At 49.5% G+C, this 71,313-nt stretch overlaps 1 protein-coding gene across 1 annotated transcript; it reads right to left on the bottom strand.

The window, feature by feature from the left end:
- Window positions 1-1,382: 1,382 nt before the first annotated feature.
- KBTBD12 (kelch repeat and BTB domain containing 12) lies at window positions 1,383-47,438 on the bottom strand. Its single transcript, XM_055136966.1, has 6 exons — window positions 46,369-47,438; window positions 43,018-43,288; window positions 40,447-40,597; window positions 22,277-22,474; window positions 3,161-3,340; window positions 1,383-1,727 (listed from the first exon to the last, which is right to left on the bottom strand). The coding sequence occupies exons 1-5, from the start codon at window positions 47,436-47,438 to the stop codon at window positions 3,162-3,164; spliced, it is 1,869 nt and encodes a 622-aa protein (XP_054992941.1). The 3' UTR covers window positions 1,383-1,727; window position 3,161.
- Window positions 47,439-71,313: the final 23,875 nt, after the last annotated feature.

Raw genomic sequence — 71,313 nt, forward strand, 5'->3', positions numbered from 1 at the left:
ATAGGAGGGCAAACACATCTCATTTTTCATCCAAAATACAGGAGCTAGGCAGCGAGCACCAGAACTTAGTGGCTGGAGCAAACCTTTGCTCGGCTGGTAACCATGCTGCGGGGGCTGTAAGGGACCAGGGCTCTCAAGACCCCCAGGAGTCCCGCCATCCCACTCGACACGGGGCTGCCTTGGACACGAGGCTCAGGGAAAGGCCCTTACAGCACCTTGGACATCTCCGGTGGGTGTGAAGGAGGTTTCTTGTTTTAGCACCTAACGGGGACCTTGCTCGGCTTTTGCACACTCAGGAAGCAAGGCCGGACTTTCCTTCCCCTTCTGGCATGAGGGAAGTGCGGCCCACCAAGCTCACCTTGCTCCAGACCACAGGGAGAGCGGAGCTGGGGTGAGAGGCCCCGGGTCAAAGCCAGCACGTGGCCTTTCGATCCAGGGACCTGCCGCCCCCGGGTGGAGGGCAGGCGGAGTAGGGAAGGGTGACGTGGAAAGGAAGCTGGAGAGGCCAAGAGGACCGCACCACATCGATGGGGCTCAAAGTAGGAGGCCACCAGTCTTAGAGGGAAATTTTTTTTTTTTTTTTACAAATACACACACACACACACACATATAGTCAGAGTGATAGCACAGCGGGTTTGCCTTGCACGCGGCCGACCCGGGCTTGATTCCTCTTGGAGAGCCCTACAAGCTACCGAGAGTATCCCACCTACACGGCAGAGCCTGGCAAGCTACCTGTGGTATATTCGATATGGCAAAAACAGTAACAAGTCTCACAATGGAGATGTTACTGGTACCTGCTCGAGCAAATCGATGAACAACGGGATGACAGTGACAGTGACAGTGATATATATATATATATATATACATATATATATGTGTGTGTGTGTGTGTGTATATATATATATATAGCATTATGTTAATGATATGTTAGTGATATGTTAACAATATGTGAGTGATCTCTTCTAGAAGGCCTTAATGGGGGAAATACAACCTGGGTGAAATACAACCATCTTCACACTCTTTCCTCTAAGGAAATTTTTTTGTAGCATTTCCAGCATGTTTTCATAACAAACAATACAAAATATATTATTTCGGTTCTGCTTTGGGGCAGGGGTTGGGGTTTGGGATGGAAACACCCAAAATATGATGGTAGGAAGGTGTCATGGTGGTGGGATTGGTGTTCAAATACTAAGTGTAATCTAATACTGTGAACTGCTTTGGAAAATAAAAACATTGAAAAAAAAAAGAAGCTGGAGTTGTGGGGTGGGGGGCAGGGACCCCTCCACCCCCGACCCCCTCCCCGGGACTATCCCTTCATCACAACAAAGCCAGGATCCGGATCTTCCCGGAGAGAATTCCACCTTATCTCTGGCCTGCCCTGACCCCAAGGGTGAGGAGTGCTACTCCGCAGCGGCCATCGAGAGCTCTGCCCAGGGCCGACCCTTCACCATGGCGGAAGCAGGTGCCCACAGCCTCGGTTCCCATCACCTGCCTTCCCGAAGGGCTAGCAGCTAGAACCTGGGGGCCTGGGCTCCCCTGGCCGCCTCCCCACACAAGGCTGCCCCCATCTAGAACATTCTCCCTGTGGGAACGTGCTCAGGAAGTTTCTGGCTGCTCCTCCTCCAAAAGGGACTTGTAACGTGGAACTTCCAAGGAGTGACCGTGGCACTGCAAGCTCAGGGCAATCTGTGGTTCCCACCGGGCTTCCGGAGGTGGAGTCAAGGTTTCTGGAGAGAGAGGACAGAGCAAGGGGCGCTGGCCTTGAGCACAGTCAACCTGGCTTTGATCGCGGGCACCCTACATGGCCCCCTGAGCCCCATCAGGAGTGATTCCCGAGCACAGAACCAGGAGTCACCCCTGAGCATCTCTGAGTGTGGTCCAATCTCCTCCCCGCAGCAAGCAAACAAACTGAAACCCCCCAAAGTCCCCAAACAGATGTAGAAGTTCAAGTGTCAGTGATAGATGCCCGTGTGTGGTGCCAGGGGGCCCCTAAACTTAGTTTGGGAGTGGCTGGTTCCTGGTGAGTCGCAGTGTGGTGGGACAGGAGGCTCCACCCCTCTCCCCCCAGACGGTAGGAGGTTACACAGGCTGGGCCCGTGGGGGCAGCCCCCGGAAGGTGCTCCCTCCACTCTGGAACCTGGTCTGTTCAGACAGGACTGCAGAAGGTTGGGGGTCTGCGAGCAGGCCTGGGGCTGGACCTCCAGCCCAGGAGCCCGGCCAGTGCCCGAGGGGACCAGGGAGGAACTCTGTATCTCTGCTGGGGACGCGGATGCTGTCTGGGGGAGAGATCTCCTGCTCTCCGGGGTGGGACTTGAGGCCTGTTGGGTGTCTGGGGGCCCCTGTAGGCCCCTGGCAGGCCACGCAGTGGGCGGAGGGTGAGAGCAGAGCTGAGGGCCGACGCCACAGCAGAGCATGAAGAGGCATCTTTTTGTTGTTGTTGTTTTCTTTTTTTTAAATTTTTTTTCTTTTTTTCTTTTTGGGTCACACCTGGTGATGCATAGGGGTTACTTCTGGCGGTGTAACTCAGGAATTACTTCTGGCGGTGCTCAGGGGACCACATGGGAGGCTAGGAATCGAACCCAGGTCGGCTGCATGCAAGGAAAACGCCCCACCCGCTGTGCTATTGCTCCAGCCCCGTGAAGAGGCATCTTGCTTGCACATTGCCCGTCCTCGAACCCCTGGCTGGGGGGCTGGAGTGAGGGTACAGTGGGCAGGGCGTCTGCCGCGCACAGGACTGACTCAGTTCAGTCTCGGGGCTCGCCAGGAGGGATCCCTGAGCACTGCTGGGTCTGACCCCCAAATACCGGAGCCTCCGCCCGAGACCAGGCTCCGTCTTCCAGGAGCCCAGCTGCAACCTGCCTTTCCCGCCTCGCGTGGGGCTGGACCACCTCGGGAGTTTGCCTCCTCAGCCCAACCCGAGTCTCCGCAGCGTGCAGTGGTCCCTGCACCCCTGTGACGTTCCAGGACCCTCTGCAGCATCCACCGGGGAGAGTCCTGTCCACCCCACGCCCTTCCCCGAAGCCCCAGCCGCCCAGCTCTCGCCCCAGGCTCAGGAAGCACGTGTGTGGGGGGTCACTGGCACGTGGGGTCTCTCTCCCCTGCGGACCCCACCCTTGCGGACGCGGCGGGTGGTCCCCCCGCCCCCCTCCTCCGCACTGACCTCATTGTTCATCTTCCTCCACCAGGTCTGAGGGCGGGGGGATGAGGTCCCGGGGGTTCATCCTGGCCACCAGGCACACGTCGTAGCTGTCGTGCATGAGGACGTTAACAGCCACCACGTTCCACTGGTTCTCCCAGGGGTCCAGCTCCAGGATTTCCTTGGTGATGACCTCATGGCGATCTGAATGGCAGGGACGTGGGAAAGGGGAAAGGTCACGGGGACTCGCTCGTCCCAGAGGCGCACGGCTTGGAAGGTCTTGTGGGGGCAGAGTGTGGGGTCCAACACCACCCCCCCCCCACCGCCACCTTCGAGCTGCCCGCGTACTGCTTGTGTAACCCTGTGGGTCCCTGTGAAGTGCCGAGGTTTCCCGGGTACCCCCTGCATCTAGGGTCAAACAGCACCAGCTCGGACCCTTGCATGGACCCAGCATTGAATACATTAACTGGACCCCGAGCGAGGGGAGGGAGAATAGGGTGAGCAGCATTAACAGGACTGTGCATGAGAAAAGTAAGTCACAGAAGGTGCTCCTAGGGCCAGAGAGAGCACAGCTGGGAGGGCACTTGCCCTGCACATGCCTGACCCAGTTTCGACCCCCGGCATCCCATACCGTCCCCCGAGCACCGCCAGGAATAATAATTCCCGAGTGCAGAGCCAGGAGTCACCTCTGAGCATTGCCGGGTGTGACCCAAAAGCTAAAAGAGAGAAAAATAAATAAATAAATAAATAATAAAAGGCACCTTCCGCGGGTACCTTCAGTGTGTCAGATAGTAAAGGCATCAGTGAAGGAGTTCACTGTATCACTGTCATCCCGTTGTTCATCGATTTGCTCGAGCGGGCACCAGTAACGTCTCCATTGGTCCCAGCCCTGAGATTTTAGCAGCCTCTCCTTACTCGTCTTTCCCAGTGATTGGAGTGAAGGAAGGGGTTAGGCTGAGTTTTGATGCATGCTTGCAACTTCCGCCAGACCTACCCACTGGGCCCAGAGGAACTGAAATTTTGTTGCAATGCCACATTCCTATGGGAAATGCTAATTTTTCTCCCCCCTTCAGGGAAGGTCTCTGGGGACCACCAGGTCCAACCAGGGTGTATGAAGGAGACCTGGTGACGCTCTGGGATCCGAACCCGGAGCCCCGAGCGCATCAGGTACTTGTGATTTCGTTTTGCAGCAGAGAACCGACACAGGAAGGCCAGCCACCACGTGTTCCGACCCACCTTCTGCCGTTTCCAAAGGCAGGTGTGAGTTCCGAGGCCTGGCGGGGTGGGGCTGACCGCTCCTAGCCCTCACGCAGTGGCCGGGAGGGTCACTTTTCTGATCTGTTCTCAGTTTACCATTTGGGGGAAGGCATCCATGGGTAGCCGGGGATGACCCCAGGGGTTTGCAAGGCTGAGGGGGTCCTTGTTCGGGCTTGATCTTCTCTGCCCGCCCCCTGATGCTGACCCTGGGTCTCTTTCCTCGGGCCGAAGAGCCCCCAGACTCAGTGTGTGTGTCCCCGTTCAGGGCTCCCCTGTGAGCTGGAGGCCCGTCCCCTCCTCTCACACCTGACCGCTGAGGTGGGGGAAAGAAGAAAGGAAAGAAAATTCCCCTTAGGCTCTCTCCAAGCGGGGTCATCTTGCTTCTTTCCCAAAATCTTCTCTCCTTGAGCTCTTTCTGGTTTCTCTGGGCTGACCCTTATTTGTTTTGTTTTGTTTCTTTGCACCACACCTGGGATTGGACTCAGGGGTCATTACTCCTGGCTCTGCCCTCAGGAATTACTTCTGGCTATGCTCAGAGGCTACCCCTCTCGGAGAGCCCGGCAAGCTACCGAGAGTATCCCGCCCGCACGGCAGAGCCTGGCAAGCTCCCCGTGGCATATTCGATATGCCAAAAACAGCAACAATAACAGGTCTCATTCCCCTGATCCTGAAAGAAGCCTCCAATCGTTGGGAAAGATGAGTAAGGAGAGGCTGCTAAAATCTCAGGGCTGGGATGAATGGAGACGTTACTGGCACCCGCTCGAGTAAATTGATGAACAATGGGATGACAGTGACAGTGACAGTGATGCTCAGGGGACCCTATGGGATTAAACCCAGGTCAGTCCCTGCAAGACAAGCTCCCATCTGCTGTACTCTTTCTCCAGTCCCTTTGGGCTGACTTTTGAGTCCAGACCAGAGAGATGAGGGGAAAACAGGCAACATATCACCGATGTGGCTATTCAAGGCTGTTCTCCTCTCCATATCCTGCCCACTTACTTTTCAGGAGTCCCAGAGAGTTGTCCCAGGCATTTTTTCTGCCCTCAGTCTTATTTCATTGAGTCGAGAAGATAGGCTGAATGCAGCCAACTCCCTCTTGGGTGTAACCCAGGATTCTAGTCTTTTTTTTTTTTTTTTTTTTTTGAGAGGGCTACACCCAGTGCTGCTCAGGGCTTACTCCTGGCTCTGTACTCAGAGTTCACTTCTGGTGGGCTTGGAAATGGTTCGTGGTGCTGGGGATCAAACCCTGGTTAGCTGTGTGCAAGGCAAGTAGCTGATCTATTATACTGTCTCTCCAGGCCCTCGAGTCTGTTCTTAAAAGCAGGGAGAAGGGGCTGAGAGAGCAGAGCGGGTACGGTGCTGGCCTTGCATGCGGCTGACCCTGGTTCGATCTCCGGCATCCCATATGGTCTCCTGAGTGCAGAGCCAGGAGTAACCCAAAACACTACCGGGTATGGCAAAAAATAAAATACTAAGCAGGAAGATGGTCATAGTATTTCATCTGAAGAGAAGTTAGAGAACTGCTTAGTTTAAAAAAAAAAATCAGGGCTGGAGAAATAGCACAGCGGGTAGGGCGTTTGCCTTGCACGCCGTCGACCCGGGTTCGATTCCCAGCATCCCATATGGTCCCCTGAGCACCGCCAGGAGTGATTCCTGAGTGCAAAGCCAGGAGTAGCCCCTGAGCATCGCCAGGTGTGACCCAAAAAGCAAAAAAAAAAAAAATCAAGAACACAGACATACAAATGACAGGAAGTGCTTTACCCTTCAGGGAACGGTTCCTGGGAGACATGGTGAAGTGGCACACTCAGCGGTTGTGAGGGTCTCCTCAGTGTCCATGTCACAGGGGAAAATGAGCAGCTACATAGGGGTGGAACTAGAGAAGATCCAACCAGGTTCATTAGAGCGACGGGCAGATGCCATGGCTGGATAAGAACAGAGCAGTGATGTGACAGTCCAGCTTGGACACACGCCCTGAATTTGCCCATAGGAAAATTGCAAAAAAAAAAAAACCCAAAAACTGAAAAAGATGGAAAAGGGCAGAGTGATAGGACAGCGCGTAAGGCGCGTGCCTGGACTGCAGCTGACCTGGCGTCTAGCCTTAGCACCCCACGGTGTCCCTGGAGCCCCTGCAGCACCTGGGCAGCACTGCACCTTCAGGTCCCTGCCAAGAGTCCCAGGGAAGGGTCCCCAGGCTTCCTGAGCGCTGTGCTTTGGAGACCCCACACCCCGTAAAGAAAAAAAAATCTAAAAATATCTATTTATTTGTTTATTTATTTATTGTTTTTTGGGTCACACCTGGCGATGCTCAGGGGTTCCTCCTGGCTCTGCACTCAGGAATTACCCCTGGCGGTGCTCGGGGGACCCTATGGGATGCTGGGAATCGAACCCTAGTCAGCCTCGTGCAAGGCAAATGCCCTATCTGCTGTATTATCCCTCCGATCCCAAGGACTATTATTTTAAAATGTCAGTTCTGTAAAATGCAAAAGAAGATAAAAGAGTAAACATTAATATTCCAGAATTAAGAAAACCGAAGACACATGTCAACAAAATTGTTGGAAAGGCCCAGGAAGGAGATGCTTTAAGGGTTTAAGTTATCAGTTAGCTCAGTTGATTGAAGTTAGAATCATAAGAGCAGAACAGATAAAAGGCAAGCAGGAAAATTCTAAGTATTGTTCATCTATTCTGTGGTCATCCCACCCTCTAAGAGAATTTAGATTATTTAAATATTTTTGTTTTTGTTTTGGGACCATACCCACTGATGCTCAGGGTTTACTCCTGGCTCCACACTCCGGGATCACTCCTGGCAGTGCTCAGGGGACTCAGTGAGATGCCAGGGATTGAACCTGGGTTGGACACAAGCAAAGCAAGTGCCCTACCCTCTGTACTATCTCTCCAGCCCCTGGGACTATTTCTTACTCTGCACATTCTTATTCTACACATTTAAGTAAATAGGCACGAAGGATGTGTCATGTGAGCCACGTGTGATCAGAGCCAGATTCCGCATCCATTTAACTGTAAGAAAGGGCTCACACAGTACCCAGGTTGCTGCAACTTGTGGGAAGCTTCCAAACATGCCCCAGGCCACCTGGCCCTCATCTCTCCAGTCCTTGAGTTCTAGTCTCCTACTAGGAAACCGTATTTCCTGCTCGAGAATTAATGCCAAGCTTCCATGTGTGCAACGACATCCAAAAACACACAGCTCGGTTTGTTAACCCGGCAGGAAAACCAAGTTCCTGGAACCGGAGGCATTCCAGAGGCGAAGAGTCCAAAGCCAACAGAGAAATTCCAAGAGCGTGAAACGCACGGCGAGACAAGACCGATTCCCTAGAATCACCGCAAGCTGACAACATTCCTCGGGGTCTCTGCGGCTCAGAGGGACAAAGCCTTCTCTGTGTAAGCGTGGGCCTGGAGAATGGCAGTGGCTGGGCGGTGTCACCGGGCGCTGTCGGCTGTGCCCTCTGCGACCCCCGTCCTAGGGGTGCTCATCACAGCTCCCCTCCCCTCACCCTGCGCCCCTAAGCTTCCAGACTGTCTTAGCTCGGAGGGGCAAGCCAGAGCACAGCAGATGATCTGCAGGCAAACGACCCAGGTCCCACCCTCTGCACTGTCGCACTGTCATCCCGTTGCTCATCGATTTGTTCGAGCGGGCACCAGTAACGTCTCCATTGTGAGACTTGTTGTTACTGTTTTTGGCATATCGAATATGCCATGGGTAGCTTGCCAGGCTCTGCCGTGTGGGCGGGATACTCTCGGTAGCTTGCCGGGCTCTCTGAGAGGGGTGGAGGAATCGAACCCAGGTCGGCCACGTGCTAGGCAAACGCCCTACCCGCTGTGCTATCGCTCCAGCCCACTCCACCCTCTATGGGAGGAAAAGGCTTGCGGTGTTTCCCACTGTCCAGGATTTTCCATGGCATGGAGCCCACCACAGCGACACCACTGACTCCTTCTTCCCTTCTGCAGAGGTGCAAAATTTATTTGATTTACTACTGCCCCTTTTTCTGGGGGAAAAAATTACCCAGTGACCTCCTGGAAATCGATCATCTTTAAGGCAACCTACGAAAAAGCCCACGCCAGGTACGGTCACACCTGAGTCTCCTGCCGCCCACGCCATCATTCCAGCGCCCCCCCACCCCTGTGGAGGGTGGTCTCGCCTGCTTTGGGAAATAGTTGCTTTTCTGTCGCATTCTCTTAGGGGGCTCGTGGAAAGATTAGCACCTGAGTTCTTGTTCCAGCGTCTGCTTCAGGCGACGCTCCACTTTAGATCCCCTGTCACTCTTGGGAGCCGTCAGCTCCACTGGAAACGAAGCCCAAAGGGGCGGAGGGGAAGGGAGGGATCGGAGGCTGGACTCCTCGAATCAGCACCTCAGAGGTCAGGGACACAGGGACACATGCCCTCAAGCGACGGACACAGCCCGGAGTTCTGGGGTCTGACAGTGTCAGGCTGTAGGACCAGAGCTGAGAGGTGAAGCTGATGGCTACAGAATCGTGTGGCCCCAGATCAGACAGCCCCAGGGAGAAGCACAGGTGGAAAAGAAAAAATAAGAGTAAGGTAGATTTTCTTTTTGGGGGGAAGAGAGAGGGGGGTGTGGCATGCGGGCAGTGCTCAGGGCTATACCTGGCTCTGTGAGCAGGGACCATTCCTGGAAGAAAAGTGCCTTCCAGGGGGCCGGAGCGATAGCACAGCGGGTAGGGCGTTTGCCTTGCATGCAGCCGACCCGGGTTCGATCCCCGGCATCCCATATGGTCCCCCAAGCACTGCCAGTAGCAATTCCTGAGTGCAAAGCCAGGAGTAACCCCTGAGCATCGCTGGGTGTGACCCAAAAAGCAAAAAGAAAAAGAAAAAAAAAGAAAAAAGAAAAAGTGCCTTCCATAGCGGCAGACTGGGGGGTGGGGGGTGGCAGGAGGGGAACTGGGGACATTGGTGGTGGAAGTGTACACTGGTGGAGGGACGGGTGTTGGGGCATCTGTTGATGACTGAAACCCAATCACCAACAACTTTGTAACTGTGTATCTCATGATGATTCAATTAGAAAAAAAATCTGAGCATCTTTTAAGAGTTTATATTTTATTTATTTATTCTATTTTTTTTTTTTTTTTGCTTTTTGGGTCACACCTGGCGATGCACAGGGGTTACTCCTGGCTCTGCACTCAGGAATTACCCCTGGCCGTGCTCAGGGGACCATATGGGATGCTGGGATTTGAACCCGGGTCGGTCGCGTGCAAGGCAAACGCCCTACCCGCTGTGCTATCTCTCCAGCCCCTATTCTATTTATTTTTTAAAATCAATGTCCCATGGCCTAAATTTGCTGATTATTTCCTCATTATATTTGATTGTCTGTCTTGTATTTTCTGTAAACCAGAAAGCAGAAGACTTTCCAAGACTGAAAAATTTTAGTGGTGCAAAAATCATTCATATTGTAGCACATAGGAAGAAAATATAATAAAACTATAATGATGATGGTCCTGATCATTATTATTCACGATCATTTTGTCACAACAGTGACCATCCAATTGCTCCATTGCAAAAGTATTTATTTTCTCTTATTTTTTGTTTTGGAGCCACGCCTGTTAATGCTCAGGGATTATCCCTGACTCTGCACTCAGGAATTACTTCTGGCGATGCTTGGGGGACAATATGGGGTGCCAGAGGTTGACTGTGGGTTGGCTGCATGCAAGGTAAATGCCCTCGCAGCTGCACTATCTCTCTGGCCCCCAATTTTCCTTTCTACAATAAGGATTAACTTCGTCTTGTGATTAATACAGTTATATTTTGGTGCCAGGTGAATCAACTTTCAGCCATTGCTTTTAGCATCTGTTGATAATTTTACCTGAATGAAATCTTTTACTGGGGTCCCAAAAGGGTGATTCTATCTGCAATTAACTGTAGTTTGCACATTACAAATCACAACCCCCTAGTACCCTGAGTGCAGTTTCTGAGGTACAGACGAGCAAAAGCCTTTGCGATGAAATATTCCTGCAACAGCTGTGGATTTTGTACACGGTGTGTTTCAATGACAACAAATGGTGGTTTTAAAAATGTTTATTTAGGGGCTGGAGTGATAGGACAGCGGGTAGGGCATTTGCCTTGCACGCGGCCGACCCGGGTTCGATTCCCAGCATCCCACAGGGTCCCCTGAGCACCACCAGGGGTGATTCCTGAGTGCATGAGCCAGGAGTGACCCCTGTGCATCGCCGGGTGTGATCCAAAAAGCAAATAAATAAATAAATAAATAAATAAATAAAAAAAAATGTTTATTTATTAAAATATGTAATTTTTGGTGTTTTTATTTTTATTTTTTTTGGTTTTTGGGTCACACCCGGCGATGCACAGGGGTTACTCCTGGCTCTTCACTCAGGAATTACCCCTGGTGGTGCTCGGGGACCCTATGGGATGCTGGGATTAGAACCCGGGTCGGCCGCGTGCAAGGCAAACGCCCTACCCACTGTGCTATCGCTCCAGCCCCCAAAAATATGTAATTTTTAATTTCGATTTTTATGGTCACACCAGGCGGTGGTCAGGGGTTACTCCTGGCTCTGCACTCAGGAATCACTCCTGGCAGTGCTTGGGGGACCATATAGGATGCCGGGGATAGAACCCAGTTTGACTGTGTGCAAGGCAAACAACCTCCCCGCTGTACTATATCTCCGGCCCCTATTTTTTTTTAAATACTGTAGGAGTATTGCTATTTATTCAGCCACTGATTAAGCTGATTGAATTGGGCATGGACTCCACATTTCTTTTTCTTTTTTAATTCAGAATGTTAATTTTATTTTATTATTTTATTATTATTTCTCCCCAGCCCTTTTTTTTGATTCACCATGAGAAATAGTCACGCAGCTTTCATGTTTGAGTTTCATACAATCATCAAATACCCATTCCTTCACCAGTGCACCTTTTCCACCACCGAATCCTCAGTATTCCCCCTCCCCACCCCCGTTCCAACCCTTCCCCTGACTGTGTGGCAGACAATTTCCCCCATACTCTCTCTCTCTACTTTGGTTACATTTGATATTTCGACACCAGTCTCACACCACTGAAGCCTGCCGAAAAGGCAATGCTAGACGATTTGTTTTGTATTGTTATGGATAGAACATAATGTCCAGGGAATTCTGTGTCATTGTCTTCCAGGAGCTTTAGTTTATAGTCTCTGAGTCTTGGCCCTTGATGAGATGACACGGCGAGGGGGTGGTTTGTGCGCCTAACTGCCAAGCTACTGGAAAACTGGGGAGCTGGGGGGAGGAGGCCCAGTCCCGATCTGAGTATGGTCTCTATTTTTTTTTTTTTTTTGCTTTTTTGGTCACACCTGGCAATGCACAGGGGTTACTCCTGCCTCTGCACTCAGGAATTACCCCTGGCTGTGCTCAGGGGACCATATGGGATGCTGGGATTTGAACCCGGGTCGGCCGCGTGCAAGGCAAACACCCTACCCGCTGTGCTATCTCTCCAGCCCCTGGTCTCTATTTTTTAAACATCCAAATGACACCAAATCAGGCTGGTGCTGACCCTTCTAGGCTCCCGCTCTGCCTCTTGACGGGATTCCCTTAGGCCTTTGCTCACCTGCTTTCTGGTGTAAATGCCACTCAGTGCCCACCTTGTTCTTTCCCGGCCTGAAAGCTGGGAGCAGCTTTCCCCTGAGGAGCCGTTCTAAGCAGCTGGCGGCGTGCTTTCCCCACTAACAGCGCAGCCTGCTCCTCTGGCTCCCACTTAGCTCGTCACGGCTGGGGCGGCTTCACTCACAGGCGAGTCTCTGGGGCGCCTCGCCTCGGAGGTGCTCAGTGAAGGTGTGTGGAATGAATGAACCAGAGACATCATCATTCGGGACAAGGGGTTTCTCCGCTGGGGCCTTGTAGTGGAATAATCCAGCACTTCCCCAGGCCCCAGACCCCAACATCCTGCTTTTCTCTGTCTGGAACTGAGAAACAGGTTTCACTGGCAGGTTGAAAGTACAGATTCGAGGACTAATCAATCAGGGTTTGCTCCTTAGAGTCAACACTTACCCTGTATGACTTCTCTGGGTGATTTTAGCTCCTGCAAAGTAGGGGCGTGACAGTTATTTCCCTCATAGGCTTCTGTGAGACTCGAATAAATGAAAACATGGAGACATGCAGAGGGCTCAGAACAGCCCCGAGCAGACGGTGCAGGCTCTGTGAGCTCTCAGCTTTACTCTACATTTATTAGTGAGTTAAATGGAAAATAGTTTTCAATGTGGGGCTCGAGCGATAGCACAGCGGGTAGAGCGTTTGCCTTGCACGCAGCCGACCCAGGGACCCAGGTTCAATTCCCAGCATCCCATATGGTCCCCTGAGCACCGCCAGGAGCAATTCCTGAGTGCAGAGCCAGGAGTAACCCCTGTGCATGGCTGGGTATGACCCAAAAAGAAAACAATTAAAAAAAATAGTTTTCAATGTGCCTTCGCTCCTCCCTTTCCTCCCTCTCTCCACTCCTCCCTCCCTTCCTTCCTTCCCTCCTTTCCTCCCTCCCTCCTTCCCTCCTTCCTTCCTTCCTTCCTTCCTTCCTTCCTTCCTTCCTTCCTTCCTTCCTTCCTTCCTTCCTTCCTTCCTTCCTTCCTTCCTTCCATCCTCCCCTCCCTCTCTTCCTCTCTTCCTTCCTTCCTTCCTTCCTTCCTTCCTTCCTTCCTTCCTTCCTTCCTTCCTTCCTTCCTTCCTTCCTTCCTTCCTTCCTTCCTTCCTCCCTCCCTCCCTCCCTCCCCTCCCTCTCTCCCTCTTTCTCTTTTTCAGAGAACCCGAGGGTGCAGGCTGAAGGGGCAGTGGGTAAACTGGAGACAGTGGTGGGGGGAAGGTGTAATGGTGGTGGGGTTGGGGTTGGAACATTGAAAGCTGCAACAAATCATCGTGAACGACTTTGTAAAGCACAGTGTTTATATAAAGTGTATGGGAAATTTTTCATATGTAGGCCTAAACTATTCCATGGAAACTCCAAAATATATTAATACGGAATTGCTTTAAAAGTTTTATTAGTGACAGGTTAAGACATGATTATTACCACAATGAGATCCAACTATAAAATAATATTCAACGTAATACATTTTAGATTCTAGAATTGAGAACGTAAGTGTGTAAATGGATATTTTACTATATTGTATTAAATGATGTTGATTTTCTCATTTACACAGGCCAAAGTCATATAGTAATCACCAACTGGCTCTTACTGATTTATCCTCTGGTCATTCTATTTGCCAGTTCTTAAAGTTTTGTTGGAATAAGCAACATAAGTAAGTTTGTTATGTGCCTGAGGGGCCATGTCAGGGTTGGGAGGGAAACTGGGACACTGGTGGGGGGTGGGGGAAGGCCAGGCTGGCGGTGTTGGAGCACCAAATGCTTGAAACAACTGTATTATGAACAACTTTGTGAATCATGGTGTTTTTTTTTTTCTTTTTGGGTCACAGTCGGCAATGCTTAGGGGTTACTCCTGGCTCTGCAGTCAGGAATCACCCCTGGCAGTGCTCAGGGGACCATATGGGAAGCTGGGAATCGAACCCCGGTCAGCCGCGTGCAAGGCAAACGCCCTCCCCGCTGTGCTGTCACTCCGGCCCCAATCATGGTGTTTTTAATAAAAATTAAAACAAGCAAATAAAAACAGAGCCCAAAGCTGGAGCCGGAGCCTGAGCAGGCACGGCATCGGCAGGAAGTCACCCCGCCTTGCCGCCTTGTGGGTGTGCACGGCCCCGAGGGCCCATCTAAGAGCCCGGGATGCTGGTGACCCAGGCAGGATTGCGCTGGCTCCTGAGGTCGGCGCTGGCACTCTGGGGCGCTGGGACTCCATCCTGCCACTTGGTGGCGCCTTCTCTCTCTCTCTCTCTCTCTCTCTCTCTCTCTCTCTCTCTCTCTCTCTCTCTCTCTCTCTCTCTCTCTCTCTCTCTCTCTCTCTCTCTCTCTCTCTCTCTCTCTCTCTCTCTCTCTCTCCCTGTCTCTCTCTGCATCCATCCGGAGACCGGTTCTGTCCTTGGAGCCGGCATCTCTTCCCTGCATCTCTTCTCTTTCCCCGGGGGACTCCTGCATCTCTTGCTTTGGGGTCACGCCCAGCGGAGCCCGGGGCTTACCTCTGGCTCTGCATGCAGGGATCACTGCAGGCGGGGCGCAGGGGGCTGGGGGCAGCACTGTTGGCTGCAGGGAAGGCAAGTGCCTGAAGCCTGTCCTCTCCCCAGCCCCCTCCCCACACGCTGGCCCCTGCGGGACTCAGCCTCATCCTCCCCCCTCACTGACGGAGCAGTAGGGGCGGCAGGCGCTGACCCTTTCCTGAAGAACAGCCTGACCGGAAATTAGTCCACACCCCATAAGCTCATCTTTGCGAACTGCAGCTTTCAGTGACTTCCAGTCTGTTGGCACAGCTGTGTGGCTGCAACTGAAATTTCAGGGTATTTTGCCTTTTGTTTGTTTGGGGGCCACCCCTGGCACTCAGGGATCACCCCTGAAGGTTCTTGGGGGTGCCGCAGACTGAACCCAGGTGAGCTACATGAGAGGTAAACACCTGAACCCTTGCACTATCTCTGATAATAATTAAAAAAAAATTTCACTGTCAAAAAATACTAGGAATTTTTGTCCTAGTTTTATTTTCGGATTGTGCATCGTGAGAGTAGAGGAATACAATTTTTTTTTCCTTTTGGGTCACACCCGGCGATGCACAGGGCTTACTCCTGGCTCTGCACTCAGGCATTACTTCCGGCGGTGCTCAGGGGACCATATGGGATGCTGGGAATCGAACCTGGGTTGGCTGCTTGCAAGGCAAACGCCCTACCCGCTGTGCTATCGCTCCAGCCCCGGAATACAATTTTTAAGACATCAATCTTCTCTCCTGAAACCCTGCTGAATTTATTAACTTTCTTTTTTGGGGGGTTGGGTCTTAATCAGAGGTGCAAAGGACTTACTCCTGGCTCTGTGCTTTGGGGTCACTCTGGCAGTGCTTGGGGGACCGTATGTGGCGAGGGGTCAGTTGTGTGAAAGGCCGATGCCTTCCCTGCTGTTCCATCTCTCTGGCTCTTGACTTGCACTGTGGCGCGGGTGGTATCGACTTTCCCCTGGCCCCCGCCGGCTGCCAGCTTGCTGTCCTTCCCATTTCCAGTCTCGCTAAGGCCTAATTTTGCTTAGCTCCACACTTCCTATGTACATGATTAGACACGGCCACCTGGAATTTCAGATGAGACACAGAACGAACGTGCTTTCCCTGTAAAAACCTCTTGTTTTTGGGGCTGGAGTGATAGCTCAGCGGGGAGGGCGTTTGCCTTGCACGCGCCCAACCCAGGTTCGAATCCCAGCATCATCCCATAGGGTCCCCTGAGCACTGCCAGGGGTGACTCCTGAGTGCAGAGCCAGGAGTGACCCCTGTGCATCACCGGGTGTGACCCAAAAAGCAAAAAAAAACAAAACAACAACAACAAAAAAAAAAACAAAAAAACCCCACAAAAACCCAAAAACCAAAACCTCTTGCTTTCGCCGAAGGTCACTATTCACTTAGTTTGAGCCATACCCGGAGGTGCTCTGGGGCCACTCCCGGGCGTCCTCAGGGGGCCAGACAGGGATTGAACCCAGTGCTCCTGTCCTCCAAGCACCTGACCCAGCAGCCCGGTCTGCCAATAGTGTTCTCATTGCTCTGCTCCAAATGTCTAGATGTCTGACTGTTTCCAGACACCGAGGCTGGGCCACAGTCGCCCTTCTGGGAGTCACGTCTGCAGAGCCTTTGACCAGTGCTGCTGGGGACCAGCTGCCCTCGGGCCCCCTTGCAGCCCGCTGCTTACGGGCCTCATGGCTTCAGCTTTCCTCTACGGTAACCAGGATCCCCTGTTCAGAGTTTTACATTTTTTCCCTATAGGCGCTGGTGGTACCCAGGATCACCTCCAGGGCCTGGCACATGCACGGCCTCTGCTTTCCCACGAGCCAATTCCCGGCTTCTCCCCTCTCTTCACCTACACGTGCACTTTGGGGAAGGCAGGCTCGACCAGAGAGGCAGAGAGGGGATGCTTTGTGGACACTCGAAAACATGACCGCACTTCGTTCATAGGCCAGCAGCTTGGATGAGAAGGTGGAAATCACTTTCCCAGAGGATTTTTTTTTTAACTTTAAGTTTTTTCGGCAGATATTTGACATGGGGTGAGGCCGAACCTGGTTGTGCTCAGAGCTTACTTCTGGCTCTGTGCTCAGGGATCGCTCCTCGGGGGACCCTATGTGGTGCCGGGGACTGAGCTGGGGTCAGCTATGTGCAAGGCAAGTGCCTTCCCTACGGGACTATTTCTCTGATCTCAGCTTAAGATTAAAAAAAATATATTGTTTTTTGGATCTGGCAGTGCTCAGGGATTACTCCTGGTTCTGCACTCAGTAATTATATCTGGCAGTGCTCAGGGAGGCATATGTAGTGCTGGGGATCAAGCCAGGATTGGCCACATGCAAAGCAAGTGCTCTACCCACTGTGCTATCTCTCTGGCCCCACATACGCAGTATAGCTCTAGACCATAAAACTCTCTCCTTGGCCAAGAGCTCCTTTAAATATCATTTGCCTGTTCCATTGACACAGTTTCTGTTTTTTTCCAGATTATTTTGTTTGTCTGATTCCTGTTATTTTTGGGTCTGGTTACATCCCCAAAGGAGAATTTTCCAGTCTCCTGCCCACATTTTAGAAGCCAAGGAAGGGAGATGAGTAGGACTCTCAACAGCCGGCATGTAATTTATCACTGTCCACTTCTCGTCGTGGTACTGGACCCTTCACCTTACCTCTGGCCTCCATGTCAGACTTTCCCTGGGGTCAAGGCAGGGTTTTATCAAACTATTGAGAGTCGGGCGGGGGGCATTCAAGGTCTTTCTGTCTTTCAGCTAACCCTCATGTGTACTTTTGCTTGTTTGGTTTTTGGGGCCACACCTGGTGATGCTCAGGGGTTACCCCTGGCTCTGCACTAAGGGATCACTCTTTCTTTTGTCTGTTTAGTTGTAGGATCACACACAGCAATGTGGGTTTTGCTTGAGGGCCTTTTTCTTTTGTTTGATTGTTCGGTTTTGATGCTCAGGGCTTACTCCTGGTTCTGCTCTCAGGAATCACTCCTGGCAGTACTCATGAGACCATATGGGGTACGGGGGATCGAACCCGGGTTGACCACGTGCAAAGTGTGAGCTCTCCCCACTGTGCCATCACTCCAGCTCTCAGGCATCAATCCTGGTGGCCTTGGGGGGGCGCATATGAGATTGGACCCAGGTCAGCTGAATGCAAGGCAAATGCCCAACCTGCTATACTATATCTCTGACCCCTTGGCTTCATACTTGGGTAGTATTGCTTTTGTTCCCTCTTACAGAGATACTGTGGTTATCAATTTCTTCCTGGATATCTGTTTTTCCTGCACAAAGTTTAGAATTTTCTCAAGTCTAGTTAATTTCTACCCATTTATCTGCTTTCCTCCTCTCCTGAACTCCCAATATTATTTTGTTTGTTTGTTTTTGGGCCATATCTAACAGTGCTGAGGGTTTACTCCCGCTCTGTACTTAGGGTTCACTCCTGGAGGGGCTCAGGGGACCATATAGGGTGCCAGGGATTGAACCTAGGCCAGCCACACGTTGGGCGAGCGGCCTACCCACTGTATTATCTATCTGGCCCCTCTGTCTTCCAAAAGTGTTGGTGCTGTTGATCTTCCTCTTCTCTCATTTTAGGGTTTTCACTGCTGTAATTTTAGTGGAATTTGGAGAGAAAAATAGAAGTAGTCAACTTACTATTTAAAGCCAAACCAAGTTGCTGTATTTATTACCTGTATAGCTATCTGTCTTTTTAACAAATCCTGATCATCTCAAGATCGTATCCTGAATGCTTGTAAGTGGTATGTTTCAATACATTTGATCAAACTTACTAACTAGATGATAAGAAATTAATTTCTTTTTCTTTTCTTTTTTGCTTTTTGGGTCACACTCGGCGATGCACAGGGGTTACTCCTGGGTTTTGCATTCAGGAATCACTCCTGGCAGTGCTCGGGGGAACATAAGGGATGCTGGGAATCGAACCCGGGTCGGCCGCGTGCAAGGCAAACGCCCTACTAGCTGTGCTATCGCTCCAGCCCAAGAGATTAATTTCTTGACTGTGGTTTCCTGAATAAATGAATGAGAGGAGTAGATTTGTGTCACAGACGGAGGCAAACATACGTGACTGGTTTTACGTCTGATGCTAAACCATCTTGGCAAATTGAGCACGCTATTCTTTAATTGTTCTCATTTTCATAAAAGCCCAGTGATGATTCATTCAGTTAATCCCAGACAATCTACCAAATAACTCAAATGGACACACATGTAAGATCCCTTTCCCTCAGCTGGAAGCATTTGTTGCCCAATACAGTACCAAGAAAAGAGGTTGGCTCCTAGCATAGGTTTAGGTAAGTGGGGAAAAAAACAGGAGGATGTCGATGGTCTAACTCAGTAGCCTACAAAGGAAGATGATGTGGAGGAGTCAGGCAGAACAGAGCAGCATCTAGACCCTTAGGTGCTAATTACTCTCTACCCCACTCCAGATACTGATGCTACTGCTTGGATTTGTTCTCTGTTCTGTTTTTTTGGTCAAGAAGAAGCTGAGAGCCAGAGGGTGGCCAGGGGGGCACGTAATCAACGCCAGAGGAGATCCTGGTGGAAAAGTGAGCACAGAGGCTGGGGCCTCGCTCCGATGCTTCTAGCTTTCCTTAGAGGTTTCTTGTTGCTTTAACAGGCTGTTATTTTCCTACACTATGATATAGAAGATATTAAGAAAAGGGTTTGAAAGGCCTCTTTGCAATGCCCTGTGAAGAACAAAGAAGGAATTAAAGTGTTTTTTTTTCTTTTGCTTTTTGGGTCACACCCAGCGATGCACAGGGGTCACTCCTGGCTCTGGACTCAGGAATTAACCCTGGCGGTGCTCAGGGAACCATACGGGATGCTGGGAATCAAACCTGGGTCGGTCGTGTGCAAGGCAAACGCCCTCCCTGCTGTGCTATCGCTCCGGCCCAAGGTTTTTTTTTTTTTTTTTTTTTTTTTTTTTTTTGCTTTTTGGGCCACACCCAGCGATGCACAGGGGTTATTCCTGGTTTATGCACTCAGGAATTACTCCTGGCGGTGCTCAGGGGACCATATGGGATGCTGGGAACCGAACCCGGTTCGGCCATGTGCAAGGCAAACGCCCTACCCGCTGTGCTATTGCTCCAGCCCCAGTTTTTTTTTTTTTTATCCTGGGAATTTTCAAGCATTTCCAAGATGCTTGTGTATAAATAAATCTCTGTGTATCCATTGCCAGCTTGTGAGCTGCTGGGGTTTGGACACGGGCTCCACATACTATTCCAGCCCCCCATCACCCAGCTTTAATGAGGGTCAACATTTGACCAGCGCTGTTGTGAAATCTGTTCTTGTCCCCCTCCCCAATGTCAACCTCATTTCCATTCTAAAATTTATTTGCTAGAGAGTAAATTAAAGCCAACTTTAGACCACGTTAATTCCATTCATCAACATTTCTGAACAACCACTCATCGTCAGGACTGTTGTAGATTTTTTCTTTCTCTTTTTCATAACCCAGGTTCGATTCCTCCGTCCCTCTCGGAGAGCCCGGCAAGCTACCGAGAGTATCCTGGCCTGCACAGCAGAGCCTGGCAAGCTACCCGTGGCACATTCAATATGCCAAAAACAGGAACAGCCAGTCTCACAATGGAGATGTTATGGTGCCTACTCGAGCAAATCGATGAACGACGGGATGACAGTGCTACAGTGCAGTGCTTTTACATAAAACGGCAATGGCATTATTATTATAACCCAAGATAATGAACAGTTCTATCATATCACTCAGTACTCCAAAGATTCCATTTTCTCAGTTTATCTGAGAAAAAAAAAAGATGTCTCTAATAGAAGATGTGAATCAATATCAAATAAGGCCCACTTAAGGCTTTTGATTTCTTAATCTCCAAAGTCTTTTAAAAAATTGTGTCAATGTTGATGTGTGTGTGTGTATGTGTGTGTGTGTGTGTGTGTGTGTGTGTGTGTGTGTGTGTGTGTGGTCATGCTCAGAGGTTACTCCTTGGTGTGTGCTCCAGAATTACTGCTAGAGATGCTCTGGTACCCGTACCGGATGCTGTGGATTGAACCTGGGTCAAGTGTGTGCAAGACCAGCATCCCCCCCTCCCCCGGCTGTATCATCTCCCCGACTCCACAATGCTCACTTTTAACTTACATATCGCTGTGTGCTTTAAGCACAGAGGAAGCCATGAAAGTCTTGGCTGCAGCGTTAGCTTTTCAGTTTGGCATGCTTCCAAAGTTTGAAGTGCTTTTGAGGCATGCTTTCCTGGGGTAGTACTTCTAGAGTATAATTAGAATTTTAGTCATTTTTTAATGTGCGTGGGCTATACCTGGTGCTGCCTGGGGGTGGGGGGGCGGGGTTTGGGATGCTGCTTGCATTGAACCCAGGGCCTAGGTGCTCAGCCCTTGGGCCAGAGCTTCAGTTACAGACTCATTTTGCTTGTTTGGCTTTTGGGTCTTGGGGTCACATCTGGCAATGTTTAGGGCTTACTCCTGGCAGGTGCAGGGGACATTATGTGGTTCTGAGGACCAACCGGGCTGGCTGCGTGCTAAGCAAGTGCCTCATCCACTATTCTTCTATTTCTTCAGTCTTTTAAAGGGTCATTTTTTTCTTTTTCCTTTTTTTTGGTTTTTGGGTCACACCTTGCAATACTCAGGAATTACTCCTGGCAGTGCTGAGGGGACCATATGGGATGCTAGGAATCGAACCCGGGTCGGCCGCGTGCAAGGCAAATGCCCTACCCTCTGTGCTATCGCTCCAGCCCCCTAAAGGGTCATTTTTAATGTAACTGTATTTGGCTTATTTACTACTGCAATGAATCACATTTTGGAGACGTTTGTTTATTAGGTTTGTGCAGACTTCAAACTCCGTTGCATTGAAAAATGATGAATCCATAATGCAGGGCAATTATGCCACAATTAGATATATGCACCCCACTGAGTTCAGCAATACACATATGCATGAGGGGTTATTTTAGAAACGCTCTGAAGCAATTCATTTCTAGTGGTAATACCGGGAAAGAATCAATCTTCTGAGGATAGGATCTCTTGAGCAATAGACAGATAAATCCTAATGTTTGATGGGTGAGAGAGATAGTACAGTGGGCAGAGTGTTTGCCTTGCACCTGGCCGACCTGGGTTTGACCCCAGCATCCCATGAGTATCCCCCGAGCACAGCCAGGAGTAACGCCTGAGCACCACCGGGTGTGGCCCCCAAACGAAAAACCAAAACCAAAACCAAAAACCAATACTCTAATACTTGAGGTTATTTTTCTTTTATCTGTTCTCTACTTTTGGGGGGACCTTGGGGGAGGGGTTGGAGCTCTGCAGTGATCAGAGAGTGGGGGGTGTGCAAGGGACGGAACATGGGAGTCCCACATGCAAAGTTCTTTCAGCCATTTTCCAGGTCCATATTTTTTTGTATTTTAAAATATCTTCTTTAGTTCCACAACCGTATTGAACTCTTTGTTGTTGTTATTTGTTTTGAGGCCACACCCGGCAGTGCTCAGGGATCACTCCTGGTTCTGCACTCAGGAATCAGTCCTGGCAGTGCTCGGGAAACTGTATGGGATGCCAGGGATTGAACCCGGGTCAGCCGCATGCAAGGCGAGCACCTTCCCGCTGTACCATCTCTCCGGCCCCTGAACTTCTATCTTATGCTACGTCCCAGAGCCATTATAGACTGGGTCCCATCGGACTCTGAGACTGGCCCGCAGAGGTAATGGTTCTACTGTGAATCCCACGGTCAGGGGTGGGGTGAGTTCCTCACGGTCACTCGACCTGAGAGGCCACAGGTGAACGCCGAGGAGATTCGCCAGTGGTGGGTCAAAACCAGCGCCAAAGGCGGTGCCCAGGACTAAGATGGGCTCTTACCTGCTCCGTGGAAGCCCCCGCAGACATACAGCTTCCCGTCCACGGCCCCCGTGTTGGTAGAATTGGTTCGGAGGGAGAGCAGGGGGCTGGGCAGAGGAGGACCCTCTCTCCAGAAGTCCCCGTCGGGGTTGTAGATTTCCACCGTGTCCAGGCACTTCCGAACCTGCCCCTTGTCCCGACCAATGCAGCCAATTCCACCTGCAAGAATAACGAGGCCCCAGAGTAAGAGGGTCACTAACAGACAGTCCACGACAAACAGCACCCACCCTCCGTGGCTTAGGTCATAGGACTGGGGCTTCTGACTTTCTCTTCCTTCCTTCCCTCCCTCCTTCCTTCCTTCCTTCCTTCCTTCCTTCCTTCCTTCCTTCCTTCCTTCCTTCCTTCCTTCCTTCCTTCCTTCCTTCCTTCCTTCCTTCCTTCCTTCCTTCCTTCCGTCCTTCCTTCCTACTTCCCTCCCTCCCTCCCTCCCTCCCTCCCTCCTTCCTTCCTTCCTTCCTTCCTTCCTTCCTTCCTTCCTTCCTTCCTTCCTTCCTTCCTTCCTTCCTTCCTTCCTTCCTTCCTTCCTTCTTCCTTCCTTCCTTCCTTCCATATTTGGGCCACACCCAGCAGGGCTCAGTGTTTACTCCTGGCTCCATGCTCAGGGATCACTCAGTGGACCATGTACGATGCCGGGGATCGAACCCTGGCTAGCCGCATGCAGGGCAACTGCCCTATCCACTGTACTATCCCTCTGGCCCCTTCTCTTTCTTTCCCTCTGCAGTGCTCGGAACTGAACCCGTGTCTCAGAGAGGCAAGGCATGGCCTTGACTGCGGGGCCACATCCCAGGCCATCGGTACTTTCCTTTCCTGTCTGCTGCTATTTCTAAGATAGTTTTGAAGCAACGGAGATGTCTACAATGGAAGCGGGGCCAAATTCAGAGTCATTTTTATCGACGATGCTAATCCACGAGGCTAATCACGGAGGCTGGAGTTATATAAACTCGCACTGGTTCTCACTGCAAATGTCCCCATCACACCAAGGGTTTCAGTGTTGGATATGAGGAAACCTGCTTCGAGAGAAGCTTGTCAGTGGCTCATCAGCAACAATGTCATTCACCCGGCAAGCAAGCGAGAGCCTCTTCCACCTCTCTCGATAGCGAGCCTCTACTTTCTTCACTGGGTCAATCTTTCCCAATGAGGGACTGTTCTGTTGCTAAATTTCAGATTTGGGAGCCAGAGAGACAGTACAGCTAGTGAGACACTTGCCTTTGCATGTGGCTGACCCAAGTTCAATCCCCCGAGCACCACCAACCGTGATCCCTGAGCACAGAGCCAAGAGTAAGTAAACCCTGAGTACAGCCAACGTGGCCCCCCAATTAAACTATAAGTTATATATATATATATCTTTTTTGGGTCACACCCAGCGATGTTCAGGGGTTGCTCCTGGCTCTCCACTCAGGAATTACTCCTGTCGGTGCTTGGGGGACTATGTGGAATGCCAAGGATTGAATCCAGGTCAGTTGCATGCAAGGCAAACGCACTATCCGCTGTGCTATCACTCAGGCCCCAAATTTCAGATTTGGGGTCCAAGGAAGGCCCGAAACCCAAATGCCTAGTGCATTTTTCGTTTATGTGTGGTACATTTTATTCACTGATAGTCAGTGAAGCACAGCTGTATGCAGGGTAAGGACACGCGAAGTGATCAGGAGCTCGGGAAGATGAAGAAGGCGTTTCCTGCTGGTCAGAGATGAATGGGTCAGGCTGCAGAGAGGCCCGTGTGATGGACAGCTCCAAAGAGATACAGATTGTGCTGAGAGGCCTGGAAACTGCATTAGTGGTATAAATAGCACGTCCCTAATTAGGACTTTAAGTGCAACCCTCCCTGGGAAGTTAATGGAACAAGAATTTGTAGTCGACTAAGAAGAAATCGCTTGGCAGATGACATTTTTTTCCTCTCCTCCCTCTCTGTACCCTCCTGATAGGAAAATCACTGCTGTGTCTTGATTCGGGGATGGGCTACCGAGACCAAGGGGCTCCCCCTGGAAGGGGACCTGCTCCTTGCTGGGGAGACCCCTTGGAGACCCCTCTCCTCAGTGACCTCAGAGCAGGCTCTCACAGAGCTCTGAGCTGCACTCAGAAAGCCCCGGAGAAGCTCGCCGTGGGCATCACAGCTCTCTCTGCCAGGGGGTCCTGGCTGGGTCATCACCCACGGCCCTGCTGCTGGTGTCTGGTCACATCTCCAGCAACAGCAAAAGCCAAACTAAGGGGCCCGAGTGACAGTAGGGCCGTGCAGGTAGGTTTGCCTTGCACGCTGCTGCTCCCCCCGGTCTCATCTCTGGTACCTCATTGGTCCACCTTGCTCCATCAGGAAGTGATCCCTGAGCTCAGAGCCAGGAGTAAGTGCTGAGCACCCCTGGGTGTAGCCCCAAGAAACCAGAAAAAAAAAACAAAAAACAGAAAACAAAACAAACAACAACAACAAATTAAGAACTGCTTTGATCTCAGGCCATTTACCAAATGTCTCACTGAGAAATTAACTGCTAACACTATTATATGGGAGCTTCTTTCCCCTCTGTTGTTTAATCCCATTTCCGCTTAGTCAGCTGGCATTCGCATTATCCCCCACTTTCCAGTATTTTGGTATCACTTTATCACCATGTCCCATTGTTCTTCGATTTGCTCGAGTGGGCACCAGTAGCGTCTCCATTGTGAGATTTGTTGTTACTGTTTTTGGCATATCGAATACGCCACAGGGAGCTTGCCAGGCTCTGCCGTGCTGGCGGGATACTCTCGGTAGCTTGCCGGGCTCTCCGAGACGGGTGGAGGAATCGAACCCGGGTCGGCGGCATGCAAGTCAAATGCCTTACCCGCTGTGCTATAGGTCCAGCCCCTAGTATTTTTGTAGGGGGCCGTATTTTGGTCTGAGCCACTCAGCAGTGCTCAGGGCTTCCTGCTCGCTCAGAGATCACGCCTCGCAGTGCTGGGAGATCAGCTGCGGTGACGGGGACCTACAAGGGGGTGGCTGTGTGCACAGCGGGTGCCTCGGTCCCTGTACTATCTCTCCGGCCCTGTGTCTCCTCTGATGATTCAACCTTCAGTTCTGTGTGTCCTCCTTCGCAGTGGCTGCCACACTGCACATCTGGAATGAATGAATGAAGGACAGATGACGCTTTTCCTTGGCTTTCTGTAGGCACGGCTTCCATGAGCTCACGGGGGTAAAGGTCGCTTTTCACGGCACCTGATATTTGCAGCACCTGACCCTCATTTCTTACCGAATCTAAGAAGCGGGATGGGGCCGGGGTGACCGCACAGCGGGGAGGGCGTTTGCCTTGCATGTAGCCAACCTGGGTTGGATCCCCAGCATCCCCTATGGCTCCCCGAGCACTGCCAGGAGTCATTTCTGGGTGCAGAGCCAGGAGGAAACCCTGAGCATCACCAGGTGTGACCACCCCCGCCCCCACCCCCCAAAAAAAATGAAAGAGAGAAAAGAGACACAGCAGCTGGTGTGTGTCTCAGAGCTGGGTCCAAACGCCAGGCATATAAAAGGTGATTGGGGAGGGACGTTTGGGGTCTCCTTGTGCTGCTGGAGACGGTTTCCTGTCTCAGCTCGGATCTGTGTGAATCCAGGGGCCGAGACCATAAACTCTGGGCTCTCCGGCTGCTTTCTCTCTTCTCTGCTTGGATAAATAATTTAGTCCGTTTCAGTGCCAAGTCTGAGCTGCAGCGCTTCCCAGGAGGGGCCCCGCTGCTCGAGGTTAGCTGTGCAGCTCGCCTGGCCCCGGGTCCTGTTCAGCGTGGCACCAAGGGAGCCGGGGGGGCTTCTGACTGAGCTGAACCAAACGTGGAACTGCCTGTCTGTGGGACAAGACAGCCGGAGAGGAGAGGACTGGCCCCGGGTGGCCGAGCTTGGCCACACAGCAGGAAGAGGGAGGTCATTGCCCTGCAGGGTCCAAGAGCGATGCGAGGAGCCTGTTTATCTGGCAACCACTTTCGAAAGCCAGTAAGTGGATGCAAACAGTTTAAATCAGGAGACAGGCGGGGCTGGAGCGATAGCACAGCAGGTAGAGCGTTTGCCTTGCACGCGGCTGACCCAGGTTCGATTCCCAGCATCCCATATGGTCCCCTGAGCACCGCCAGGAGTAACTCCTGAGTGCAGAGCCAGGAGGTAACCCCTGTGCATTGCCGGGTGTGACCCAAAAAGCAAAAAAAAAAAAAAATCAGGAGACAGGCTGGGGTACAAGCGGGGGGAGGGGCGGGGAGGGGCAGCAACACCCCAAATCTACCCCATGAGTTTCACAGAAAAACCCTGCCCAGCAGAATACGCATCATAAAAGGAGACAGATCTCTTGGTTTGGCAAATAAGTACAGCAAGTGCCATTTTGTTTCTTTGTCAGTTTTTAAAGACGCTGCTCAGCGCTTACACGGCGGAGCTGACTTTATACACCTGTGCCCCCTCCGCTGGGTTGGCAGACAGGTCACCTGCTCCCTCCCAGGGAGAAGTGGGCTCACCGGGCACCCTGGGGTTCCGGCCACAAGCCCCGAAGCACGTTTCCTGGCTTTCTCAGCTGCAATTGCGCCACGAAGCCCCCTGGGGCGTCGTCTTTCTCCTAAACCGGTGGACTGTAATGAGCGTCAGCGGAAGGTGCTTCCTGATTAGATACATGATCAAACCCAAGCATGATCTTTATTAATAAGCCAGCACGAGCACACAGGAGAACGCTTTTGATGAGAGAGACCCGCCAGTCGGATCCAAGCATCTTCGGAATGTCAATGAGCCCCTCCGTCGGGTTGGCGGAGACGCCTTTCGACTCTCCGAGCCCGACTTTCCTGGCTTCAAAAATAGACACACAGAGAGAAACCATCTTGGAGACCGAAACGGTCCTTCAACGCAAAACTGATGCTTTGGTGTTTTGGGCAGTGGTGGGGGGGATGGGGGCGGGACTGTCCAGGAGAACTGCGTGCTTCCCTCCCCCTGTTCCGAGGGCTCCGGAGCATCGAACCTATTTCTGTGTTTGGCTAGGAAAGATTCTTTCCCTTTGGTCACGGGGTGAGGAAAACTCCCCCCCACCCCCCTTGAATCCTGGCCCGGAGCTGGCTGAGGTGGCGGGGCGGAGCCGGCTCTGCAGGCCCAGTGTCCACAGTACCCTGGGCAGGACAGGGCTGGCCAGGAAGGACTTTGTACCCGCAGGGCTGCCGTCAGGTGGCCAAGTTTATATTCTGTCCTACCCTGGCCTGGACCCCAGAGCGGCGGGGCATTCTGGAACCGTTTTTGACAAGCGCGCAGGGTTGCTTGATTGTTCCTGAAGCTTTCATCAAATATTTAAGGGGGCAGGCCGGCGTGGGATTGGGGAATTGATCCAGACCCCGGGCATACGGCCATACTGCAGCGTCGGAGCTGGACAGCTGGGGCCGGGCCCCCCTCGTTTCGCTAAGCCTCAATTTCCTCATCTGTCCGTGAAGGATAATGACGGTGATTTTAGCCATGGCCGCAAAGATCAGCTGACTCGGTGACTCCGCAGAGGAGAAGGCGCAGAAGCCGGTGTTCTGCTCAGGCGTGTGACAGTCGGGATCTTATTTGTCCTGGTGTTGACAGGTCGCGTGGAGCCTGGGTGGGACGGCTCTCCGTTAAAGCTGCTTCCTCTCCCTTGGGGCCGCTGATGTTAATGTTCATAAACCAGTTTTACTGAAGTTGCTTCAGTAAATCTTTTGTCCAATTATTGTCAGTTTAGTTATTTTGGTTGGATTTTTTTTTGTTTTGTTTTGGGGCCATGTTTGCTGGTGCTCAGGGGTTACTCCTGGCTCTGCACTCAAGGATCACTCTTAGGAGCGCTCAGAGTACCAAATGGGATGCTGGGGATCAAACCTCCCCGCTGGACTACTGTTCAGGTCCTTTTTGCTACGTCTGTAGTGGCTGCATTGTTGATCAGACAGTCAAATCTCTCACCATTTCTCTCTTCGGACAGAAAAAGTTTGCTTTGGTTTGGTTTTAGGCCATAGCTGGTGATGCTCAGGGGCTACTCCTGGCTTTGCACTCAGGAATCACCCCTGGCGGTGCTCAGGGGACCATATGGAATGCTGGGAATCTAACTCGGGTCAGCCACATGCAAGGCAAACGCCCTCCCCACTGTCTTATCACTTCAGCCGCCCCTGGATAGAGAACTGAGGCAGAAAATGAGCTGAGTTTCCCTTCTTACCCCACCCTCTCCACCCTTCTGGCACACATAGCAAGGGGATGGGTGGTGGGGGGCGGTGCTGGGAAGACGCTTCTCGCTGTCTTTTAGAACACAGTCTCTTAAATATTTTCCACTTGTAATTTGCCCGACACATTTTGATGCGACCCTGTGCATAGAGATATCAAAAAGAGCCAAACCAAGCAAATACTTGGCCAATAAGAAATCATGCATAAACGTATTTCAAAGGAAAAACAAGTTACCCAGAGCGATATGGGGGGTCTTAACCCATAGTTTGAGAAGCTGGATTTCGAGTCCTTCCTTCGTCAGGAACATTTTGGGCAGGGGCCGTTGAAAGGCTTTTTACTCCCAGGAGTAACGCCAGCCCCACCCTCGGGGAGGAGTTTCTTTCTGCTGCAAATATCAGCTCCAACCCAGCTAACAACACCCTCAGCGTTCTGTTCTTCCTCCCAAGTTGTCCACGCTTGGATCTTTTTCTTCCCTCATTTTCAAGTCCCATCTTTGAAGTCTAAATCCCCAGAAGACAGCCTCTCATAACTCAAGGCAGAGGGTGTGGGCGGTATTTTTAGGGAACAAAGAAATCTCCAGGTTGAAGGCGGGACTAGCCTGCCCTTCGAGCAACTCGGCGGCCTGCCGCTCTGGAGTTGGGCTCCTAAGATGTAGCTGATAACCCTCAGCAGGATTCGAGACGTTCCGCTCACCTGCTCCCCCTTCAATTTTCTTTACCAGTTATTTTCCTTTTCTCTTCCTGCTCAGAAACCCTGACCATCTGGGGCTTGCTCCATGAGGGGGATTGTATGTAAATCACAGCAAAGGGGCGGAAGTGCTATTTGTCGGAGCTGGCCGTGGCTTGAGTTTTGGAGGGAGAAATCAAGGGCTTGACACGTGGCTGCTCTTGTGGCCTTGCGACATCTTTTTTTTTTCTTTTTTTGCTTTTTGGGTCACACCTGGCAATGCACAGGGGTTACTCCTGGCTCTGCACTGAGGAATCACCCCTGGTGGTGCTCAGAGGACCATATGGGATGCTGGGAATCGAACCCGGGTCGGCCACGTGCAAGGCAAACGCCCTACCCGCTGTGCTATCACTCCAGCCCCGGCCTTGTGACATATTATGCTGTTCATAACACGCAATACAGGAGGGAGTGTGGGGGAGGTTGTCTGCATAGAGGTAGGGGGAAGGGTGGGACGGGAGGGAGGATACTGGGGACCTTATGGTGGTGGAAGATGTGCACTGGTTGAGGGTTGGGTGATCCATCAGTGTATGACTGAAGCTCAAACAGGAAAGCTTTACTACTGTATCTCACAGTGATGAAAAATAATAATAACAATAAAATAATAAAATTAATGTTCTGAATAAATAAGAAAAGTAACGTGGAGTTTATGCCCAGTTCAATCAGCTTAATCAATGGCTGAATAAGTAGCAGTATTCCTAAATTGAAAAAAAAAAAAGAAGTCAAGTGCTCAAGATGTCTTACCATTTCCAAGTGGAACAGAAAATTCTGGAGGCTGGAGGGATAATGTAGGGGTTATGGTGATTAGCTTGCATATAGCCTACAGTTTGGTCCCCGACATGACATAACTCCCCCCAGGAGTGACCAGAGTACAGAGCTGGGCCTCATAGCGCAGCAAGTAGAGCGTTCACCTTGCACGCGGTGACCTGGGTTTGATTCCCCCGCCCTTCTTGGAGAGCCTGGCAAGCTACCGAGAGTATCTCGCTCACACGGCAGAGCCTGGCAAGCTGTCCGTGGCATATTCGATATGCCAAAAACAGTAACAGGTCTCACAATGGAGATGTTACTGGTGCCGGCTCGAGCAAATTGATGAGCCAACGGGATGACAGTGATACAGTGATTTGTTTGTTTGTTTTTGCTTTTTGGGTCACGCCCAGCGATGCACATGGGCTACTCCTGGCTCTGCACTCAGAAATTACTCCTGGCGGTGCTCTGGGGACCATATGGGATGCTGGGAATCAAACCCGGGTCGGCTGCGTGCAAGGCAAATGCCCTACCCGCTGTGCTATTGCTCCAGCCCCTTGATTTGATTTTATCTGGCCCATCAGGCTGAAGTAACTTTGCAGACTTGACGGGAATCTAAAGTACATTTATGATATATCTTTCATATATGCGGTAAGTGTGCGTATATATGTGGCACATATATGTCGATCTCTCACACATATATTTGGTTCACACCTGCTGTGCTCAGGGCTGGCTCCCGGCTCTCCACTCAGGGACCCTTCCTTGCGCGCTCGAGGGGACCCCAGGGGGTGCTGGCCATCAGACCTGCTCAGCCGCATGCCAGGCCGAGTGCCCGACCCGCGGTGCTATGGCTCAGGCCCCTGAGTATATTTCACTGTTTCAGAAGCAAGACTGGGTTATTCAGAGGCCTCACTGATACTCCAGGGTCTAGACGGCTTCCCACCTCCTCTCACAGAAACTGCTTCCAAGGCAGAAGCTCTGGTGACCCACTTGACTCCGAGTTTTCTAGCAGAGCTTCCTGGTCTGGGCTCCCAGCGAGGCTTTAATTAGCCTGAGCCCAGCAGGTTTATCTTTCTCAAAACTCAACTCACAGGAGCCACCACTGAATTCACGTCCTGCTTCGGGCTTCAATTAAAGCAGAATTTAAAGCCTTGGAAACAAGGAGCTGACATTCCCTCCTGCCGACAGGGGATGTTAGTGGGCTTTGAGGGGACAGTAGCTTAGGGAACATTGGGGAAAAAAATGGACTAGGCTATAATTTGGATGGGGCTGGAGCAATAGCACAACGGGGAAGAAATTTGCCTTGCACGCAGCTGACCTGGGTTCGATTCCTTCGTCCCTCTCGGAGAGCCCGGCAAGCTACCGAGAGTATCTCGCCCGCATGGCAGAGCCTGGCAAGCTCCTGTGGCGTATTCGATATGCCAAAAACAGTAACAGCAAGTCTCACAATGGAGACGTGACTGGTGCCCGCTCGAGCAAATCGATGAGCAACGGGAGGACAGTGCTACAGTGCTACAGTGATAATTTGGATGAAATGGTTTAACCATCTCCCCTCCCTCCCTTCAGTTAAACACGGTGGTTTACAAATTTGTTCATGATGACTGTTACAGGCATTTGATATTCCAACCCCCATCTCATCAGCACTGTCGCCTTCTTTCCACCACTGTCCCCATTTTCCCAGTCACCTCTCCAGCCTGCCCCCGGTAGCAGACCCACAATAATTAATTTTATAGCTCGGGAGAGTAGATGAATGCTGAAAGAAGACTATGGACCAAACATGATGGCCGCTTGATACCTCTGTTGCAAACCATAACACCCAAAAGGACAGAGAGAGTAAGAGGGAATGTGCCTGCCACAGAGGCATGGGGGGGAGGGGGTGGGGGTAGGCGTAGGGATACTGGGAATATTGGTGGTGGAGAATGGGCACTGGTGGAGGGATGGGTACTTGAACATTGTTTGACTGAAACACAATTATGAAAGTTTCTAAGTCTGAAACTGTATCTCACAGTGATTCATTAAAATAAAAAATAAATAAAATAATTAATTTTATATTGCTTGTTTTATATTGCTTGTTATCACTAAATGGCTATTGGAATGATTACAAAATATTTCTTTCTTTCTTTTTTTTTTTTTTTTGCTTTTTGGGTCATACCTGGGATTACAAAATATTTCTGTAGAAGAAAAGTTGTCAAAATTCTATAAGACTAACACCCAAGAATAGTAGAAATAAGTACCAGGAGGTTGTCTCCATGGCTTGGAGGCTGGTCTCTCATTCTGGGCAACTCAGAGAAGGGAACACCAAGTAAAATGTGATTGGAGATCATGTGGGGGAAAGATGATGCGGGCCCAATATAGGCTAGAGACTGAACACAATGGCCACTCAACACCTTTATTGCAAACCACAACAGCTAATCAGAAAGAGAGAACAAAAGGGAATACCCTGCCATAGTGGCAGTGTGGGGTGAGGGGAGATGGGACTGGGGAGGGGGGAGAGGGATGTTGGGTTTACTTTTGGTAGAGAATGGGCACTGGTGAAGGGATGGGTTATCAAACTTTGTAAGGGAGAAACATGAGCACAAAAATGTATAAATCTGTAACTGTACCCTCACGTTGACTCACTAATTAAAAATAAACTATTAAATTTAAAAATAAAAATAAAAATAAAAAAATAAACAAAATAATTCTGATAAATGTCCCCCCAAAAAAATGCTACCAAAATAAAGAACCCATTTTTGATAGCATTAAAAAAAAAAAAAGTTGTCAAAATTGCTCTAGCTAGCTAGCTTTAGCTTTCCCAGTTTTTTTTTTTTAAAGATAATTTTATTTTATTTTTCTTTGTTTGTTTTTGGGTCACACCCGTCAATGCACAGAGGTTACTCCTGGCTCATGCATTCAGGAATTGCTCCTGGCGGTACTTGGGGGACCATAAGGGATGCTGGGAATCAAACCCGGGTTGGCTGTGTGCAGGGCAAATGCCCTACCCGCTGTGCTATTGCTTCAGCCCCAAAGATAATTTTCTTGGAAAAAAAAAAATCTTAAAAATGCAAGGCATCTCTGAAAGACCACCGTTTACTTTGGTCTCTCCCCAGAGGGCTTAAATGGGCTTTGTCACTAAATCCAGGCCTGCATTGCCCTGGCCAAAATGCTTGCTCCATGAGGCTAGAGCGCTAGAACGGCGGGTGGGCACTTGCCTGGCATGCGGCTGGCCTGGCCTCAGTCCCTGGCACCACACACAGTCCCCCACGCTCACCGGGAGTGATCCCAGAATGGAAATTGGCTGGTTTGAAAAACCTGGGTTTTCTACAAGGGTATCATTTCCTCATAGGCCTCTCCAGATTACTTAAATTATTTTAAGCTTTCCAGGAAGTTAGCCAACAGAGGAGTCAATTAGAGTGTAGGGTTGATAAAATACACATGTAATTGCATGAACAATGGAGTCACTTAAGCAAACAATCTAGCCAGGGCATGCTCTCTCTCTCTCTCTCCCTCCCTCCCTCTCTCTCTCTCTCTCTCTCCCTCCCTCCCTCTCTCTCTCTCTTTCTCCCTCCCTCCCTCTCTCTCTCCCTCTCTCTCTCCCTCCCTCCCCCTCTCTCCCCTTTCCTCCCTCTCCCTCCCTCCCCCCTCTCTCTCCCTCTCCCCTCCTCTCTCTCCCTCCCTCTCTCTCTCCCTCCCTCCCTCTCTCTCCCTCCCTCCCCCCTCTCTCCCTCCCTCTCTCCCTCCCTCTCTCTCTCTCTCACTCTCTCTCTCTCTCTCCCCCTCTCCCTCTCTCCCCACCCCTCTGTCTTTCTCTCTGTGTCTCTGTCTCTCTCCCCTTCCAGGACTCTTCTGTTATGAAGGCAATTTACAGATTTCCAGGAAAAGTACCCCACTACGTAATACACCCCATTTCCTAATTGAACTTAATCCTAGAAGCCGTTTCTCTCTAAATTAAAATTGTTCACAGTATTTGTGACAACAAATTTCTCAAAATCCAACATTTCCACAATAAAAAAATAAATTGAGCACAGATGTGCGCTGAGGCCCGTATTCTGATATCTTTAGCCCTCCTCAAAAACTCACAGCATGAGTCTTAATGGTCAGTAGTTTGGGGGCCAGGGTGATAGTACAGTGGGTGTGGTGTCTGCCTTGTACGCTGCCAACCTGGGTTCAATCCCCAGCGTCCCATAATTCCCGAGTATTACTGGGTGTGCCCCTCCCCCAACAAATAAACAAACCAACAAAATTTAATGTCTGATAGTTTCATGTCCTCATAATTAGCTCTTTTTGGTTTTGTTTTTTGGGGGGCCACGCCCAGCAGTGTCCAGGGCCTAGTCCTGTCTCTGCACTCAGGAATCACTCCTATTGATGCTCAGGGGATCATAGGGGTGGCAGGGATCGAACCCGGGTCCGCTGTGTAAGGCGAGTACCCTCTGGCCCCCTCATCTTGGTGGGAAACAGACCCTCTAGACCCTCCTTCCAAGGGGCTTCTCGCAACAAAGTGTGTGCCTGCCCCTTGGAGTGAAGCAGGCGGCCTGGACGTGTCCCGGGTGCCTGCCATCACAGGAGGAAAGGAAGGATGTAGAACACAGTGGTACTCTGATCCCAGTCACGGGGGCCCAGAGCGAATCCAGCACTGTGGCAGCCCCTGGGCCAGCAGCAGAGTCCAGCCCCGGGAGGGTCTGGGCCGTCTCAGGCAAGTCACACCAAGGAGAGCACTAGACTGAGCGTTATTAGGGCACTGGAGCATCCGTGGGCCCCTTGATACTGATTCCAAGTCATGATAGTAATAATTACTATAATTATCAAGCTCTCAGAGGCCAGGCACCGCGGATGAGCATTGAGACAATCCGGTACTTAGCACTGAGACGCTCCTCAACAACTCTTAAATTTCCTTCAAAGAATGTTCCTGCGTCGAAGTTGTTGCTTTAACCAGTGTTGGTGCACACACTGCACCGTCATCCCATTGTTCATCTAGTTGCTCGAGTGGACACCAGTAAGGTCTCCATTGTGAGACCTGTTGTTACTGTTTCTGGCATATCGAATATGCCACGGGGAGCATGCCAGGCTCTGCCGGGCGGGTGGGATACTCTCGGAAGCTTGCTGGGCTCTCCGAGAGGGATGGAGGAATTGAATCTGGGTCTGCTGCATGCAAGGCAAACGCCCTACCCGCCATGCTATCGCTGAAAACCGGTGGGTTAGGCCTTTCTGGGCAAACCCTCCCAGGCCCCCTGGGGGCTCATGTCTCCTGATAGAGTTCAAGACCCTATGGCTTAGTGGCACGCCCTGAGTTTCATTTCTGGCGCTGCTGAATATAAATTAAAGATGTGCTGGGTCCTAAGGATGAAAATCCTTCCTGGGCAGATCAACACCAGTGGGACCGAATCCCAAGGGGAACTCTTTCATCCACAGGACTGCCCAGACCTCCCCCCTCACTTTGGCTGACAGAAAACAATCAAGGGGAGAGTGAAGGTTGGACACTAGGCTTTCACTGACATCTGTGTCATATACATTGGTGCCAAATTATAATGCTTAGCACCTGGAATCTGTATCATGTTAGGTATAAAAAAAGTTAAATCAATAAAAAAAATTTGGGGGGAAAAATGTAAACCAACCAGTTCAAATTCTTTCCCTCAAATAGTTGTGGAAACTGACATAGATTTCTTATTTGTTAAGCAAAGAGTCTGTGTCCTGGCTAATACTTCATTTTTTTCTTTTCTTTAAAAAAAATTTCCTGTTGCCAATAGTAATTTTATTTAATAGTAATAGATATATATTTCATATTCTCTTTGCATTCAATACTTCATTTTTTTCTACCAGGATTAACATTCTAGAAAAAGTAGCATAATTTCTAAGTAAAAAGAAAAGATAGACACAGCAGCAAAGAGTCCCAGCGGGCACCACAGCACCGGAGAATTCTCTGGGCCCCGTACCAAGCCGATTCCACTGGGACACCCCAGATAGAGCAGGTGCAGTCTCCCTGCCTTCTCCAGATGGAAGCCCAGCGACCATGAGCTTCTACAAACAAAGCTCCGGTATGTGGGTGTCAGGGCTAATTCTCCAAACTGCATTAGAATAGCTCCCTACAGAGATGTCTCTGGAACTGAACCATTTATAATTTAGAATCTCAGAAACGCATGGCTGCTTATGTGGCCGCATGATCTTTCATGGTATGCAAAATGAGCAATGGAAAATAGATGATGTAGCATTTGTCCCTGGAAGGCAGGCTTGAATGGTGGTGGGAAAATTCAAACAAAATATAATGCCCTAAAGCAGAGAGAGAGTATCTGAACAATAATCTGCCATAGAAGCAGGGTAAGGACTGGGATGTAAGTGGGGCAGATAATGGGGACATTGGTGGTTGAAAGTGTGCACTGGTGGTGGGATGGGTGATTGGTCATTGTATAGCTGAATCTCAAACATGAAAGCTTTGTAACTGTATCTCATGGTGGCTCAATAAAAAATAAAAAAAGGAAAAAGAAAAGATAGGGGCTGGAGCAATAGCGCAGCGGGTAGGGCATTTGCCTTGCACGCGGCCGACTCGGGTTTGATTCCCAGCATCCCATATGGTCCCCTGAGCACCGCCAGGGGTAATTCCTGAGCGCAGAGCCAGGAGTGACCCCTCTGCATCACCGGGTGTGACCCAAAAAGAAAAAAAAAGAAAAGATAAATTGTCCATTTAAAGAGTTGGCACTGTTGGGATTTTTTTCCCCTTTCTATGATCATATCTAGGAAAAGGTCCAATATACCGGCCAATCCCTCCCTTTAAGACTGTGTATTTTAATGCGGCATGGCCTGATTTGTTTACCCGAGTCTCAGATCTACATAGCCATTGTTCTATCCCATGATCCATAATTAAAATCATGCTGAGAGACACTCTGTCTTAAAATGACTCTCATAAATAAAACCTGTCTTTAACAGGAACCAGGAGGAGTGGAGAATATCAGAAGAACCCCTGGTTATCTCCTATTGCTTGGCTCAGAGAGGACTCCAAAGGGAGAGAAGAAATGCATTCAAGGTTCCTCCTTTCTAGGAAGTCTGAGGAAAAGACAAACTAGTGTTGAGTGTGGAAAGTACTACAGAGCCGTGTGACGTTAACCCCCAAGAACCAGTGATGAATAATGATTCTTTGTGGGGAGCACAACATAGCCTGTTGTGCTCAGGGCTTACTCCTGGCTCTGTGCTCAGAAGTCTTTCCAGGTAGTTCTCAGAGGACCATATGGGCTGCCTGGGATGGTACCTGGGTCAGTCACAAGCCAGGTAAGCACTTTACCTGCTGTACTAGCTCTCTGGCCCCACAATAAAATATTTTGTTTTGGGGCTACACCTGGCAGTGCTCAGGGCTTACTCCCAGCTTTGTGCTCAGGGATAAATCTAGGCAGGCTTTGGGGACCCTATGGGGTCCTGGAGATCAAATCTGGGTCAGTCCGCATGCAAGGCAAGCGCCCTACCTGCCATATTATTGCTCCGATCCATAATAAAAATTTTGTTTTATGTTGTTTTGGGGTCACATCTGGCGATGCTCAAGGGCTACTCTGGCTCTGCTCTAGGAATCATTCCTACCGGAGCTCAGGGGACCATATGGGATGCCGAGGATCGAACGAAGGTTGGCTGCGTGCAAGGCAGATACCCAACCCGATGTATGATCTCTCGAGCCTCCTAAAAATTCTTTTAAACAGAGAAAGAAATGTTGCTTCTGTGTACTCCTCCTCAGTAGCATTATGATTCTCTGACTCATGACCCACAGACCTATACAAACCGGTTCCCCGCTCACCTGTCCCTCTCCTCACAGCACCCTGCCCAGGTCACTCAGTCTCGCCCCATCCTCCACTCTTCCTACTTCTGTCTTACCTCTGAGCCTCTGCTCTGTTCTTTGCCCTTCTAGCTCTTTCCTGCCCTTCCCAGCCCCCACTCTTTCCTGGCACATTCTTCTTTTTAAAAATTTATTTTATTTTTTATTAAGTCACCATGTGGAAAGTTACAAAGCTTTCAGGCTTAAGTCTCAGTTATACAATGGTCGAACACCCATCCCTTCACCAGTGCACATATTCCACCACCAGGAACCCCAGTATACCTCCTCTCCCACCCCACACCCCCACCTGTGTAGCTGATAATTTTCACTTTACTTTCTCTTTACTTTGATTACATTCAATATTTCCACGAAAAACTCACTATCATTGTTTGGAGTTTCTCCCCCAAAATCAGACCTGATGAAAAGGAAGCATTTGATAATTTGTTTTCTATTGCTGAGAATAAAGAGATATGAGGCCACTATTGCAGCTGCGTGGTTTTGGATTTCTGCCAGAAATTGCATCATTGCAAGCTTGTACCTCTCTTTAGTGGTCCTTATAATATGGTGGGCACCACGCCTTCCCCTCCCCCACAAAGAAAAAGCTGAGAGAGAAAAACCTTTCCCCTCCAGGGGCGGTATGGGGCCGTGGCTTAGTTCACAGTCTAGAGACATTTCTGCAAGAAGCTGCTGGTACCAAAAGTAGTTTAGCTGGCCTCCGGGATCATGGTCATCCAGCAATGGAGAGGCCGCACACGTGTGGCCACTCGGGTCACATCTTGGCAGAGAGCGGCTGGCACATTCTTTTCTCTGTCACACCTACCGAATTTTATCACTATCACTATCATCCCGTTGCTCATTGATTTGTTCGAACGGGTACCAGTAACGGCTCTCATTGTGAGACTTATTGTTACTGTTTTTGGCATATCCAATATGCCACGGGTAGCTTGCTAGGCTCTGCCGTGTGGGCGCAATACTCTCAGTAGCTTGCCGGGCTCTCCGAGAGGGGCGGAGGAATCAAACATGGGTCAGCCGTGTGAAAGGCGAATGCCTTACCCCTGTGCTATCGCTCCAACCCTCTGAACTTTATAGGTCCTTTTAAATCTAGTTCCTTTCATTCATTCAGTGGATAATTTTTCATGCCACAAAATGGAAGCTCCAAGAGATATCTCGAAGGCATTCATGCCCCCCGCCCTCCCCATCTATAAACTTACTCAAAAGACACCATCCTTATCCATCACTATGGCTCTACTGTGGGACACCTCATTCTGGTTCAGTTGGAACATCACTTTAAAAACAATGTTTAAAATAAATCTATAGGGAACACACCCGGCAGTGCTCAGGGGTCACTCCCTGGCTTTGAGCTCAGAAATTACCTCTGGTGATGCTCAGGGGACCATTATGGGATGCTGGGGATCAGACTCAGGTTGGCTCCATGCAAGGCAAATGCACCCCCCACCCGCTGTACTATCGCTCCAGACCCAGTTGGTAACGTCACTTTTACCATCCTAGACTTCCTGCAGTTTGAATGTAACTGGTAGATGGGGCTTCCACACCCATGAGCCTAGATCATCTAGCCTAGCCCAGTGTCTCATTAGGGTCTATGACCCAGCATATGGTTGTAACAGTGACAAATAGGGACCCAGGGGAAAAGCAATTAGAATTTTAAGTGAGGTAGTCATAAATGATGTGGCATAATGCATTTGCTCTTAAAAATCATATAACTATTACTATTTGAGCACATTAATTATTTGCTTCATGCTGTGCAGGCAGCCAAGAGATAATGACTTTTGCAAAAAAATTTTTTTTATTCAAATGCTCCATTTGCTTTCATTGCGTATTTCAAGTTTGTTTTTTGCCATCTCTGCGATCCACCATCTTCCCCACGTTTCTGCCGGTTAGATACCAAAACAGATGCGATGAAATAAAGATCCGACTCAGTTCTCCAGCTGGTTAGTGAGACTCCTCCTTCATATACTTATCGGGAGTGTGTGTGTGTGTATGTGTGTGTGTGCGGGGGGGGGAGGGGGTGACCGTAGAAAATGATGTTAGGAAAATGAAATGTGCTCTCAAGAGCAAAAGACTCAATGGAAGAGAAAAAAGCACAGGAGTGGAGGAGGAGCAGGAAGTAGAGAGGGTCACCTAGAATTGTTCTCATGCTGGTGGAAATGAGAGCATCTTTCCCCATCCATACTGGCTAATACAAGACCATGCATCTTCCGGAGATAAGGAAGGATGCGTTCAGGTTAAACTTTATCAATAATGCCTCTGGAAATGTGATGGATGAAGCAAAATGAAGAGGACTGGGCATCAGCGGTGGCTTTATCTTATTTATGGTGATTTATGCTCTTCTCACAGCACCAAAAAAACAAACAAACAAAATAAAAACCAAAAAACGAAGCTTGCAAAGAACCGTTTCATCAACTAAAGGCAATCCAAGACTTGTTCCCATTTTGAAATATTTGGCTTGTTAGTGGACAGTTTACACGCTCGACAAATCACCCTCACCCCTGAGTTCGAATCCCAACAGACTTGAAAATTCCATTACAGTAATTTTTCCAATAGCAGGCTAATGGACTTTTCATTAAAATTATCTGTCTTCTAAAAAAAAAAAATGAAAGAAAAAAAATGTGGTATACACACACACACGTACGCTAGGATTCAAGAGCAAGAAAAAATATTTCACTTTTACTGAGGCAAACTGCTGAGAAAAAAAAATGAAAGCCTTTAGACTTTTTAAATTAATCTGCTGCTTCTTACCCAAGACATAGATCTCGCCGTTGAGGGCAGCCGTACTGAACCGGTACTTAGAGTACTTCATGGGCGCGCGCTCGGTCCATTGATCTTGGCTGGGGTCATACTGCAACAGTTTGTTGCTTAATCGATCAGGTTCTTCATCAGGAAGATCCATCTGTATGAAATATGACAGGTACTATAATAACAAACCACTTCTGAGGCCTTTGGGAGGCCACAGATGCAATTAATCAAAGCCAACAGCCACGGAGATAGAGTGAGGTTAAGCAGAGTAACCCAGACTCAGAAGGGCGTCAAAGGCCACGACTCGGGGCTTCTAAGTACATTGTCAATACCAGAGGAATTTATATCCTGTAATAATGAGGCTGACGTGTTGAGTCACGGCAAACGATTTGTGACTATTGTGACTATACTGCACAGCAAATCCAGAGAACACGAGTGAGTAAAGCAATTGTACCAGCTTTGAGAAGAAAACCACTCGGGGGAACAGGTTTAAAAATACGTTTAAAAAAATTAAAAATTAAAAAAATATATGTTTCATTTTACCACATTTTATAGTGGTGGGTTTTGACATTCTTCGTGAGAAACGAATTTTAAGAATCTAGGAGGCATTTTTTCTTAGTATATTTTAAAATCTAAATTTAACAAAATTAGGATACTCGGCAATTGTGATCGATACAGGAATAGTCTGGATTCAATTTTTTTGTTTTGTTTTGTTTTGGTTTGTGGACCATACTCAGCAGTTCTCAGGGCTTATTCCTGGCTCAGTGCTCAGGAGTCACTCCTGGCAGGGTTCAGGAGATCATTCTGTGGTGCCAGGGATTGAAACTGGGTCTGCTGTGTGCCAGGCAAGAACCTTACTATTGTCTCTCCCATCCTGTATTTCAATTTTAAAGCTATATAGTTAATATAAATAATTTACAGTTATTTGATGTGTTTATAGACATCTTCACTGACAAAAGGCAGGAGGCAGCGGCTGTGTGTTCGTTCACTGATGTGTTGCACCCAGGAACTGAGAGGGAAGTATTGCTTTTTGGTCTACAATGCATCAGGAACTTCTCTGACTTCAGGCTAAAGAGGCTTAAGTAGCTTTTGTTTCAGATGCAGGTGTTCAATCCAGAAATAACCAGCACACTGATGGAAGCTGTATGCAATTAACTGTAGTTAACTCTCAATGCATACAGAGTTCCGCTTAGCACATTGCAATCACAACCCCACGTTATCCTGTCACTGACTGTATTGTACTAAGGACGGATGAGCAAAAGCCTTTGCTATGAAATATTCATGTGTCATCTGTTCAGAGACATTCTACATTTATAAATATTGACCTGATTGTTTCCCTTTGCCTTTTAATTCAAGCATTTAACTTATATTTTACTGAAGAACAGCAAAGGGAGACTTCATCTCGATTTATTTGGAAGAAAAGCAGAGTTGTTTGGGGAGCTCAGTCCTGCAAAATGAACGAGTTAACGGATAGTTCTGCAGAAGCCTAATTACGAGTAATTCGCCAGGTTTCCGTTCCTAGCTGTGATTAAATCTGTACTGCCTTGAAATACACAGCCCGGCATTTCAAATATATCCAATGTGAAATTGAACTTTTAAATAAAGGTATGGCATGGTATTAATGGGAAAACCCAAGCTTGTCCAAGAGGACACGCGAAAAATGAGATACGCTTCTCTTTCTACGTACATATCAGTCTTATCATGAAGCACCTTGGGAGAAACAAGAAATAAGCAAAAACAAAACAAAAAAAATCAATGGCATGGGGATGGACAAGGAGTGATGATTCCTTTGTAACCGGAAAGACTGGATGGGTGGGTGGGTAATCAGGGCAGCTGGGTACTATCACGACAACACTAAGGTCCAGGAGCGGCACCCTGGGGAGAGAGCAGGGGAGGGTGAGGGTGCTCTGGGTGACTTCTCAGGCTAGGCTGGCCAGACCTCAAGAAACAGCTCTCCACAGCGGGTAGGGCGTTTGCCTTGCACGCGGCCGACCCGGGTTCGATCCCTGGCATCCCATATGGTCCTCCAAGCACTGCCAGGAGTAATTCCTGAGTGCAGAACCAGGAGTAACCCCTGAGCATCGCTGGGTGTGACCCAAAAAGCAAAAAAAAAAAAAAAGAAAAGAAAAGAAACAGCTCTCTATGCTGTCTCTGTCTGCCCATTCCCAGCCATGCCCTCTACTTTCTGTAATCTCATATATACAGGCAGCAATGATGGTGCCAGCACAGGCAAAGACCCGAGAGTTCCTTGCCTCGGCTTGCATGGTGATGGAGCAGACAGCACGGGGTTAAGGCTCCGGCATCTCCCTGCAGAGAATTCCTGGGGATCAGCGTCTTTCCTGGTTAGCCAGCCGGGGAGGGTTAAGGAAGAACCGAGCACAGAGATGGTCACGTCTTAGAATACCATGCATTAGAACACATTCTCCCAAACGGCTTCTTGAAGACAGTTGAGTCTTCAGTTGAATGTCTTATACGCCCGCGAGCATTTAACCAAAACGTTCGCCATACGCTGTTAGTATTTCACAAAGACAGCGTCCAGCCGTGCCAGCCAGGGAGACAGGAAAAGCCCTTAACCTGGGGAGTCCAGCCTCCAATCACATAAAGTTTATTCTTCACTGTCACCACTGCGTGGCACGCCAACGGTAGTGGAAGGGGTGACACCCTTTTCCAATAGTCCTGTTCTACACTGTACTTATCAACACAGTTGGTGATCAGATACTGGTTCTTAATTTTCATCTGCCCTCCTATCACATAGAGGTCATTATGGACACTGCCCAGAGCATACAGCTCTCGGAATTCAGTTGTGCATAACTTTTCCCAGAACTGGTTTCCTCTATCATGATACCTGTAAGTGAACAGAGAGAGCGAGAGAGACAGAGACAGAGAAACAGAGAGAGACAAAGAGACAGAGAGAGAAACTCAGAATTAGCAGAAACATGAGACCTGCATACCTGAGGAACATACTGAAGTTTCCTTTTCCGTCTAAAAACAATTTGATTCGGGGCTGGAGCGATAGCACAGCAGGGAGGGCGTTTGCCTTGCACGCAGCCCACCCAGGTTCTATTCCCAGCATCCCACATGGTCCCCCGAGCACCGCCAGGAGTTATTTCTGAGTGCAGAGCCAGGAGTTAACCCCTGTGCTTCGCCAGGTGTGACCCAAAAAGCAAAACCAAAAACACCCCAATTTGATTCTTCTAATTAGAGAGAAAAAAATTGTCAAAGATTGTGTCTGGGTCAGAAATAAAGACCAATGGGGTGAACCGACCGACTTTGCAGGGGGAGAATAAGGTTTGATTCCCAGTGCCATCTTGTCTCTGAGCACTACCAGGAACAGCCTCTGAGCACAGAATTGAGAGTAGCTCCTGAGCTCTGCCATGTGTATGCCAAAACCAAAAATAAGATTGGGTTATAGGTTTGTACTTTTTTAAAAAAAGGGCTGATGAGGAGTTGGAAAGATAGCACAGTGGGTAGTGCACCTGCTTGCATGCAGCAATCTGGCTCCTATCCCTGGGATCCCACATGGTCCCTGAGTCCTGCCAGGAGTAGTCCCTGAGCACAGAGTCAGGAGTCTGCCCTGAACACTGCTGGATGTTCAATAACACACACCCCTAAAGAATAAAAAGGATTGATGGGCTAAGTACAATGTACATAAAATAACCACAACTATCTAGAGAGTTTCAGGAAACAGTCTATGGGAAATAGATTATCAGGCACAGTCTTCATTTTTTTTAACTCTGGAAGAGAAAATCAAGAACAAATTGGAGAAAAGGGGATGGGGAAAAAAGAATAGGAAAGTCTTTGAGAAAAATCATTTTTAATTTTACTATAAGAATAAGAAAAAGTTAAAATATGTAAAATGTCTTCTATGGATTAGAAGTCTCACTTTAATACTATGCTAATTTATTTTAGAGCAGAAAATCTGAAAATATCTCAACTCAGAGATTTCTACTGGGAGCTTAAGGGTTATGTAGAATCTTAAGGGTTGTTCCTATGGTTCTAACTGACTTAAAATAGTCAAGACTACCCAGAGGTGTATAAAAATCCACCTGTAGGTGTATATTGGACATTTGGCATCTATTTTAATCTACTGGGTATGGTATTTCAGTAATTGCATCTATGAATAATTATGTTCATCTGAGAAGAGTTACTAGGCATGAGATTTATATGTGCATTTACGTATATATATATAGGACTTATGTTCTCTCACTACCTTCTAGAACTCAACACATTAAATGAGTGTATGTATGAGTGTGTGCATGCATATGACATGTGTGTATGTGTGTTTGTGTATGTGTTCGTGTATGTGGCATTATAGAGTCTGAACAGGTTTTGGTTATCATTTGTCTTGTTTCTTGTCTCTTGTAAGTCCATTTTCTCCACTCGTGAATTGAGGCACCGAGTTAAAGAAGGGCAAATGTTGTAGGAGAACAGTGGGGGATTACATGCACAATCAGAAACTTCATTCCAGAAAACTACTGAAGGAAAACCTGGAATTGAAATCTAAAATTTAAAAAATCCAGGAAAGATAGAAAAAATTTTTAAAAAGCTGTTATCCTTAGGAACAAATTCATCATAATATGCATGTTTTATAAAAGGGGAAAAATACAAAATGTATTTTAAAAAAAGCATGGCTGAGTAACTCTGCATCAGACAGCCACAATCCTCACACAGTTTTCCCACTGTTGATGTCAACTTTTCTGTCCCACAGAGTAACTCTTCGCCTTTACAAGGAAGAAGAGGGAAGTTTGTGCCCCTTCCCTGGCGGGCATGTCTGGCTTGTCACGAGCAGAATGTGGAAATCAACCCGTTATATGAGCGCTGTCTTCTGTGACATCCTATGTCAGCCCCTGGAATCACCAATATTTTCACTATTTTTAATTACAATGGTTTTTAGAAGAGAAAGAAGGACTGGGTACCTATATATATGAGGGCTACTGCATTAAAGCTGGTGAATGTATACATAAATAGAATGAAAAAAATACTTGGGTTTTTGAGACATGATATATAAGAAAATAGTTGTAGAATAAAATATCGCTTACGAGGTTGGGAAGGGAGTTTCTGGGTCACTCACTAATCTGACTTCTGTTTGGACATTGAATCAAAAATGCAGGGAGAGAAAACGTCCGGATAAAAATGTAAACTTTATTATTAAGAAAAATAAATCATGGGCTGGAGCGATAGCACAGCAGGAAGGGCTTTTGCCTTGCATGCGGCTGACCCAGGTTCGATTCCCAGCATCCCACATGGTCCCCCGAGCACCGCCAGGAGTAATTCTTGAGTGCAGAGCCAGGAGTAACCCCTGTGCATAGCCGGGTGACTCAAAAAGCTAAAAAAATAAATAAATAAAATAATAATAAAAAGAAAAATAAATCATGAAAGAAAATAGTGGTGAAAAAGCATTCTATGTCCATAGAGGTTGACATTTTAAAGCTAACATTGATAACAGCTGTTTCCATGCTGAAGTACAGGGAAAGGCACATTTATTTTTGGTTTATGGGCCAGGTGTGCTCAGAGCTTACTCCTGGCTCTGCAGTCAGGTATCGCTGCTGGTGGGCTTGAGGGACCATTTGAGATGCCGGTGATCAAACCCAAGCCGGTCTCATGCCAGGCAAACGCCGTACCCACTATCCTATCTCTCCGGCCGCAAGAAAGAAACATTGTTTCAAAAAAGAAACGGTTCGGGGAGTCAGAGAAATAGTACGGTGGGCAGGACACTTGCTGTGCCTGCCGTCGGCCCAGGTTCAATCCCCAGCACCCGAGAGGGCGCTCCGGGCATCACCGGGAGTGACCCCTGAGCACAGAGTCCAGCTGGCTGTGTCCCCCCCCCAACCCCCTCAAAGGAGAGAAGACACAACGGCTGACTTAGAACGCGGCCACGCCAAAGTCACCCCGACGCACATCCCCTTAGGACGCCACGGGACCAACCTGTAGATCTCCACGTTCCTGCCCTTCTGCCGGGCGAGCCTGGACGCGCTGGCCTCCCCGGCCACCACCACGGCGTTGCTGTCCATCACCACGCCCGCGCACACGGTGCCCAGGCCCTCGCCGTACTTGGGCGACGAGATGAAGTAGGTCTTGCGGGCGACGGGGTCGTAGCAGAAGCTGGCGTCGCCGTAGCTCCTGCGCCGGGACCGGATGCCCGCCGAGTTGTTGCCGAGGCAGAGCAGGAGGCTGGTGGTCTCCATGCCGTAGCGCAGGGGCGCGCGCGGCGGCCGCGGGGCCTTGCTGGCGGCGAAGGCGTGCTGGATGCGGGCGATGCAGCCCGCGTCGCTCAGCAGCAGGGGGCTCCTGCGCAGGGCCTGCCGGAGGAACGGGGGGCTCACCAGCTCCAGCCGCACCTGCTGCAGCAGCTCGGCCAGGTGCGCGGCGCGCAGGGCCCGGTCGTGGTCCACCCAGCGCAGGACCAGCTCGAGGATGCTCTCCTCCCGGGTCACGTTGAGGTCGTCCGACCTGATGAGCGCCAGGAACTGGTGCGCCTCCACGTCCAGGATTTCCTCCTGCAGGCAGGCCTCGGCGAAGTGCTGGTACAGGTACTTCCGCGAGCGGTCGCAGAGGTCCTCGGCGCCGATCTGCTTGGCGAAGTGATAGATGCCCACGCAGTTGGAGGCGTCCATGTGGTCCATCATGTACTTCTGACACACGCTGAAGACGTCTTCCATCTGCATGAAGTAGGCGGCCGTGGCGACCGTCTGCACGTTGGCGTTGTCGATCTGCAGGGCCGCGCTGTACATGTAACGGAGCAGGACCGACACGCTGTCCGCCGTGATGTCGTGGAGGGTCACCTCCTTCTGAGAGCACTCCAGGAGGCCACAGGTGAACATGGCCTTGAAATAAGGGCTGAAGGCGGCCAGCACCAGCCGGTGGCAAGGAAATCTCTCTCCCTCGGCTATGAGCACCACATCAATCATTTCCTCTAATTCTCGCATGTCCTTAATTTGCTTCAGCAAATTCAAGCTATGATGACATTTTCCTGCTTCCTCGAGTTTGCATTCCATGATATCCTCTCCCGACTTTCCAGATCCGTCTTCTTGAGGGTTCGCTTGCTGCTTAAGGGGCTATTTGCATGTCTGATTAACTCTAAAAGCTACCGAGATGGCACAGTTCAGCCCTGATGGAAAGAAAACAATCAGTTGCCTTTTGAGAAATAGTTTTGTAATTTAAACAGGCAGCACCGGTTTTAAGAAATGTTTATAGGCGAACATTATATATGCCATACAGAGCAGTTTAACTTTTATATATGTATGTGTGTATTTAATCTTAAGACAGCTACGTGGGTATCTAAAAATGCTATTCACTGCATAAAGCAAGTTTTTAACTACAGACACGATATTTTCCTTTGCTTCAGTAGAGATTGTTTCTTTCCCCCAGGAGAGCTAGGAAGTTCTCTCTCCAAAGGTGAAGGAAGCAGAGATAAGTTAGACATTTTGCAATTCTGCCCATAAATTGCACCTCACCCCTTGGTATAGGGTGCAGGATGTTAGGTAATGATCTTTGTACTTTGTTTGTCTTGCTCACACCCGGCGGTGCTCAGGGGTTACTCCTGGCTCTGCACTCAGGAATTACTTCTGACAGTGCTTGGAGGACCATATGGGATGCTGGGAATCGAACCCGGGTCGGCCGAATGCAAGGCAAACGCCCTACCCACTGTGCTATTACTCCAGCCCCTGTACTTGACTTTTTTTTTCTTTTAAAATTGTGTGTGTGTGCTGGGATCAAATCCAGGGCCTCACACATGCAAGGTAAGCGCTCTGCCACTGAGTCACCTCCTTGGTCCCGGGAATAGTCTTTAGGATGCAATTATGAACTAAAGATGGGGGTACACCTCCAAAAAAATCATGGTAGGGAGCCTTGTAGGGTGTTGGGGAAACGAAAGAGCCACTAAAATTCTGCTCAGGGCCTGGAGAGATAGTACAGCAGGTAGGGTGCTTGCCTTGCACATGGCCAACCTGGTTCCACCCCTGGCATCCCATGTGGTCCCTTAGGCACCACCAGGAGTAATTCCTGAGTGCAGAGCCAGGAATAAGTCACCTTTGAGCATCGCCAGGTATGACACAAAGCCAAAATAAGCAACCCTTAACATTCTGCTCAGATTTCGTTACTGGGCATTAATTGAAGATCGTGGACCATACAAAGATTATTTCTACTGGGGAGCTCACAACCAAATGTTAGCTATTCACAGTCCTTGAAAACAAACATTTCCAACCAAAACATCCCGACCTAAGAAAGATGCACACAAGTATCCCATTTCTCTGTGCTCTGTGCTCTCTGTCCTGCTTCTCTTTGTTCTTTCTGTTTATTTATTTGGGCCGCAACCCATCATGCTCAGGGCTGACAACTGTTTTGTGCTCGGGGATCACTCCTGATGAGACTCAGGAGACCCTCAAAGGGGCCAAGGATGGAATCTGGGTCAGCCACGTGCAAGGCAAGCACTCTTCCAGAAAGCCTGCTGTCCTAACTTCTCTTTGTTCATTAATTCATAGAGGCAGAGGCCTCTTCACTTCTCACCTCAAAAAGCGCCAGTCTAGTGAAAGTCTCTTTAAGCTAGAAGTGGCTGCCTTCCTTCCCGAGGGGAAAAGAAGCAGGAGGTTTCAAGGAAGCTAATTAGGTGGTTTGCTTTAAAAGAAAGCCAGTCCAAGAGTCAGAAACAGTTATGGGAGGAGAGAGGTTAGCCCCTGGCAGGCTTTCTAGCAAGAGAAAGACCTTGCATGTGAAGAGAACCAATAAGACTGGTAGCAAAGGAGGGAGAAAGGGAGAGGAGGTGGTAATTTCAGTAAGGGCAGAGTGAAAGTTTGCAGCTGTAAATAAAATTAATCAATTATTATTATTACTATTATTATTGGGCTGGAGCGATAGCACAGCTGTTGGGCTTTCTTTTCACGTGGCAACCCGTGTTTGATTCCTCTGCCCCTCTCGGAGAGCCCGGCAGGCTACCGAGAGTATGAAGCCCACATGGCAGAACCTGGCAAGCTACCCATGCGTACTGGATATGCCAAAAACAGTAACAATAAGTCTCTCAATGAGAGACGTTACTGGTGCCCACTGGAACAAATCAATGAGCAACGAGATGACAGTGACAGTGACAGTGACTATTATTATTATTATCATCATTATTTGTCCCCAAGCAGTGCTCATGGAGAGGAAATAGAGATACAGCTGTAGGACACTCCCAGCACTAGTCTCTCAAACAGGCTGCACAGGTCAACATTAAGACATGGAGATGCGCTGTGACTAAGGTTTAGTAAACTGGGGGCCATCAGGGACACCTCACCAGTGCTGGGGCCCTTCAGGGCCACTTGGTAGGACTTGATGGTGGACATGCAGGGCCAGTGACTGAATGTGACTGAATCCTGTGACTCCATTTGTACTGACATACCAGGGCCTCACTGATCCCAATAGCAGATGTTTTATAAATTCCTGTAATCCTGTAAGGATTAGAAGTCTTGGGCCGGAGCCCAAGTACAGAGGGGAGGGCACTTGCTTTGCACACAGCCTGGGTTGTTCCCTGTTGTTCCCTCATGGTCTCCTGAGCCCACCAGAGGTGATCCCTGAGCACAGAGTCAGGAGTAAGCCCTGAGCACCACCATGTGTGGCCCCCAAACTAACAAAGAAACAAACAAACAAACACTGAAAAAGAATTAAAAATCTCATATGCCTCTCCTGGTACTTTGTACAGGGTTGAGTTAAAGTTTGTTTCAGGAAACAGATATTAAGCACCATAGGAATGCCTAATTACATAATGGCAATTATAAAATCTAAAAGTCACTGTGTGCAATTATCATAACTAGCCAATTGGAGACTCCGTCGCCTCTGATGACACCTTCTTCGCTGGCGTTTCTGGCACAAATGACTCAGCTTCATTGCAATACAAGCTTAAGAGTTTCTTTGGGAGTGTTTTCAGGCTAAAGTCAAAGTTGACTTTTTATCTCTTTTACGAAGAGAATCCAACTTTCAAAGATTTCACACAGATAATCCCATGTGGCTACTGAGGAGGTCACAGATTTCTGAATTCTTCTTTAGCCATGTCAGGACTAGTCCAAATTTTATTCTATGGGCTTCTTTACATCAGCCAGCTTTACAAATAACAGCTGCTTCTTGGGGCTCAACAACAGAAAAACTTTCTAAAAAGGAAGTAGATCTTTAAAAAAAAATATCCCGTGACTCCATTTGTACTGACATACCAGAATCCTAATACTTACAGGATTAGAAACCCACATGCTTGCCTTGTATGTGGCCAGCCAGAGCTTGATCCCTGGCATTCCACCCATAGGGTCCTTTGAGCACTGCTAGGATCGAGTCCTGAGTGCAGAGGCAGGAGTAAACCCTGAAAACCACTGCATGGGCCCCCCGAAATAACAACAACAACAGAAACCCACATGCAGTTTCCAGATCAGATCACTACCTCTGACACAGTGCAGAAGATTATGATCCATCAGTTTCTAAAGTTTTAGTTGTTGCTCAGATAGAAGTAAGATGCTGATCACCTGCATGTGATGACCATAATCTGAGGATTCTGGGTCTGTATAGCAGGAACAAGTGACCTTGGTGGCACAGGACTATTTTCATAAAAACCCATGTTGCATTAGCTACCAGGAGAAGAGAAATGGACTAATCAGCACAGGACGTGCTCGTTTATCAACATGTTATAGCTATGATCACACGAACAACTTGATAGTAGATAATGGAGGGCGTCCCCTGGTCCCCAGACTGCTTTCTCTGGGGGTGGCTAGGGCGGGGGTCACTCATTCCCCTCCCCACAACTGCTGTGTTGAGATCGTAGATGAGATGGCCCCTGAGTGATGCTTGGGTCTCTGGTTCAACACTGGAGGTGTCCTGGTGTCGAGAGAGGGGGTGACGGAATGTCTGCAGCCATAGCCCCACAAATCAGCAAAGAAAATAGGGGAAAGACGGCAGATGATCCAGAGAAATGTAACTGAAACTGCCCCAGAGCTGCACGTTTTCAGTTCTGAGAGGCCTTTCCCTGGACCATAGGATATCCTTAGAAAGGGGATTGCTTTTATTTGCACCGAAGAGTCCTGACTGGCTTAAGTGTCTATGCAATCACAGTGGAATAATAGATAAATTTCACTTTTGTGTATTTTGTGTGTGTGTGTGTGTGTGTGTGTGCCCCAGCAGTTCCTAAGGCTTCCCTCTGGCTCTGACTCAGGGATTGCTCCTGGAGAGACTTGTGACACCCTATGTAGCACCAGGGATGCACCCAGGCCGGATGCTTGCAAGGCCACGGCCTCACCCCTGCACTATCTCTCTGGTCCCTTGTTTAGATTCTTCTCTTTCCTGTTATTGTATGTCGATAAGGAAAGGAAACGAGGGGTCCTCTACTTCTTGATAGAAAGTGACAGTTTCTGAGTGGCTTCTTGGTCACTGCTCTCCATTTCTCCCTTCTCGTTAAGTGACCACACTTTATAGATGAGGAAGAATGAGCCCCGAGCCCAATTTCATCTGAACCTCACAGTCTGCACACACACTCTCTTTTGAGTGGTTTTAATTTTACTCACTAATTAAAAAACAGTTCTAGAGAATGTCCACTTTCAAATTTGTCTCCCAAGGTTACTATATAGGAACCACATCAATATTTTGTTAAAAATATTTTTAACAGGACTGGAATGATAGCACAGCTGGTAGGGCATTTGCCTTGCATGCGGCCAACCTGGGTTCGATTCCCAGCATCCCATATGGTCCCCCAAGCACTGACAGGAGTGATTCCTGAGTGCAGAGCCAGGAGTGACCCCTGAGCATCGCCGGGTGTGACCCCAAAAGCGATATATATATATATATATTTCACAACTAAGCCACAGGGATATATTCTTGGACTTGCGGGGGGCTGTTCAGGGGTCCAGGGGCCCCATCAGCAATTCTTTCTTTTTTGGGCGGTCAGCACCCAGCAATGCTCAGGATGCTCCTGGCTCTACACTCAGGAATTCCTCCTGGAGGTGCTGGGGGGTGGAGGGGTGGGGGAGGGGTGGGGAACCATATGGGATGCCGGGGATCAAACCTGTGTGGGCCGTGTGCAAGACAAACCTCCAGCCCTCCAGCAGCAATTCTTGGCCGGTAGGACTGGTGTGCAAGATCTGAGGATGCGATCCTGATCGGACCTTGCAGGGCTGGGCTCCCCAGCTCAGCCCGGTGGTTCTGGGGGGCCCTCCAGGATTACACGCTGTGCTGTCCTGGGGACCGTGTGGTTCCTTAGCAGGACGGGAACCTGGCCCTACTCACCCGGGACTGGCCCAGCCCAGGTTCTGTGGATTTTAAGAGCTGCTCCCTCTAGTGGCAGGGACTGAAACAAACGCCAGAGAGAAATGACTTGGGGCTTCACTGTGGATAAAATGGGGGTAGTGGATACAAATCATTCACTCAGACCATGGCCTTCGAGTGCTCAGTAAATGGAAATTAGGGGCGCTGTACATGGTGGAGCTCGGAGGCTGGAACCGTGGGTTTTGGTCTGGGTGATTGAGACCTGAGTTCCAATCACTGCTTTGCTATCTGGTCACCTCAGCAAGCTCCTGTTTCTTTCAGTGCTCTCTCCTGGGGTTAGTTTTGAGAATTATCTACGAATAGCTGCAGAAATGGCTCAAGTGGCAGAACATGGGCAGGCGGCTGTGTTCAATCCTGCCACTGCATGGTCCCTTGGGCACCCCTGGCTATGGCCCGGGGAGTCCCAGCCATACTGGGTGTGGCGTGGACACCAGCCTTCCCTCCCCAGCCATGCCAGGTGTGGCAGTGGGAGAGGATTTGGGAACATTCAATAATGTGATGCATATACACCATGTAATTAGCTTGGTAAAATGTTTGGGAAGGCAGGACACACCTATACAAATAATTTTCAAGTAACAGCAATGTTTGAATACATATGTAAGCTGTCCATATGTGGAAGCAGATATAGCTCCTAAAAAACGAGAAAGCTGACAGAAACTTTTTCTTCTAACGAGGCCGCAGACAGCATTCTCCTTTTATCAGCAAAACAAAACTGTATAAATGTTCTCAATGATATCAATGGGAAGTTATTCTCTGCTCCAATTTATAGGAGGCAGAACTGGCGCATTCAGGCTAACAGTACTCATTACCAGGGAGAAAAAAAAAATGAGTCGCAAAGATAAATATAAATCACAAGAAGAAGAAAGCCTAATTACTCTGCAAATCAAAAATGCAGCCATCCCCATGTCCGTTACATTTAGTCTTGAGAAACAGGACTGTGATAGACAAGTGTCCACTAACTTCTACCGCCAATGTTTTCCTTTTGCAATGTTTAATTGATAAGCTTTACATGATCGTTCAAGTTGTTTCTTTTTCTAATATTGATTGATACCTGACCATGCTCTCTTTTCCATGGAAACTCTCCATGGTTTGAAGTTAAAAATCTAATTTCAGGAGCCTGAGTGATCGTATTGTGACTTGCCTGACACACAGTTCAATCCTGTGTCCAGTGGCCCCCAGCATGGCCAGGAGCAATGCTTGAGCAGAGCCAGGAGCAGTCAGCCCTGAGCGTTACTGGGTATGGTCCCAAGACAAAAACTGGTTTCATAGCAAAAATTCCTATTTCCATTTGAAATGGCAAATGCTTACATAACTCAAACCATAGAATGGATAGTGTCATCTATTCACTCAAAAGGACACAGAGAGGGCTGGAGTGACAGCACTGGGTTAGGACACTTGCCTTGCATGTGGCTGGCCCCCGTTCAGTCCCAAGCACCACCGGGTCCCCAAGCACCATCGAAAGCTATCCCCTGGCACTGTAGCACTGTCTTCTTGTTCATCGATTTGCTCGAGTGGGCACCAGTAACGTCTCCATTGTGAGACTTGTTGTTACTGTTTTTGGCATATCAAATATGCCACGGGGAGTTTGCCAGGCTCTGCCATTCGGGTGGGACACTCTCGGTAGCTTGCTGGGCTCTCTGAGAGGGACGGAGGAATCGAACCTGGGTCGGCCACGTGCAAGGCAAACGCCCTACCCGCTGTGCTATGGCTCTAAGCACTGTAGAGTATAAAATTTATAAACTAGAGCTACATTTATCAACATGAACAAATGTCCCACACATAATCATGTGCAAACTTTATACCATTTAAAGCCCATGTTAGACATGTGACACAGTATTCCAGAAGAGCACACACAGACGTCATTCTCACCGAGGAAATAAAAATAACAACTGGGAAGAGGCAGGAGAGTTTGGTGTGTGCTGCTGGGGATCACACCTGAGGCCTTGCATGACCCCCCCGCCCCCCCGTGGGAGGTTTTGTTAAAAATATTCTTCGAACTTTTCTGTAAGCTTGAAATGATGTCAAAATAAAGCTGAAAAATGATACGTACCACTGCAACGGGACATAAAGAAAAGCAGGGTAATTAGCAACACCAATTTAGGAGAGTGGTTGCCGAGAGAGGAGTACGGAAGGAGGTGGATATAATTGGAGAAGTGTGACAAGGAGTTTCAACTGCATAATTCATGTTTCGTTTCACCAGCTGTATGGCAGAGACCTCATATATAATTCTCGATGCCTTTTAGCATGTCTTATTATGCAAAAGGGAGGAAAATGAAAAGCTGTATTCACATGATGCACATGTGTGTGTGTATAGAGAGAGAGGAAGAGAGAGATAAAGGAATACATAGACACTTTACGAATTTTCTTTTTAACCTGTTAAGATTATGAGTCGAGAGTACAAAAGCCTACATGCTACTAAGTTAACTTGACTGAGAACTGTTTTCAAAAAAAATTTTTTTGTGGGGGGGGGCACATTTGGTTACTCCTGGCTCTGCACTCAAGAATCACTCCTCAGATTGAATGACTGAAACCAGATCATGAACAGGTTTTTAACTGTGTACCTCAGACTGATTTAATTAAAAATAAGTAAAGAAATAATTAGTCAAAAGGAATCACCCCTGGCAGTGCTCGAGGGACCATAGGGAATGCCAGGGATCGAACCTGGGCCAGCTACATGAAAGGCAAATGCCCTCCCTGCTCTGCCCCCGCCCCAGCCCCTGAGAACTGCTTTGACACCTGTGACTTCCGCCCTTCCTCCTCCTTTTCAGTTTTCTTTGGCATCTGCTTCTCTGTGGAGGAGGGACAGAAACAGTTCCTTCCTATTTTTTTTTTTTGTTGTTGGTGCAAAACGAAGCTGCTGAAGTCCGAAATTAATTTGTATTTCTCCCTCCCCACAGAAGTGGTCAGGATGAGAAGTAGGTTCTTTTTTTTTTGGGGGGGGGAACACACCCGGTGATGCACAGGGGTTACTCCTGGCTCTGCACTCAGGAATTACTCCTGGTGGTGCTCAGGGGACCCTATGGGATGCTGGGATTCGAACCCGGGTCGGCTGCATGCAAGGCAAACGCCCTACCCACTGTGCTATCGCTCCAGTCCCGAGAAGTAGGTTCTGTGATAAGATGATAAGTTGATCAACATCAAAACCCAAAGTTTGATCTCTGAAAAACCTAAATAGGTGAGCAATGACCTGGGCAGAAAGCTAAATCCAAGCTGACCTAAAATCCCCTTTGTTGGACTTTATGAAATGTTCTCCACGGGCAGCCGGGCAGGGCAGCCTGACGAGAGCAGAATAGGAAGCCTCAGCTTCAAAACGAAAATAAAAACCTTTTTTTTGGTTATCTGGAGACCAGCAGGAGGAACAAAATCAGGACCCCACATAATTCCCCCCCAAAAAATTTGGAGCTCATTTATAGCCCCATGATCCTGCTTCATCTTATGACTTTCCTTTTTTATTTCTCATACTTAAACACATACAGCCCTTCACACACACTTTTTTTTTTTTTTTTGCTTTTTGGGTCACACCTGGCGATGCTCAGGGGTTACTCCTGGCTCTGCACTCAGGAATCACCCCTGGCAGTGTTCAGAGGACCATATGGGATGCTGGGAATCAAACCTGAGTTGGCTGCGTGCAAGGCAAATGCCCTGCCCACTAGGCTATCGCTCCAGCCCCCCTTCACACATTTTTTAAATTTTCTCTTAAAAATTGACTTTATTATTATTATTATTATTATTATTATTATTTTGCTTTTTTGGGTTATACCCAGCTGTGCTCAGGGCTTACTCCTGGCTCTGTCCTCAAGAATCATTCCTGGCGGGGCACACGGACACCATATATGGTGCCAAGGATTGAACCCAGGCTGCTGTGTGCAATGCAGTGAAAACTATCACTGGCTCTTTATGAATGAGCTCCCGTCCCTCCAGGCAGCCCTCTGTCTGCCTCCTTGCCAAAAAATCACCCAAACTTAGTGACTTTGGCACGGTTGCTCCTGGATTTGACTTAAGTATGTGGGAGAGAGAAAAAAAAAAAAAGCATTGGACAAGAGATTTGTGCATCTCTGAGAAATGTTGTTGCAAAAAAAAAAATCAAGAAATGAATTTCAAATGATGGTGCTAGGGACTCGGGCATGCGGGCTCTTGGTACAGCTTGTGCAGGGAAACACATGCTTTGCTTAGTTCTAATTTTTTTTTAAAGGCTATTTTTTGTTTAGGCTTTATACATGTGAATAAACTGTTTACTTGAAAAAATAGGTCATACTTCTTTTTTTTGAGGAGGAGTCACATCTGGCAGTGCTCAGGCTTACTCCTGGCCTTGTGCTCAGGGCTCACCCCTGGCAGGGCTTCCCCAAGCCGTGTGCAAGGCAGACACCTTTCCCACGGTTCAATTTCTCTGTACACCCTTTGCCTTTTTGTATTGTTCTTTGCTTTGGGCCACGCCCAGTGCTATTCAGGGCTCTGGTTAGTTACTCCTGGCTTGCTCAGGCGTCACTCCTTCCCCGGGCTCAGGGGACCCTCTGGGGTGTCGGGGATTGAACCAGGGCCGGCTGCACTTAAGTCAAGCATTCTGCCTGCTATACTCTCCCTCCGACTCCACCCCTGTCCTTTGGGTCAAGTTACTCTCCTTCTGCCCAAGCCAAATCACCTAGACTCATTCACTCCCTTGCCTGTCGCAAGCAGAGGGCTTGGGGACTCTCACTCCCACCCTCAAAACAAATGCCCCATCACCAGTGCTCTGAAGAATCCAACCCCCAGTCTCAGAAAACAAGATGAAGCCCCTCACTCCCCATTGCCCGCAGTTCTGTGTGTGAGCAATTAGTCCTCAACATGCAAAGCACACGCGAAGCTGAAAGAGGCCCAGCGGCTGCTGTGGAAGGAAAATAACGTTAACCATGACGGACAACCGAGGGCCCGAGCTCCCCTGGTGAAAACTTGCAGGACCTGAGTGTCCAGCGGCCCCGACTCTGATGGCCCAGCTCCCTCCCCACGCCCTTTGAGCATCCCCCCACCCCTTGTCCTAAAGCCTTTTTAGTCGGTTGGTTTGGGAGGGGGGGCTCCTGGCTCTACGCTCAGGGGTCACTCCTGGCGGTGCTCAGGTATGGGAGGGAAGACGGGGATCGAACCCGGGTCTGCTGTGTGCCAGGCAAGCAGCCCTCCCCGCTGTGCTGTCTCTCTCTCTGCCCCCCACTGTCCTCCAGCCTTTCCAGCGGGTGACCCCTTTGACCCTGGTCTCTGCAGCCCGGGCGGAGCACGCTCGTGGACACTGCCCTCCCGGGAGTGTCCCCGTGCACTTGGCACAGGGCGCACTGCGCCCGGGCGCGCCCCGGAGAAGCGCCCGCACCCAGAGGGGCCCCCGGGGAGCTGCCCGCGTGGCCCTCGCGGAGCGGGGCCTGCAGGGCGGTGACCCGGGCCGGGCGCGCAGAGGCGGACACTCGCCTACCTTCGGGCGCGCGCGGTCCAGGCACGGAGCCACGGGGGGGCTGGGAACGCGCCGGCGGGGACAGGGGGACGGGGACCCCCGCGCGGTCGCCGTCCGGGACTGTCCCTTTCACGATGGCGCCGGAGCCGCGGGGCGCGGGGCCAGCTGGGCAGGGCGCCCCCGCTATAAATAGTGTCGCGACTGGCTGGCGGTGCGGAGGAGGCGACAGGTGCTGCTCTCCGCCCCTGCCCCAACCCCGCCGCCCAAGGTCGCGCGCGCGGGGACGCGAGGACACGCGGGCCCGCGGGCTCCCTGGGGATTGCTCTTTCCCATTCTGTTCTTTTTGTGCGGGGATTGTCCTCCTGTCTGCCACACGCTGGGCTCGAAGGTCCCCGCACCTCTGGGGGTGGGGGTGGGTGGGGGCTGCACTGAGGTGGTGAACCGGTTGGGTGTCATGTCCTTATAATGAGGGATGCGGACAGGTTGGCAGGCCTGGGGGTCTTTGGCGTGTCCAGGGTCCCTGCCCCGTCTCTTGGGGGAAAGGCAGTGGTGGGAATTCTTTGCAGGTGTTGGACGGAACCCCCTCCTCCATGTGTGACCTGAGGTTCCCCCCCCCACTTCCCTCCCCTTAGTGGTCTTTGAATCCGGGGATGTTCCTCTCTGTGTCCAGTGAGTCTGATGTCCCCTTCATTTTCGCGGGAGGGTTTCTTGCTCCTGCAGGAAAACACACCAGCACAGCAAAGCACCCCCATGTCTAGGCCGAGTCGGCGGTTCCCAGGGGGTTCAAGTGGGCCAGGAGGGGGTCAGGAGATGACTCAGGTTGGTGGGTAGAAACTGTCCTTTTTGGGTGAAGGAACAGGGATACAGTAACTGATGCGTAGAAAGCTGTATCTCCTCCCTCCCCACCCCACGATAGAAACATATTCTAAACTACATCCCCCAAACCCTGACAATCAGATTTTTGATCTGGGTCATCCTTTGTCTGTTTTGTTTTGGGGAGCACACCTGGCGATGCTCTGGGCTTCCTCCTGGCTCTGCACTCAGGGATCACTCCTGGCAGAGCTTGGGGGACCTTATGGGGTGCCAGGGATCTAGCCTTGGTCAGCTGTGTGCAAGGCAAATGCCCTATCTGCTGCACTTCCTCTCCGTCTGGAAATCAGATGATAAAAATGGACCAATCTGAGGTGAGAGAAATAGCACAGCAGGTGGGGCGGCTGCCTTGCACCAAGCCAAGCCAGGTCGAATCCCTGGCACCATGCATGGTCCCCGGAGCCCTCCCAGGAGTGATCCCAGGGGCGTACAGCCAGGAGGAAGCCCTGACACTACAGGGGCAGCCCCAAACCAAACCAAACAGAAACACCAGGAAAAAGACAGATCCTTTGGCTCATTTTTTTTTTGAGTTTTATATTTCCTTTTTTTTAAAAATTTTTATTGAATCACCATGTGGAAAGTTACAAAGTTCTCAGGTTTATGTCTCAGTTATACAATATTCAAACACCCATCCCTTCACCAGTGCTCATATTCCACCACCAAAACCCCCAGTGTACCCCCCGCCCCCGCACCCCCAACTGTATAACTGATGAATTTCACTTCATTTTCTCTTTACCTTGATTACGTTCCATATTTCAACACAAAACTCACTATTGTTGTTGGAGTTTCCCCCCAAGAAAGACAGCCCTACTACCAAGGAAGCATTTGATAATTAGTTTTCCATTAAAAGATTGTATGTTTTCAGTTTTTAGAAAAGGTTGCGCGGCCGCTAATATGGCCGCGTGGTTCGGAGCTGTCCCAGTCCCGCAGCCTGGAGCCATGTCAGTTGCTGCTCAGTGTTGCCGGGGCTCCATCTGGAGAAGGTGTGCTGGCTGTACCTCCTCCGTCTGGATCCCCGGTGTTGCTGGCCTGGTCTCAGGTTCGGAGCATTCTCCGGCCGCATTGCTCACCAGAACGCCTGGCTGCTTCTCTGTTGAATGTGGCAAGATGGCGCCGAGGGTGGGTTGAGGGCATGACTTCTGGCGGCCCGGGCCACCTGGAAGCTGGGCTGGCGCCACCCCACTCCAAGGCCCCCTTTGGCTCAATCTTTTGGAGAAAAGTGCTGAACAAGCCAACTTCCTATGCTGGCTTGGGAAAAGGGTTGTCAGAGGAATACTAAGTGGCCCAATTAAATGTGAATTTCGCCTCTGACACTGCTAATTTCTGTGTCCCCAGAATTGGGTAGACCATTCACATTCCCCCTGGTGTGGGCCTTTGGCTGTGGGGGTTACGTCTTTTGGTTCATTTCCTTCCAGGGAGCATCCACCCTTGGCAAGCTTTGCCCTCAGAATGGGGGTTTCTGGGGCCAGTGAAAGCGTTAGATCATTGTGCTTTGAAGATGGGGGAGATGAAAGTGCCTGCAGGGCCTGAGGTTTCCGCAGCTGAACCCAGACACGGGGGGATGTCCTCAAGGGGGAACGTATCACAGAGCATCTCCAGGGAAAGGGGGAACGTATCACAGAGCATCTCCTGGGAAGGTAAGCGTTAGGTCAGCCGGTTCAAAACCAAGTGTTTCGGGTGGTGGTAACACACATTTACTCCCTTGCATGGATGTTTTAGTCCTGGAGGACAGGAGTCTAAAGCGGGTCTCTCCTGGCTAAAGTCAAGGGGTCGCCAGGGCTGTGTTCCTTTCTGGAGGGGAGAGATTCATTTAATTGCCCTTCTCAGCTTCCTCCCAATCTTCTCTTGCTGCGGCCCCTGGCTACTTTTTTTTTTTTTATCTTCTGTCAGCACTGTCATCCCGTTGTTCATCGATTTGCTCGAGTGGGCACCAGTAACATCTCCATGGTGAGACTTGTTGTCACTGTTTTTGGCATATCGAATACACCACGGAGAGCTTACCAGGCTGGAAATAAAAGTCTGTCTTACACTGCATCTCTTAGGGGGTCGGGTGGGCTGTTTAGGGGCTACTCCTGGGTCGGTGCTCAGGGGTCACTCCTGGTGGTGCTGGGGATCGAACCAGGGCCTCCAGTATGCAAAGCAGACACTCCAGCCTCTTGAGCTTTCTCTCTAGCCCCCCCTGCATCTTTAATATTAGCCGACTTCCTCTTCCACTTTAAAAAAAAACAAAAGGTACTCAAATATATGTATCAGAATTGACCATTTCCAACAGGATTATGGGTACAATTTTGAGGCACTAAAGACATTCATACTGGTGTCTGGAGCGATAGCACAGCGGGTAGGGTGTTTGCCTTGCACGCGGCCGACCCAGGTTCGATTCCTTCGTCCCTCTCGGAGAACCCGGCAAGCTACCGAGAGTATCCCACCCGCACGGCAGAGCCTGGCAAGCTACCCGTGGCATATTCAATATGCCAAAAACAGTAACAACAAGTCTCACAATGGAGACGTTACTGGTGCCCGCTCGAGCAAATCGATGAACAATGGGACGACAGTCCTACAGTGCTATATACTGGTGTGCAGCTATCTCCAACTCCATTTCCAGCATTTTGGTCATCACCTCAAATAGAAAACAGTAATTTTCCATTCCCCTATTGCACGCCCCTCCCCTTCACTGCCACTGCCAGCTACTGGGGACACCCACTCCACTTTCTGTCTCTGGGAATTGACCCCTTCCCAGTCCGCCTCACAGAAGGGTGCACGCAGTATCTATCACATGCACCCACTTTACTTGCCTTAGGAGAGGGTCTTCAACATTCACCCGGGGGGCTCAGGTAGCCGGATCTGCATCTGATTCCTTTCTAAAACGGATTGCTTTTTCCACTGTATATCTACTTGTTGACCACATTTTAAAAATGCACCAGGACAGAGTTCACAGGGCTTGAGTACTTGCTCTGCCTGCCCCGGGTCTGATTCTCGGCACTGCATGGTCCCTGGTGTGCCCCCCCCCCCCAACCCAAAGCAAAGCAAACCCATTTCGCATAGGCAAGTCAGGCCTCTCGGGACATTTTAGGTCTTGGCCTTAGTCCTTGCATGCACCCGTATTCACAGGTCCGTGAAGCTTTTTGAAATCTTTCTTTGGGCCCCTTTAGCGGTTTCTCCCGCCGTTTTTCTCCCCCTGCTTGTTTTCCTTCCTTTCTCCTCCTTGTGCAGGGATGCTTGTGTGCAGGGTGTTTGTGTGAGGCTAATGAATCTCTCTCAGCTAGCTTGGAAGTCTGTTTGATTTCCTCTTTGGCCGCTTTCTCTCCCTCTTTCATCCCTTTGGGGAGGAAGTGGGGCATGGCGTGAGGAGTTCCTGCCCCGAGCCCAGAGGCGAGGCAGAATCTGCGCTCCCACGGAGCGTGGGGTCAAGGCTCCGAGCACCCGAGCACCAGCTGCCAAGGGGTCCCTGTGGGGTTCACGCTGGTCCGATACACGCTCTCGGACCAAAGTAGGGCTTGAAGGTGCGCACTCCTTGACCGTTCCCTGGAAACGGCCCACTCCGCCCAGCCATCAGAATGCTCCTTCTATGGGGTCTTCCCCACCCCCCTCTCTCTCAAGGCAAAACTTCATTTTCCAGTCTTGATTTGTTCATCACGTTGCTGAGATTTTCCTGTGTGCCTCTGGATAGATTTTTGCCATTTTGATTTCATTTATTCCTGTACTCTGTTCTCTTGAAGCAAAAAAAAAATCTCCTGTCTGGCCCCTTTTAGTGTGATTTGCTTTGGGGGTAGCTTTTTCTGGCTACAGAGCTGTTTTCTTCCCTTACCCCCCCCCCCCACTGCCGCCATCCTTCATCCCCTCCCCGCCTCCCTTCTCCCCTTCTTTTAAAGGAAAAGGATTTACACCCCAAATGGCATTTTTTGAGAAAGCAGCGCTCACTTCTTATCTCAAGCTTATCTACAACCCTCGAACAGCCCCTATTGATCAGGGAAAAGCTGGAGCTGTATCTACCGCGGGATCAACAGCCCTATTGATCAGGGGAAAGCAGACTCTTCCATGGAAAAGCAGCCTGGTTACTTCAAACTTCATTCATCCCTCACAGACCCTGCCAGGAAGTGACAGATGCCTGGGGCTGGTGGGACCCCTTCTGCCCTTTTCCCTCCTGTGTTTCCATGCCCCCTCTCCCGCTGTGGTTCCGCTGCTGGACCCGAGTGTCTGTGGGGTAATTTTTTTTTTTTTTAATGTATCGATTCTCCCCTCTCTTTGTCTTTCACCGTTTCCTTCCTGTGCTCTTTTGCCCCTCTAGGACCTTTGCAACAAGTTGGATTGCTCTGGGCTCATTCTTCGGGGGAGGTGGCGGGGGACGGGGACAGCAGTCATGGGGGCCTGTGAGAGGAAACGAGTGAACTGGGAACATGTGGAAGACGTTTGGGAGTACCCCTAAATTAGGGCAGTGTGTCCTCTCCCCATGTCCCTCGTGGCCCCTGTGTGTGTGTGTGTGTGTGTGTGTGTGTGTGTGTGTGTGTGTGTGTGTGTGCCCGAGCGCACGTGTAGACTTCAGGAGGGAGAAACTCCCTGTGGAGCTACTGTGGGGAGTTGCAGGCCCTGAGGGGAGGGGAGTCCCCTGGGAGGTGGCCAGAGCCCAGAGGAGGCTCGACTGGAAGGTCCCATATGGCCCCTTCAAAGGCTTCCGTGTCGCTCAGTGTCCATCATGGTGTGGACAGTCCCTGAACCAGGGACCTATACGGACAGTGCCGGGGAGACCTTTGCCCCTTCCTGTGACCAGGCGCTAAGGGCCCTAGGCTGGCTCATTCCTGGCCCTGGGGCACAGAGGCCAGGCCGGGAGGCTCCCTGGAGGGCAAACCCTGCCTCCTGTGTCCTGCCAGGCTTTCACCCCAGAGCTGAACAGAGTCTGGGTGAACGGGAGGGTCTGGCCACCTCAATGTGGTGTGGGTGGGCGGTGGGGGAGCTGTTCAGGGCAACTGCGCTGTGTTCCCTGCCCCCTGCCGTTGGCTGAGGAAAAGGAGCAAGGGCAGAAACAGTTTGTTATCTGAGGAGGGAGCGAGCCCTCCTCAGACGTTGCGCTTCCAGCTTCAGCCTTGGCAGATAACAAAGAGTTACAGAGAGAGAGAGAGAGAGAGAGAGAGAGAGAGAGAGACAGACAGACAGACAGACAGACAGAGGCAGAGAGAGAGACAGACAGACAGAGGCAGAGAGAGAGACAGACAGACACAGACACAGAGAGAGACAGACAGACAGACAGACATACACAGACAGAGAGAGAGAGAGAGACAGACAGACAGAGGCAGAGAGAGAGAGAGAGAGACAGACAGACAGACAGAGGCGGGGGGGGGGAGAGAGAGACAGACAGACAGACACAGACACAGAGAGAGACAGACAGACAGACAGACACAGAGAGAGAGACACAGACAGACAGAGGCAGAGAGAGAGAGAGACAGACAGACAGACAGACAGAGGCAGAGAGAGAGAGAGACAGACAGACAGACAGAGGCAGAGAGAGAGAGACAGACAGACAGAGGCAGAGAGAGAGAGAGAGACAGACAGACACAGACACAGAGAGAGAGAGACAGACAGACAGACACAGACACAGAGAAAGAGAGAGAGAGAGAGAAGCAGACAGGGACTAAAATGATCCTTGCTGTCCTGTAGTTAACTTCGGGGGGCCAACCTCCTGCAGAGTCAATTTAAGATTTGACTGTCCCCAAATTTAATTACGAACTACCCAACACTGGAAGCTGTTGGTCATACAGCTAATGAGCACATTATTATTATTATTATTATTATTTTAATTTTTATTTTGGGGCCACACCTGGTGATGCTCAGGGGTTACTCCTCACTCTGCACTCAGGGATCACGCCTGGGGACCATATGGGATGCCGGGGATTGAGCCTTGGTCTAACATGTGTAAGGCAGAAGGAGAGGGACAGACACAGAATGATCACACTCATTTGTGGGATATAAAAACACAATATGAGACTAACACCCAAGGACAGTAGGACAAGAGGTTGGACCCACGGCTGGAAGCTTGCCACATATGGAAGGAGAGGACAGTTAGGACAGCGAAGGGACCACTATGAGAATGATAGTTGGAAATGGTCACTCTGGACAAGAACTGAGTGCTGAAAGGAAATAAAGGGATATACATGACAACCTTTCAGTACCTGTATTGCAAACCATAATGCCCAAAAAGGAGAGAGAGACAGACAGACAGAGACAGAGAGAGACAGAGAAACAAAGAAAGAGAGAGAGGCAGAGAAAGAGAGAGACAGAGAAAGAGAGAGAGAGAGAGAGAGAGAGAGAGAGAGAGAGAGAGAGAGAGAGAAAGGTGCCTGCCATAGAGACAGACTGGGGGGTGGGATGTGGAAGGAGGGACACTGGGGACACTGGTGGTTGGAAGTGTACACTGGTGAAGAAATGGGTGTTGGAACATTGTATGACTAAAACCCAATCGTGAACAACTTTGTAACTATGTATCTCATGGGGTATTTAATTAAAATTAATAAAATTAAATAGTGCTTAGGTTAAAGCAGTTAAAAAATTTAACAGGGGGAAGACAAAGAAAGTTGATTTCCAATTACTGTATCCACCTGCAAGTATACATCATCCATGACATAATGAAGCATCTATTAGTACCCGCATCGTTTGCTTTATGGGATACTGAACACGGGCCTCATATGTATTACCAGCACTTGACACCGAAGACAAAAAGGCCAAAAATGTGAAAAAAAAGTGTATTTCTTTATAGGTATCAAGATCCACGTTCTGATGGGAAGTAGAGCTTTTGTCCATAGAAGGGCGCTTCCCTGGGAGGGGGCGTGCCTGGGAGGGGTCCTGGGACACTGATGGGAGGAAGCCGGACTTCTGGTGATGGGTCCGGAGGTGGAAGGTGATGCGCATGAGAAGTGTGATTGACAGGATTGAAATCCCAGCACCTCACAAAAAAGATTTGTGTGTGTGTAATGGGTTGGAGCAATAGCGCAGCGGGTAGGGCGTTCACCTTGCACTAGGCCAAGCCGGTTTGATTCCTCCTTCCTCCGCCCCTCTCGGAGAGCCCAGCCAGCTACCAAGAGTATCCCGCCCGCACGGCAGAGCCTGGCAAGCTCCCCGTGGCGTATTGGATATGCCAAAAACAGTCACAACAAGTCTCACAATGGAGACGTTACTGGTGCCTGCTCAAGCAAATCGATGAGCAATGGGATGACAGTGATACAGTGATACAGTGACAGTGTGTGTAATGCCTGGGTGAGGGGTGGGGGGGGATAAATTAGGGAGGGGAATACTAGGACAAACAGGGAGGGAAAGTGTCTGTCACAGAGGCAGGCTGGGAGCGGGGAGGGAAGCTGAGACACTGGTGAAGGGGAGTGGACACCTGTAAAGGGATTACGGGTGTTGGAAGAATGGCTGCCTGGAACTTCATGATCAATATCTTTGTAACTTTCTAATTCATGGTGATTCAATAAAAAGAAAGAAAGAAGAAAGGTGAACCGACATCTGCAAGCTAGCAATGCTAGAGAACAATAAATCATTTCTTCCTGCTCTATCTCTTAGGGAGTCTCACCTTTCCCCCTGGAGAATACTAATATTTTCTAAATTGTAAGCTTCTGAATATATTTATGAAGCATCTGTACAATCACAAAACATTCTGGTACTTGGAAAACAACAAAAGCTGCGTGCCCTGTGGCTGGGGACGTGACTCAGCAGAAAGACGAGCACGTGTGTCACATTCTGAGGCCTGGGTGGGACTCCGTCACTGGTGCTCTGCAAAAAAGGACAAATTCATGCATGGATAATATATTAAATTTTTTTTTTCATTCTGGTGCTCGACTTTGAACCCAGGTCTCACGCATGCAAAGCATATGTTCTACCAGGGAGCCACGTCCCTGATGATGACATTTATTGGAAAAGTCTGAGTGTGAGTGAATTGTGCTGTGTAGGGCAGCTGTGTTGGCTTCTGTCTCTTGGCTATTGTTTTTGTTTCTTCCCCTAAATCAGAGAGGCCCCCCCAGGGCAGGGGGTATAGATGCAGCTTCTTTACTGCTGGGTCCATGGTCCTTCAAAAAATACCTGGCACACAGCAGCTGTTGAGTGAAACCTTGTGAGGCGAGCCTTGGAGTTGGCTTCAAGGACCCTCGTCATCGTATGTGGGAGCCCGGAGTTCCGTCTTCCTCACTGTGTCATCTTCTGAGCGCAGGAGCCCTTCTGGCCATGGCTGTACAACAACAAAACAAAACAACACACCCAGGGACTGTGTTGTCCAGTGAGGAAGGCCTTTGCCTTGGTGTAGCCAAGCCAGGTTTGGTCCCCGGCACCCCACAGAGTTCCTGGAGCCCCGTGGGGAGAGGTTCCTGAGCACAGAGCCAGGTGTGGCTCCCAAACAGAAGCAAGTGACAGAACAAGGCACAGATGAGTCTGGGAAAGGATCAGCACACGACAGAGATGTGTCCCCAGCCCGTGCTAGGCTGACATCACCAGGCCACCTCAGAGGGGGGCTGGTGTGTCCCCACACCCACCCTCAAAGAGCCCTCAGCAGCCGCAAACCTCCAGAACCCAATTGCCGCCATGCTCATGGCCGACCCTCCAGCCTCCCCCGGAGCCCACCATGCATGAGATTGAATCCGCTGAAAACCCCAGGCATGCAGGAAGCGTGACTGAAATCTCCAGGCTTCTGGAGTCGGGAATGGATCCCACCACCCTGTACTTCCCCTTTCATGGCAGTCACGCCCACAAACTGCCTCTGGGTGTCACTTAAGCACATTAACAGCCATGATCCAGATGCACAAATGAATTTTGGAAGAGAGCAGTACACTGCAGAGATGCCTCCGGACCCCCAAATCACCATCCAGTTAAAAAAAATTAACTCCAAGTCTAGCACCCTATGAAAAAAATGTAGAATTCCAGGAGTGTGGCCACAAAAGCGGCCACGTGACATCTCATGCAATTATGCTACTGATATACCAAGAGTAGCACACCACATTTGATGGGGTGTAAGGCTGAAGACAACCAATCTTGATAAAAAAATGTGCATATACATGTACATAAATATATATATATATGTTAGCACATAAATAGACTCAAAGTCTAACAATATGTTAATGATCTCTAATACAGGGGATTAATGGCTCCAAGATGAGATACAGCAATTTTCAAACACTTTCCTCTAAGGAAATCTTTCTGATCATTTTTAGGCAATTATTCCTAACAATACAAAATAAATTACTTAGCATCTGCCTTTTGGTCAGACTTGGGTGGTGGTGGGAAAACTCGGAATATAATGGTTGTGGGAAGGTGTAATGGTGGTGGGGTTGGTGTTTAAATATTGAATGTAATCAATTACTGTGAACAACTCCTTGAAAATAAAATTTAAATAAATAAGTTAAAAAAAAGACAAAACAAACACCCCCCACCCCCAAGACACTCAGAAAAACATGTGCAGTGAGCAAATGAATGAGCCAGACAGGGTTGTAGTGGCACAGGGCAGAGGGCAGAGGGCAGAGGGCAGAGGGCAGGGCTGAGTGTGGCTGGTCTGGGAGTGTCCCAGGAGCAAGCCTGGCTGCTGGCAGCTTGGGGGCTTGTGTGACCCCGTTGGAAATTCCAGCAGTGTCACACCTTCGTGTTCTGTCCTTACTGGCTGTGATGATCTGGATTTTGCTTTGTTTTGGGGCTTCACTCGGTGGTGCTCAGGGCTGACTCCTGCTTCTGCACTCAGCGATTCAACCATCACTCCTGGTGGGCTCAGGGAATCATATGAGATGCTGGGGATTGAACCCGGGCGTGCCGTGTACAAGGCGAGCGCCCTACACAGTAGACTATGGCTCCAGGTTCTGGCTGTTGTGATCTGAAGCATTCAGAATGTTTCTGCTTGTGCCCATCGCTGGGTGCTCATGACCATATTTCCATGTCCATGCCTGTCCTATTTCCTCACCTGGCCTAAAAATGTTTTTGCTTTGATGACTGGTTGAAAAAACTTTGGTACATCTACACAGGACTGGAGCGATAGCACAACAGGTAGGGCGTTTGCTTTGCACACGACCGACAGGGTTTGATTTCCTCCATCTATCTCTAAGAGCCTGGCAAGCTACTGAGAGTATCCCGCCCACACGGCAGAGCCTGATAAGCTACCCGTGGCATATTCAATATGCCAAAAACAGTAACAACAAGTCTCACAATGAGACGTTACTGGTGCCCACTTGAGCAAATTGATGAACAACGGGAGGACAGTGCTACCGTGCTACATCTACACAATGGAATACTATGCAAATATTAGGAAAGATGAAGTCATGAAATTTGCTTATAAGCGGATGGACATGGAGAGTATCATTCTAAGTGAAATGAGTCAGAAAGATGGGGACAGACATAGAAGGACTGCACTCATTTGTGGAATATAAAATAACATAGTATGAGGCTAACACCCAAGGACAGTGGAGGCAAGGGCCAGGAAGATTGCTCCATGATTGGAAGCCTGCCTCATGAGCTGGGGGAGAAGGCAGCTGGAATAGAGAAGGAATCATTAAGTCAATGATGGTTGGAGGAGTCATTTGGGGTGGGAGATGTGTGCTGAAAGTAGATAAAGGACCAAACAGGATGGCCTCTAAGTATCTGTATTACAAACCACAATGCCCAAGAGTAGAGAGAGAGTAAGAAGGAAATTATCTGCCATAGAGGCAGGTGGAGGGGCCTGGTGGGGGTGGCAGGAGGGACACGGGGGACATTGGTGGTGAAAAATGAACATTGATGGAGGGATGGGTGTTCGATCATTGTATGACTGAAACTCAATCATGAAAGCTTTGTAACTCTATCTCACAGTGATTCATTAAAAAAAAAAAAGATTAAAAAAATGTTTTTGCTTTGTGATACCAGGCATTGAACCCAGTGAACCCAGGGAGCCAAGTTCCCAGCGGCCACAAGCTCTGGCCTGTCCAACCTTTGTGGCCAGTTCCAGCCTGGATCAGGCCCTCAGGGAATAGTTCTCTGGGGCAGACAATGGTGAGGCCAAAACGCAGCCAGCCCTGGCTCCTGACCTCAGGGAAATAGAGCTGATTCCTGGAGTCTAATTGACTGAACCAAAACAGGGCCAGCCTCACACTCGCCTTGTTTGGGGGATGAGGCAAGAGAGCTAATGGGTGAGAGAGTGCTTGGATAAAGTAACTCAAGTCATTTCCCCCAGAAGTGGTGTGTGTCAAGAAACGAAAGGTTCTTTCCCCGAAGGTCTCTGAACAGGGGTAGAAATCCATCTCTCCCTGATGATATTCATGATGCCCTGTCCTGCGGCAGAAGCACAATCCCTATTTCTTCTTCATTTCCAGTGAAGGAATCTATCGGAAGGAGGCATGGGGAGCAAACCAGGCTTTTGCATCTCCTCGATGCTTCTAAGCAAGGCTCCAGGGGCTCACGGCTGGGAAATCTCCTCTACTGGGTTCCCCGGAGGGCCTTGTTTACAGTCTACCCAGCACTCCCCAGACACCTTCTTCGTAGACTCATTATTTCACAGATAGGTATGTTTTGGTTTTTTTTTGTTTTGTTTTGTTTTGTTTTCCTTCCCCCACCAGGCCTCACTTCCCTCTTTTCTGGTCCATGCCTTGAATTCTGTTTTGTACTGGTGTCAGTTATAAGATCAATCACCTCGCTCAGTGATTAATATATGTCACAAGACAATGACTTGCCCTGTTTCCGTTCTCACTGTGATTTCCAGCCAGCCCAGCACCGTGCCTGGAACAGAGGCTCAATAAATTGTTGCTGCGTAGATGAATGAATAGAATTAGGGAATTTCTTAAAAACAGAGGTGGAAAAAAAAATCGCCGGGATTGGATATTTCTCCAAGTGTTATCATGAGCTTGCCTTACACTTGGCTGATCAGGATTCAATCCCCAGCACCATGTAGAGTCTCCAAGCACTGCCCAGGAGTGAGCCTTGAGTGCAGAGCCAGGAGTAACCCTGAGTATTACTGGCATGGCCCAAATATCAAATCAACAGACTATCACCCACTCTGTGTCTTTGCTTGGACTCCTTCCTTCCTCCCTCCCTCCCTCCCTCCCTCCCTCCCTCCCTTCCTTCCTTCCTTCCTTCCTTCCTTCCTTCCTTCCTTCCTTCCTTCCTTCCTTCCTTCCTTCCTTCCTTCCTTCCTTCCTTCCTTCCTTCCTTCCTAAAATTTGAATCACTTTGAGATATACAGTTGCAAAGTTGTTCATGATTGAGTTTCAGTCACATAATGTTCCAACACCCATCCCTTCACCAGTGCACATTTCCTGCCACCAGTGTCCTAAGTTTCCCTCCCACCTCTGTGGCAGATATTTTCTTCTCCCTCTTTCTCTCTGTCTGTC

This window comes from Sorex araneus, chromosome 4 (assembly GCF_027595985.1).
Source record: "Sorex araneus isolate mSorAra2 chromosome 4, mSorAra2.pri, whole genome shotgun sequence".
In the NCBI taxonomy this organism is placed as follows: domain Eukaryota; kingdom Metazoa; phylum Chordata; class Mammalia; order Eulipotyphla; family Soricidae; genus Sorex; species Sorex araneus.

What these genes read in the sequence shown, in the direction of transcription:
- KBTBD12 (XM_055136966.1), bottom strand. Translation starts at nt 47,438, where the DNA reads ATGGAATGCAAACTCGAGGAAGCAGGAAAATGTCATCATAGCTTGAAT. An exon ending in TTGGAGGCTGGACTCCCCAG is followed by an intron (nt 40,598 to 43,017) that starts GTTAAGGGCTTT and finishes TATTTCATACAG; the next exon opens with ATGGATCTTCCTGATGAAGA. An exon ending in CGGGGGCTTCCACGGAGCAG is followed by an intron (nt 3,341 to 22,276) that starts GTAAGAGCCCAT and finishes CCTGCCATTCAG; the next exon opens with ATCGCCATGAGGTCATCACC.